Source organism: Nicotiana tabacum, chromosome 17, assembly GCF_000715075.1.
Source record: "Nicotiana tabacum cultivar K326 chromosome 17, ASM71507v2, whole genome shotgun sequence".
Classification (NCBI taxonomy): domain Eukaryota; kingdom Viridiplantae; phylum Streptophyta; class Magnoliopsida; order Solanales; family Solanaceae; genus Nicotiana; species Nicotiana tabacum.
The window spans coordinates 94832489-94898241 of NC_134096.1; the positions used below are offsets into that span (position 1 = coordinate 94832489).

General features: G+C 37.4%; 5 protein-coding genes across 5 annotated transcripts; 2 read left to right on the top strand and 3 right to left on the bottom strand.

Moving 5' to 3' along the window:
- Positions 1–5789: 5789 nt before the first annotated feature.
- LOC107777837 (CRM-domain containing factor CFM2, chloroplastic) lies at positions 5790–12714 on the bottom strand. Its single transcript, XM_016597987.2, has 12 exons — positions 11946–12714; positions 10756–11251; positions 10550–10680; positions 10114–10419; positions 9874–10030; positions 9497–9789; positions 8664–8723; positions 8441–8572; positions 7410–7679; positions 7080–7311; positions 6603–6733; positions 5790–6514 (listed from the first exon to the last, which is right to left on the bottom strand). Exons 1-12 carry the CDS (start codon positions 12657–12659, stop codon positions 6290–6292), a joined length of 3147 nt encoding a protein of 1048 aa, XP_016453473.2. The 5' UTR covers positions 12660–12714; the 3' UTR covers positions 5790–6289.
- Positions 12715–15521: 2807 nt separating this feature from the next.
- Positions 15522–18632, bottom strand: LOC107777836 (uncharacterized). The gene is made up of 6 exons (XM_016597986.2): positions 18399–18632; positions 17945–17980; positions 17084–17285; positions 16212–16290; positions 15981–16098; positions 15522–15838 (listed from the first exon to the last, which is right to left on the bottom strand). Exons 1-6 carry the CDS (start codon positions 18569–18571, stop codon positions 15814–15816), a joined length of 633 nt encoding a protein of 210 aa, XP_016453472.1. The 5' UTR covers positions 18572–18632; the 3' UTR covers positions 15522–15813.
- A 26288-nt stretch (positions 18633–44920) lies between these two features.
- On the top strand, positions 44921–46247 carry LOC107777835 (uncharacterized). The gene has a single exon (XM_016597985.2). It carries the CDS (start codon positions 45056–45058, stop codon positions 46046–46048), a length of 993 nt encoding a protein of 330 aa, XP_016453471.1. The 5' UTR covers positions 44921–45055; the 3' UTR covers positions 46049–46247.
- Positions 46248–48104: 1857 nt separating this feature from the next.
- LOC107777838 (uncharacterized) lies at positions 48105–51195 on the top strand. The gene is made up of 3 exons (XM_016597989.2): positions 48105–48143; positions 48395–48532; positions 49525–51195. Exons 1-3 carry the CDS (start codon positions 48105–48107, stop codon positions 51193–51195), a joined length of 1848 nt encoding a protein of 615 aa, XP_016453475.2.
- A 1570-nt stretch (positions 51196–52765) lies between these two features.
- On the bottom strand, positions 52766–56928 carry LOC107777833 (protein NRT1/ PTR FAMILY 5.8-like). Its single transcript, XM_016597984.2, has 4 exons — positions 56395–56928; positions 55904–56121; positions 54017–54540; positions 52766–53751 (listed from the first exon to the last, which is right to left on the bottom strand). The coding sequence occupies exons 1-4, from the start codon at positions 56447–56449 to the stop codon at positions 52932–52934; spliced, it is 1617 nt and encodes a 538-aa protein (XP_016453470.1). The 5' UTR covers positions 56450–56928; the 3' UTR covers positions 52766–52931.
- Between the last annotated feature and the right edge of the window lie 8825 nt (positions 56929–65753).

Sequence of the window (65753 nt, forward strand, 5' to 3'; positions counted from 1 at the left end):
GAATGTAAACAACCATTAAGGTTTGGAGATTATATTGCATTTGCTTTTTCAGTTGCACTAAAAACTGAAAAAATTGGAGAACCATCAAAATATTCAGAAGCAGTTTCTGGTGCTGACTCAGCCAAGTGGCTAATTGCAATGAATGAAGAAATTGAGTCTCTCCACAAGAATGGTACTTGGTCTCTTGTGAAGCCGCCATCAGGAAAAAGAATTGTTGGTTGCAAATCGGTCTTCAAGAAAAAGGATGGCATTCCAGGGGTTGAAGATGCGAGATATAAGGCACGATTAGTTGCAAAGGGCTATAGTCAGGTACAAGAAGTTGATTTTAATGATATTTTCTCACCTGTTGTTAAACATAGCTCTATTCATGTCTTGCTTGCCTTCGTTGCCATGTATGATTTGGAATTAGAACAACTTGATGTTAAGACAGCTTTCTTACATGGCGAACTTGAGGAACAAATATACATGCATCAACCCGAAGGATTTGAAGTTGAAGGAAAAAAAGATCATGCTTGCTTGTTGAAGAAATCCTTGTACGGATTAAAGCAGTCTCCAAGACAATGGTATAAAAGGTTTGATTCCTTTATGTTGGGTCATGGTTATTCAAGAAGCATGTATGATAGTTGTGTTTACTTCCGGAAGTTAAATGATAGTTCATTTGTCTACCTATTATTATATGTTGATGACATGCTCATTGTTGCTAAGGATTTAACCGAAATTCACAACTTGAAAAGTCAGCTGAAAAGTGAATTTTAGATGAAAGATTTGGGAGCAGCTAAGAAAATCCTTGGCATGGAGATCAAAAGAGATTGAAAAGCAAACAGTCTATTTCTGACCCAGAAGAAGTATTTGGAGAAAGTTTTGGAGAGGTTTGGCATGAAAGATGCTAAAGCAGTTAGTACCCCTCTTACTGCTCATTTTAAGTTATCAGCTGCTCAGTCCCCGCAGTTAGAGAAAGAGGAGAGGTACATGGAACAGGTTCCTTATTCCAGTACAGTCGGCAGTATTATGTATGCAATGGTTTGTACACGTCCAGACATTTCACAAGCAGTGAGCGTGGTAAGTCGGTATATGGCTTGCCCTGGTAAAGCACATTAGCAGGTTGTGAAATGGATTCTCAGATACTTGCGAGGTACTTCAAATACAGGTTTGGAATTTGGGATAAATACTAACACTTTGGTTGGTTTTTGTAACACCCCAAAAATTTTCGAAGTATTTAAGTGTAAAGGTTGGTAAAATTTGCAAAGAAAATAATGTTTCATGGTGCCGGACTAGGCTTACATGTTTGAGCCGCGGCTCGGACTTTTTGGGTTGAACAATGCACCGGAAAGTAAAGAAAACTTTTTGGAGGAAAAGTGCATTTCTGCGGTCTATTATGCGACCGCAGAACCACTCTGCGGATCACATAATGGCCGCAGAGTGAGGCAGTTAATTGGGTCAATTGGAAGCAACTATGCGGTCGACTATGCGACCGCATAACTATTATACGGTGCATTATGCGAGCGCATAACAGTTATGCGGACCGCATAGTGACCGCATACACAGACAGTTCTTTTGGCTATTTTGTAACCAATCATGTGACCGATATGCGGTCCGCATATCGGTTATGCGATCACATACCTTGTTCCGGAGCTCCATTTTGGATTTTTAAAACCCGACCCTATTTCGTTAAATATACTCTTTGGGCAATTTTTGAGACATAATCTAATATTCTAGAGTGAGAGAGAGTTCCCTAGAGTGAGAAGGTGTTCTTCAATAATTTTTCTTCAATTCTTAGTTTTGGAAGATTAAGAAGGGAAGCTCACTAGGTCTTCATCCTAGAGGTAAGATTCTACACCCTAAACCCTAATTTCAAAATTTTCTGAAAATGGGTAATTAGCAAGTTAATTTTTGGGTATAAGAGTTATTTATTTTACATGCATGTGTTATCAAAGGGTGTAGGAAGATTGTGAAGCTAAAAATGGTAAAGATTGGGTTGTGGGATGATGAAATTCTCCATAAAAGGACCTTGGAACCTTAATGCACACTTAGTGTTTGATAAAATGCTCAAATGACCTCGAACCATAATCATCTTCCTAATTTTGATTCAATTTGTTATATTTCTATAATAGATTGAAGTTGCTAAGAATTCCGGAACATTTAGAGTGTAAGGAAGCTCAAGTGAGGTATGTTGGCTAAACTCTTCTCTTAGAATTGAATCCCACGATATTCATATAAATTATGTAAGTCCCGAGTGATTCATTATGAGACTGGCCATTCCGAGTAAGATTGGGTTGAAATATATATATTCAACAAGCATCCTAAATGCTTTATTAATGTTATGTTACCAATTGAGGATGTGTTAAAATACGGGTTGTGCATTAATAATGTTTCGACTTTAAGTCAAGTTCAAATGAAGGTTATTATGCCAAATTTTGTGAAATATCTCTATGTGCCATAGACTCTAAATTGCTCACATGTGTACTACACACCTTGATTTGAGTTGTATTTGTTGTTGATGATGATAATGATATTTGAAATTGATAAGGTAAGCATGAAATACTGAATATGGCCAACGTGCCAAGAATGATCTTATAATTATGGCCATTAGTGCCAATGACATGAAAAGATGTGAAAGTAATATGAAATGCGATGATTGATATAAAAAGGTTGATGTCTCAAATAAGACAGCCTAACCAGTCGGGTCGTGATCGGACACCATGTCGCACACATGGTGGTGATTGTGCTGGAAATTGTAATTGAAATTGTGATTGTGGTCGATGTCCCTAATAGATGGCCTAGTCGATCGGGTCGTGATCGGACTTCGTGTTAAAGACGGTGGTATTGATATTGAGAGAAATTGTGGTTGATGTCTCTAATGAGATGGCCTAGCCGATCGGGTCGTGATCGGACTCCGTGCTAAGAGTACGGTGGTACTGGTTTTGTGGATAACGGTATTGTGAATAATGGTATTGTGGACAATGGTATATCGATACTAAAAATCTCCATCGATACTAAAAAAAATCTCCCAATGTGAGATATGGAAATTAATTTGAACATTGTCTTGATCCTAAATTGAGGTTTGATGTTGATTAAGGCTTTCATTGATATTATGATAATCTTGTTTGTATTATTTGTCATTCTATTGAGAGGATGTTTAGTTATACATACTAGTGCCATTCGACGGTACTAACGTCCCTTTTACCGGGGGCGCTGCATCTTTCAATGGATGCAAGTGATTCCACAGCAGGAGATATTGATCAGTGATAGCAGTGCACTTCCTTCCCAGCTGACTTGGTGAGCCCCACTTCATCCCGGGTTCATGTATCTTTTGTACTTTGTGTATTCGGTTTGAGGTATAGCCGGGGCCTTGTTGCCGGCATTATCATTGTACTCTTCTTTATCTATAGAGGCTCCGTAGATATAGTGTGGGTTGTGTATTGGTGCTGGAAAAAGACAAACTATGTTATGTTGTGGATGTATTACTTGTCCATTTGAAACTTTAAAAAAATGATGAAATTATTGGAGATGAATTAGTATTGTAGACATGAACACATTTTCGTCTAATTAATGATAATATGTATTATCTCTATTCATGGATGGGTTTGGGTAGAATGAAATCTAACAGGCTTGCTCGGTCGGGTTCACTCGGTTGAGCGCCGGTCGCGCCCCTCGATTTTGGGGTGTGACAGTTTTGTAGACTCAGATTATACAGATGATCTTGACAAAAGAATATCACTGACAGGCTATGTATTTTGCATTGGTGGTTGCGCTATTAGTTGGAAAGCTACATTACAACATGTAGTAGCTTTATCTACTACCGAAGCAGAATATATGGCAGTGACCGAGGTAATCAAAGAAGCTTTATGGTTGAAGGGTCTATTTGCGGAACTCAGTTCACACCAAGATGGTCTTACCATTTTCTGTGATAGTCAAAGTGCCATTCACTTGACTAAAGATCAGATGTATTATGAGAGGACGAAGCACATTGATATAAAGTATCATTTCATCCGAGAAACTATTGCTGAAGGAAAAGTCTCTGTTCAGAAGATCAACACTAGAGACAATCCTGCTGACATGTTCACAAAACCTCTTCCAGTGTCCAAGTTCAAGCTTTGCCTGAACTTGATTGGCATTTAAGAAGAATGATTTTGCCCATTGGATTTTTTGCAGAGAAGGTGGAGCAAATTTACTATATGTAAGCCGAAATTAGGCCAAGGTGGAGATTTGTAATATGGCCATTAATTTGGCTTCTTCTTAAGTGGGGGCCAAATTTTCATGACATTTGACATGACATAATATCCACTATAACAAATTTGTGGATCGTGACATTTGCCATGACATAATATTCATTATTAGGCCAAGGATTTCTTGCTATAAATAGAGGAGTTTCTCCTCATTTGTAAACACACCAACTCAAGAGCTTTTCACTCTTGTCTTTTTTTCGCCTCCTTTATTTTATTATAGAGTATTTTGTAAGAGAGTGAGTGTTGGGAAACACTTGTGTGAACCGTTTCTTTGGAGTGATCTTGTGAGGTTATTCTCTTGCGGTATTTGGGATTAATTAGAGTATTTACTCTAATTTTGTACTCTTGTTGGTATAGTAAAATTGCTCTTCTCCGTTTGTGGACGTAGGTCACCTTGACCGAACCACGTTAAATTTGTGTCTTCTTTATTTTCTTCAATTGCCGTTATTATCAACTTGTATTGTCTTTGTTATTGTCATTATAACGTTGTTTGACTAAATTCCGCACTATCCGATAACCCGATCCTAACAATTGTGGTTTGCTAAATCTTGTGGAAAGTTTGGTCCTTGAGATAACTTAGGCCTCTTCATTAATTAGAATGATTAGTATTATTTTTTTGGCACAATAGGAGTGAATCTTGTCTTGAACATCGATTGGCTCTACACACAAAGCAGATGTATGATTTAATTTTTGTTTCTGTTTTTAAAACAATTTAATAATCTTTTTACTCTTCCAAGCAAATTATTTAGCACAAGTACATATGTAGCCTTCTACTTCGAAGAAGCTGGGATAAGAGTTCAAAGGGAGTCTCTATGTGTTGGCACATGAATTCATTTTCTTCTCTCGATATACGTATAATAATGTTATATTTTGTTAAAAATTCCTTAACTATACATGTGTGCACCTAGCTGAAAGAGTCTTGTAGTACAATAATTATCCGATGTATCTTTATAAGTTAGGGGTTCAAATCTAAATTTGTAGCATGTCTAGTGTCCGAAGACAAAGCTTGGAGTAGTTCTCGTTGGATGTACTAAAATGTAAATCCACTAACCATATACCTGCATTGTCGTGACAAAAACTTCAGCTGAAGTTTTTTAGTTCATCTTTAAAAACTTTAGCAAAACGAGCTGAATCAAATGGGAATAATTTTTTCAACGGGCCGAGTGCCAGCTAATTATCGTTGAAATATCATGGATGGTGTTTAAGTTCCAAGGAGATGAGTTTATTATTACAGAGCGATAATCTAGAATTTATAGCTGACATGTTCGACTTTTAGGTTTCTTATCATGAATTCATTATTATTTAGAAATTATAGGTTAAAATTAAAAAAATTCTTAAATTAAAAATGCCGAAATCATTCTTGAATTATTATTTAGAATTTTTTGATATTTTAGTGACTTTTAACATATATACTTATATTCCATATCAAAAATGCCGAAATCATTGAACCATGCTACATCATCTGCTACTAGTAGTTTTAATTATATAAATTTTACGATGGCAAAAGGAGATCAAGAATTTCAATGTGTTAGATTTAGGAATTTATAGTGAATTAACCAAATAAAAAAAGAAAAACTACTACTTTAAAACACAATAGATGACATGGTACAGATGAGTTTTTTGAAAGTTCTATTTACATAAAATGTAGGTCAGCAACTAGAGATAGATGAGAACAGATATCCCATCCGAAACCAAAAATGGAGCTTGTTCCAAAACAATTAAGTAAGCAGGCCATATATAACTGACATACAGTTAAGTTTCATCTCAGAATCTCTCCAGTTGATGCACAATGACCACTGCCACGAGACAGTGAAAATACAGTGTGGAACTTATTCCAGTTACTGAAAGTCTGCAAGGAGAGAAGCTCAGTGGCAGCTGATTCCCTATCATTTGTATTGGAGAGTTGATGATTCCAACTCCACACCTGGAAAGCATTTTTCAGATGCATGCAAAGACAATTCAGAAACCTTGTATTGGGGTCAAAAAAGGGTGACTAGACGAGAGCTCAAGGCTTTGACCCTAATGAAACCAGTTGTCAACTTCACGTGTACCAAGGTTGTAGCCTATGAAGCAACCTCCATTTCATAGTCGGCCTGCAAACCACATTCAAGCCTGATTGCTGATATTAGCTCAGGAGATATTGCCAGCTGATCCTTGTGCTCTCTGCTGTTTCTTGAATCTCTGATACCATTTCGATTAGAAGCACCACGCTGTCCTTCTGGTCCCCAGCCCCTATATAATATGACTTTGCTTGGTTCTTGAGAAACAAGAACCGCACCAGTAGCTTGCTGCAGATGTAAGTATCAAAAGCCAGGCTTTCAGTAAAATATGCATACTGCCAAATGAAATGAACAACTAAATAGCCTATTTACAAACCTCCAGCTTAAAAACCACCTCCCTAACTGAAGTCCCTTTTGCCCTTCCTTTGACATTCACAATAGCAAGAGGATACTTCTTAAAGTGTGCTTTGATCGCTTTGGCAACTCCAGTGACAATATTGCTCCTCCCTGATATAAAGTTGCAAAAGACGAAAAGGTGTAAGGTCAGGAATCGACAAGACTACATATCCAATAGAGAGATCATAACTATGAATTGCAGAAAATGCAGAATTCCTTGTCTCCTCCTCCTCCAACGTGAAAATTAAAACTTCCTGCCTCCAAGTTCACCATCAGGTCCATCATAAGTGAAACATTCTAACACCCCAAAACCCACATCCCATAACACTGAGGATTTGAGCAAATGCCGGCATCAGTGATTCTAAAGTTTAATTCTTGTTTTCAAAATGAGCAAATATACAACCGACTACACCACAGTAATAGAATACAGAGACAATTAAAGAGGTACTCATATTACCAACAGCAAGGACTGGTTGCTGCTTCATCTTGAGGGCTTGTTTTCTGAGAAGCAGCCTCTCTCTGTTGGAAAGATGTACTTTTTTTGGAGGCATCCCTTCGGACCTACTCCTGGTGGATCTAAGTTCTTGTTGAGGTTTGACGGAATCAACTTCAGACACCTCCTTTCTATTGTCAACTTCCCGAAGTTTATTGACACTTCTGGTCTCAGAAAAGTGGATCTTAACTTCTCCCTAAAATCAGTGAGAAAAGCACAAGGAAAAAATTACCGTTAACTTCATGAAGGAAAAAAAATAAAGCATAATAATTCCGAAGAGAAAACAAAGTTTACTCTGGAAGACTTAGAAACAGATTCACTGACTGCACTTCCGAATGCTTTTTCATCCACATTCACATTGAACATACTTTTCGACTCTTTGGTTGATGAAATAGATTGATGCTGAGGTTGAATTGTATCAGACATAGCCTCAGCCTTGCTTTCATATTGGAAAGAGGAATCACTTGGAAATTCTTGCTGAGAACTGTGGTCAGTTTCTGAGGAATCACTTGGTAATTCTTTCTGAGAGCTGTGGTCAGTGTCTTTTGCAGCACCCCCAAAATCCTGAATATAAAAGCTAAAATAAATTTTTCTTTCTATCAATATTCACACTGCAAAGGAATAAAAGGCGCGAAAAATGATAATATGGAGAACGTCCGGACTACATGCAGATGAAACATATAACTCTTGACTGACATCAAGTATATTCAACATATTCCTTGACCATCATAGCTTTGCTCTATGATATAGAAATTTATCTAAAACAGCTTGATTCTAGAAGGAATGCTATGTGTTACAATGATATTCCATGTGTTGCTAGGTAGCAGGAATACCTATAACATATAGAAAAGGTTAAGAACATCAAATTCCTTAAACTACAAAGTTGGGTCATGAGGGCATCTTTGTTAACTATTATTAAGTATGACTAAAGAAGACAATGACACAGGATTCTACAACCAAGTTTTCATACATGGAGATAAGAATGTGGGTGGCTATGTGTCCACAAGTAATCTTAACCCCAGATTCATCCATCTCTTAAACTAGGTATTAACTACACATATGGGCCTAATAGATTGTGCGAAACAAAGAGAAGATGTCTACATATTGAAGGCAAGTTGTTTGTGCCTAAGGGGTATCTGAAAGATTATTGAAGGTGACACTTCTAGCTTCAGCTGACCTTTTACTGATTATTGTACCTTATTTTGGCTGATAAGGGATCTCACATGCAACAAGCATCAAAGATACGAGTAGCAAGTGGAAACACAACATGCTCCTTCAACATTAAGTAACAGAATATACTGTTATCATAATGCATTAATTTTTACCTCAGAAGTGCAAGGACTTGCTAAACTAGACTGATAATTAGTTCCTCCTGCAGCATTAGATGTTCCTGTCTCAGCTACCTGCAAACCAACTATATCTGGGGACTGAATATGAATCATCTCCTCACTTTTGGTCTGAATCAAGGCACATTTAGATATAATTAAGAATGAGCTTGTAAGTGGAAAATAAAAATAGAAGCAACTCCAATAAGGTAAGATAACACACCAACCGTGACTTCAAGGCCTCTATATTTTGTGCAAGCTTTAAGACATGCAATTTCAACGACTGCATCAGAAAACAAAGAAAAAGAAAGATTAGTGGAAGAGTTTTGGCAGAAACATCAGAAAGAAAGACAAGTAAAAAGAAGAGGAAAACCGAAATCTAGAGAAATAAGAAACCCTCACAAGGGTAGAGAGGCTGACAAACTGTCATACAAAATGGTTTACCCGCACTTCAACTGAAATATGCGTTACAGAAATATACTGATACTTTTTTGGTGTTTCCCTTTTTACATTTTTTGATTGCTAGAAGTACAGTGATAGTAATAGACCGAATCATTTCCAGAAACAAGTGCCAGCAAATTTAACTAGTTGAGAAAACAAGAATTAGAAACAGACACATAAAACACATGAAAGTTACCTTATCAAAATAACACATCAAAGTACCAAAACATAAGCTAATCCAGATATTGAGTTGTATAGTTGTCTGAGTTGGGTACGGGCTTCCAATGCTCAGATTCTTTCACACAGTACCAGAGCTAATCTTTGTAAGTCTATCATCGCATCCAAATCAGGTTACACGTACAGGAGGGTGTTTGAGTAATATGGTTGTCGCACTTGGGTTGTGCAAGAATTTATAAAAGTCTTGGCTACTCCACTCATAACCTTAAGGTTTTGGATTGGATGTTGGATTCTTTCACAGATAAACTTACCATGAACACTTCCTTTTTCACCAAAAACCCCATGTTTCTACTTCAAATTATAAACCATGCCAAAGTCAATTACTAAAATTAAGAGGTATTATATCTGGAATCTTCACCTTAACTACTAGAACATTACCTGACGTCGCTGAGCCTCTATAGAACGCTTCATTGCTTCTCTTTTACTTAGAAGAGTCTGAGGCCTCAAAGAAGCAGGCCTTTCATAGTTCTTTCCCCGGTACACAATGATTGCATAACCCTTGTTTACTCGCTCAACAGCAACTAGTATCCCCCCACTCTCTGCCTCCAACATCCTAGCTATTTGGTTTACCTCTTCAATGCCTTTCCTCCCGGTTATTACCTTTACCAACTCCCTATATTTCCAATGAAGGTGCATGTTCTCCACTGTTCCATCAAAGACTCCCCGCCTACCTGAGCATCAGCAGGGAAATGTATGAGTCAACTTCCACAAATATTTTGGCAAAAGATATAGGCTTGCTGTACAGAAGCACTCACCAAGAAGTAAGAAAGGCTTCATTCTCAAGCCAATCTTCCGCAACATGAATCTTTCTTCTTCGGTTATTCCCTCTTTATCCATATCAGGTTGCTGTGGCATCTCATCCTCCTCAAGCTCCACAAGGAGCTTCTCTGCCTTGGCTTTCTTTTCTATTGCCTGGCATGAAAATATAAAACATTCAAAAATAAATATCAGAATCTGCAAGAGAGCGGGTAGATGCAACCATAATGAACACATACAGTGGCTAATTTATCTGCAGTTCTCTTGATAGCTGCTTCCATGGAAGTCAGTTTTTTTTTTTCGTGGACACCTTTTTGGTCATTTTGGTTTGCATGTTCATCATCAGAAACACTTCTCGCTGTGGACTTTTTCCGTTCCTTAGTATTTGCCACTGATGAACTAAAACTACTCTTCTTTTCCTCTTCAACAACTTGCTTTCTCCGTTCTGCTATTGCTGAAGAGACTGCAGATGGCAAGAAGTCCTTTCCACGGTAGAAGACAATAAATTCCTTATCTCTAGAGAGCAAGGTTCCTCCAGTCAACCACTGCAAAGTTTACTTTTTTGTGAACCACAATAGGATAAGTTCTACAAAGTATAGTTTGCTTTCATAAGAGAGCCAAGTGTTGTATAATGAAAAAAAAAATATCATCAAAGGCTAAAATAAATTCACAAACCTTAAGCTCTTCCGCCATCAGTTCACTGTTAGTGTTCTGAACTCCTCTTTTAACGGCAACTTTTGCAATTTCACATTTCTCCCAAAGCTTCACAATTGCAGCAGCCAATCCTTGGAGTTTTCTGTTTCTGCCTGATAAAAATACACGAGCAAGTATAACAAGAGTTGTCTAGTAAAATAACAGTCTCGCAATCAGATACAGCGTACCTAATGCAAAATGGCAAGGCAAAGGTCGACCAAGTCTTTTCAGTGTTGTCATTTCATCATTTGTCAATTTAGGTTTTACTCCGTATGGAAGTAGACGGAAAGGTTTCTTGTACCCAGGGACTACAGCTGGCAGAAAATCTGCATCGATAGGCAATGGCTCACAACCCCACCAATCAGTAAAGCGAGGGCCAAGTCCTTCCAGTAGCTTGTCAGCTTCTTCAGTAAGTTCTGCCTCTCCAGGCAATTGAAATCGGACTCTGTCTGGAGAACCTACACCCTGGATTACGCGTGTAGGAGACTTTCTGTCCGATGCATCAGATTTTATGGCATCCATGTCAGATGAATTAGTCATATGCTCTTCCGTACCCGTGAACAAGTCAGGACTAGCATCTTGCACGCTGTTACTCTCGGAGAAATAAGGATACTTGTAATCAGCTCCTCTATACAGAATTATATTACTTCCAGATCTCCAGATAACCAAACCTCCAGTTTTCCTCTAAGAATATTAAAATAAGCCAAAAGAAGGTTAAAAATTATAACAGCGGTATAATGCATATCTAAAGAACTTTACTAGTTATGAACTCTACCTTTGAAATGTAATACCGTTAAACAGCAAACTATTTTAATTCTTGATAAGTAAACTCATACCATAGATAATATATCAGAGACATCTAAAGGAAAACTAAATATCATCTAGTTTGAATTACTGATAGCAAATAGTGCAAAGCAATGACCATAAGTATACAAGGATCAATCAACCATCAGCATAAAGTTAAGGCGTTAATATCGGCATTCGATAAAATCGTTAAAATGGTGTAATTTCCCCCAATTCCGGTTAACATCAAAAACTCAAAATGGAGAATACGTCTCGAGGAAACAGTTATGGAGAACATTCTTCTAATATTTATGTCCTTTCATGCACATTTAATTCATTTCCTTTCTTTAGCTGTTTAATTGCATTTGTAACCAGGGATGGATGTAGAGTGTAAGTTATGGATTAATCTGAGCCCAGTAGCTTTGGCTGGGACCTTGCATATGTATTAGAAAATTCACTAAATATGTACAAATAATTGCTTTCCAACCCAGTAAATCAAATGATCCCGAACTCGAACCCATAAAGTTTAGATTCTAGTTCAACGTCATTTAAAAAAAAAAACATGATAAATGAGAATTGGGGAGTAACTTTTAACCTCTAATAACTCATGAGTCCTCTTCATATTCAACCTACACAGGTCCTCACAGGTAATCTTAACGAGCTCGATACGCCTCCATCTTTCATGAATACCATTCACAATCCCCTCAGTAATCCCAGCTTTACCTATCTTCAATTTTTTCCTTAACCCAATCCCAAGTGTCCTCAGCCTCCTCAACTCTTCAGCTGGCAAAGTCAGTTCAGCTAAGCTAGGCGCTCTCTCTTTCTTATTATCCTTATTCTTCAGCCTTTCTTTCTCCTTCTCCTTTAAAAAATTACTCCTCAGTTCATGAAACTTCTGTATACTGTTCCCTAAACCGGGATGTGGTACCGGGTTTTCGGGCGTGCTCCAACTGACGTCAAGCGTGTGACCCACACGATACTTGGGTAATTGGTTAGGCAAAGGAACAAAAATTTGGCCAGGTGAGGAAGAATTGGGATTTGGGCTTAAAGAATTTTCTTCTAGGGTTGTTTCTTGGTTTTCGGTTATATAGCCGAGGCTGCGGAGTTTGTTGGCGATTCTTTGAATGGCGGATTCAGGTAAAGGTGAAGTATTATTAGGGGAAGTGGCGAAAACGGGAATGGAAGAACGGGAAAAGAAGGGCTTTAGGGAAAGAGGGTGTGTGGTGGAGAAAAAAGGAAGGGAAGGGGAGGGGTAAAGGAGGGTTTTGGGAGGGTTTAAGGGATGGAAGTTGCAGAGAGGAAGCAACATTGGTGTGGAGAAGACAGTGGCAACTGACGCTATCCTTACTCCTTACATGAGATCAAATGTGGGAATTTTAGTAGGCGTTTGGACATAAATATTGTACTTTTTAAAAAAAAATTATTTTTGAAGCTAAATTGAAAAATAGTATTTAAAATATGAAATTATGTTTGTATAATATTTTACTTTAAAAAATATTATAGTTTTATGAGTGAAAAAAAAATTAAAAAAAATTTCATTTTCAAAAAATTTCCAAAATCTTGCAAAATTTAATGTACAAACACTTTTTTTTTTTTTTAAAGTTCGAAAAAAAGGAAAACAATTTAATGGACAAACGTGCCTCTGCTATTTTTTGGGGAGTGAATTAGTTGCAACTAGTAGGATTAAAATTGTAGTTAGTGACTTTACCAGTTGTCGCGGGGATAATTTCTGTCCGCCAAAAATCTGCCTGAGGTTCACCTCCGTGGGGCAGTCAAGCCTAGCACTTGACTTTAACCTTCCAACAATTAGAATTATTTTAGTACATTTGGGACTTAGAATGAATTTAGGCAGCAAAGAAAATAAAAGGCACATACAAATTTACAGAAATTTCTTTCCAACATGCATTAATATGTGAATACAAGAACATAACAAAGCTAACCCTATGGCCAAGAACAAAGAACACCCTAGTTCGTGCCCCAAAATGGTTTTTCACTCTTAGGAATACACTAAGACCTTTTTTTGCTAATAATTTTTCCGCAAGACGAAGTTCTTTCGATAAAGGCAAGGGATTGCCCAAAACTTGAGCATCTCACTACTTTGTTTGTTGATGAAAAGGGTGAATATGAGCCAAATGAGGAAGAGTATGAGAATGCATATCTAGGGCCTATGGTGGTGCTGAAAAATGCTGAAAATACTTCATCGAGGACGATGAATTCTTCGGGTGGGTGGTTTGTTAGCCCCTTGACAAGGTCCCTCGGCAGATGTGGTGAAATTATTGATCGCTTATGTGTTATCTAGAAATTGCTCATGTATTATTATGATCGCCTAAGTGTTATCGGGTTGATCGCTTATTAGTTATTACCAAGATCATTTTTTTATAAAGTGAGAGATCTTGCTGAAACAATATATCGCCTATGTGTTATCATGAAGTCTCTATATATGATCGCCTAAGTGATCTCCAGTTGATTGCCCATTAGTTATTAGCAAGATCGTTTTATTATAAAGTTAGAGATCCTAGTGAAATTATAAATCGCCTATGTGTTACTGAAAACAGCACATGTATTATCATCGCCTAAGTGATCTCCGGTTGATCGATTATTGGTTACGAGTATAATTACTTTTTTATAAAGTTGGGAATCCTGGTGGAATCATAGATCGTCCATCTGTTATCTAGAAATTATTCATCTATTATTTATGATCGCCTAAGTGATGTTCGATTGATCGCGTATTAGTTATTACCATTCGCGTATGTGTTATCTAGAAATCGCAGATGTATTATTTATGATCACCTAAGTGATTTTCGATTGATTTCTTATTAGTTATTACCGTGATCATTTTGTTATAAAGTAGTAAATTCTGACATTATGGATCGCCTACATGTTAGCTAATAATCACTCATCTATTATTATAGTCGCCTAAGTGATCTCCGGTTAATCGCTTATTAGTTATTACCATGATCGATTTTTATAAAGTGGGAGATCCTGATAAAATCATCGCCTATGTGTTATCTAGAAATCTCCCATATATTATTTATGATCGCTTAAGTGATCTCCGGTTGATCGCTTATAAGTTATTACGAGGATCATTCTTTATAAAGTGGAAGATCCCGATAAAATCACATCATAGATAATATACTATCTTGAAACTACATATGTATTATTTATGATCTCGAACGAATAAATGGGCAATATATCATTATAAAAATTAGGCAATTTAAGATCGCCTTTCGTATAACATAGGCGACTATATCCATTCTTATGTGATTTGTGAAATAAATCTTAGGCTATTCAACTTCAGAGTATAAAAATCAAAAGAACTTCATTGTTAACAACATAAAATAATCTAAGTAGGCGTTTTCTTATATATAATTGGCGCTTTCAGATATAACATTGGCAATTATGTTCATCTTAAAAGTAATCTTATTATTTCGTTTATTTTAATAATTTGAAACATTCACTTATTTATAACTTAGTTAAAACTATAGATTACAAAAACAACAGCAAAAATTATTCACGAACATTGTATTCCAAAAAAAAAAAAAAACATAAAATGGCTTAACATTATATACTATATAGTTAGATCAACTCCAAACTACATACATGGATAACTTTATTGTTTCTACTTCACAAATTTCAAATTATTTAACAAACTTAATTTTATAAAGTTCTCTTCCTCTGCGCCAATATTTGGAGAGTTGTGGAATAGTAAAATGTTTATCTTCTAGGACCCTTAATGGGATATAAAGTAGAGACCTAAAGTTACTCATTGACTTGAGATCAAACAAGCCATTCATAGAACATACTAATAACATGTAATGACGGGGATGATCATGAAGAGAGCGTCTTTCACAAAAAAATGGATATTGCACTAATTCGTTTGGTACGAGAGATAAGAGATAATTAATTCCGGGATTAAATTTGAGATAAATTTATTTCACGTTTAGTTGAGATAAAATCGTAGTATAACTAATTCCAGGATTAGTTATCCCGGAATTGTAGTATTTTTTTATCCCATGGGAGGGTGATAACTAATTCTGAGATAATTAATCATGGGATAACTTGTTTTCCAACCAAACGACCACTAAGAGTCAAGAAAAGACCTACAAAGGCCAAGCTTGTTTCACAACTCTAACCAGAGTTTGCAGGCTGAGAAACGACAAACTACATCTCAAGCAGATGATTGATGCTTTATTATGTTGCAAGTTGCAACAATCAGTTGCAGCTATATCAGTTAAAAGGATGCTGCATCCCATTATTCGGCATTAGAACCTTCATAATTTACAAGTCAGAATAACAATGAATGTTGAAGAAGCCACACATTTTGCCCAGGGTATGTATGAATGAATGATAATGAGCTTAACAAGTATCTCCTATTTACAACTGTTTCTTTTTCTCTTATATAAACCATTGTGAAAGCTTCAGTTGCAAAGAACATGTCTGCAGATTGTATATGTAAAGGGCATTCATGCAATGGCCGCGCGACTATCCCTGTGTATGGATCATGTAAATAAGGAATGACATCAACACTGAGACAAACGGCAAATAAAGTTTTTTTTATTTTATTCATTTTAGTGAGAAAATACAGTATCTGACTTTTTCTTTAGCAACCTTTTTACTGCTCTAAACTCACATTTTAGCCTGCAAATACTGATCCACAGTAAGAGGTTTGGGACCGCCAAACCAGTTGATCATAAATATCTCCTCAATCTCCAATTTGAAGATCTGGAAATTGTGACCCTTGGGCCAACCTGCCATTAATTCAAAATAGTGACCCATGAGAAGTTCCATTAACAAAATAAAGCACAGGTGGGTGATGGTAGTACTTCAGAATGGCAGCTCAAGTCTAGAAGATGACATGTACCTTTCATCTCAGGGTGTTTTGTGAATAAAGCAGTTTGAGCAAAGGTAGTTTCCTTTGGATCTCCATTAAGCAATTTCAACTAAATCAACACAAAGATAAAGTATCATAATGCTAGCAAGAATGTGGATGATATTTTGACAGTTCAGGAAAAAGAAACTACAAAAGAAACAAGCAATTTTTAGCATTCAAGCCTTAAGTTTGAATATCGGCAGCTTGTTCATATGCTGATCAAGTGAATCCATCCACACCATAATTGCTTCAATTTAGCAGAACATAGAACGATAGCAACCATAGTGAAAATGTATTCTCCAATTATACATGTTATGACATTTTCAAGTATTGATTAGCAATCAGATCAAATACTATTCTTTTACTTTCCTCTTTTCCATATTGGTGCCAACCAACTACAGTGCCAAAATACAAAATTTGAGTGCAAATGATTACCAAGTATCACCAGTTAGTGGAAAGTTCAAATTAGCAGTCTGTTTCAGAATTAAATGTGTTCAGCAATGTGCAAGTATACTTTCAAAATTCCTGGAGCAAACATAACATTGAGATTTCGGGAGGACTCAATTTAAACAAAAATGCCAAATACCTGGCAAAAGTTGCCACCACAACTTCAGTCTAACATAAAGTTCAACAATTTGTAACTGTCTAGCTGATAATTGGTCGCGTAAGAGGATATTCATGTAGTAGCACCCACAAATGCACGGATTAATTCTTACCGCTAAAGGGTATAGCAATGGAATGTAGAGCTAAGGGAAAACTAAGCGGATGCGCTGAACTTTGGAGTGAAGAAAATGGACTGAAAGAGTGGGATACAGAATATTCATGACTCTTGTTTAAAAGAGAGGAATTGTTAGTGCAACTACCTTTCCTATGAGGGTAATTTTGGCGCAAGATGGATTCTCAGGATCTGTCTTGCCACAAGTTCCAATGGCATACTCACTGATTGTAAGTGATGATCTCTGGTCTTTTAATGCATTTCTAGCAGTGGGATCAAGTGTCGTTAAGTAGAAGTACGGTATGCCACGACCTTTGTCTGGTAATCCATCACTAAATGAGACAACGTTCCTGCACAACACAATGTACTTCAAGAGATTCAAGACTAGCAGCAGAACAAGATTGAATAGCATCAAATCCATAAAAGATTTGAAGTAAGCCACATTCAACAAATCCACCATCTCTAGTCCTAAAGTTTTGCAGGGTTCACGAAACATAAAGTTCTATGATGAGAGCTTCTACAGATCTCAAAGACCAAATCCCTTCAAAATTGAACGAAGAACTATATGCTTAATCAAGATAATCACCATTCAAATTTTTTTTATGTAGATCTTTCCTTTTCCTAAAATGATACTATTTGATTTATGCTTTGCAATATTTTAGAACACGATAAAAGAAATATTGTAAGTTATATGCTAAGAGTAATCATGAAACAAATACATTTCTAATACAAAATAAAATGACGAAGATCCTCTTGACCCCTCCCATATGAAGTATGAACACAAAATAAAAGACATCCAGGACCATTTTTTCCCCTTTTTTGTAGTGGTATGAGGATTCTGAAAATGAAGAAATACATGACTGCAGAAAAACTTTTAAAATATTCTAATTTTAGAATTTAAGGCTGTAAGATAATTAAAATCTATACATAAGCAGAACTTAAATGTGCAAGAAACAAAACAAAGAGCTTCCCAAACAATGTCCTATCCAGAGATGTGGTCTTAACATACCCGAACGGTGCTCCTCCCATATCACTTGCTATAGTACTGCAAAAGAAAGGTCATCAAATCAGCTTTCAGTTGAAACTACTAGAGCTCTTTGTTTAGCAATCTATTAGTATCATTCATTTTCCATTCTTAACACTAAACTTATAGCCAATCAGTTGACTTTAGCTGCCACAAATGACAGCATAGCCAACAACCCAGAAATAATTCAGATTTTAACATGTTAAAATCGACAGGGGGGGGGGGGGAAAATGAAACTGCATGCCTGCATCTGATCAAAGCAGATAATCAACAATCAATCAACAACTCCAGATCCCAAACTAGTTGGGTTTGGCTAAGAATAACAGACCAAAGTACAAGATTAGATTTTTCAGACAAAAAGATACCAATTCGATAATTTCACGCAATTAAGTAAAAATACCAAAGCTATGATCAACGGGACATAGGAATAAAAAGTTACTTGAGGACACCCCAAGAACTCTGAGAAACGAGCCAACGAGCAAAGAGGGCAGCATCATCTGGTTTGGGTCTGGTCAGTGACAGTATAAGAGGGCGCCCACTAACAGATTCTTGGGATAAAGCCAAGAAAAACACCAAAGGAAGTAAAAATGAAGCTGCCTTGTTGATATTCATGCTGTTTACTGTATTAAAGACGAGAGTGAAGGAAATGTAAGAGTATTGCAATTTATGGATGAGAGAGTTTGTGGTATTTATATAGTTGCCTAATACAAATTACAAAATAAGAATTACTCTAGATTTTATGGATTTTGCAATTTTGACTGATAATAGAAGAAGTCAAAAAGCCAAATGGAAAGTGTTTGGTCAAAAACTATAACTTTTGATTAAACTATTAAATTTATGTAACAAGGGGTTAAATCTAATTAAATATAATAACTCTAGACACTAATATTGAAAACGTACATTAGATGAGACAGATCCCGTGAATGGTTGATGGCAATAAGTGCAAAAAATTCTTAAAGCCTGAACATTAATGGAGATATAACTAACAATAAATGACATTTAGATAAATAAGGAGAAAGATTAACCCAATAATGAGTGGGTTGAATGAATATTTCTCCTGACAATGATGAATGATAGATAGGTCTAAGATTCGTATGAACAATCCTCGGATCTGGTGGAAAGGTGGGAATAATATGAACAAGAATCTTTATCAAAAGGTAGTCTTTGTATTTTTGCCATAGAGAAAGTCTTCTTCTCAAAAGTGTTCTTATCAAAATTAATATTACATGCCTATATCATTGTCTCTTCCTTCTATATATATATGGGGTCTTTTTCCTAGGAAACCCTAATAGTATAAATGCAGGGAATATCCACTAGAATATTTTCTTTTAGTATCATATCCTAACAAATTAGCCGTTATAAGTCTTATCATCAATAGTCAATCTCTACCTCGACCCTTATTGATATCTCGACTGCGATCCCTGTCAACATCTCGATTACGGCTCATGTCGGTACCTCGGCCAATGACTTCGTTGCATCTTGGGCGAGCTCGACCCACTCTCTCTTTAATGTCATATTACGCTAAATATCCTACGGACGGATTTTGGCTTATACAGTTAGTCCTTCCGCTTATTAAGGCCGAGCCCGGGCAACCTTGATGAGCGAACTCTTTTATCGTAATTGACAAAATTAGGCAAGCAATTCGGATAGTGGCACTTTAGACAAGGTGGAAACATGACTTTTCGTGAGCTGGAACCTTTAGAGATGCATTGTTTCAGAATGACGTCATGACATCATGTGTCATTATGACACATTTTTCCGATGCTTTGCGTCGTTTCCCGCGTCTCTACTGTTTCGATACTTGCGCTAGGTAATGATGGCCTAATTTCTCGGTTTTGGTACTTGAACTCTTATATATAGGGATCTGAGGCCATTTGTGTTTGTTTTGCACACTCCTAATATCGAATCCCCTGCTATTCTTTATTCATTCTCCATATTGAACCCTAGTCTCTTTTTTACTTCGTCATTGTGTATCCACTCCCCCGATTCCAGCGATTTCAGTTTCTTCCAACTCTTTTGTGCTTAAAACATCATTTCTCAAGAAAATGGTTAACGCACCCTCTAGTTCCGGCATGGCGGCTAACCCTACCTCTTGGCGGTACGTATGCCTCCTCACGGCGACGGTATTTCTGTTGCCCTTGAGGATGATAGGTTTCCTATGGTAGAGAAAATAATTCCTTGCAGTGAAAAGACTAGGTCTGATTTTTCGAAGTTACCTGAAGACGATCCTGAGGCCTCGAAGTCGACGATAACCGAGGTCAACCTCGCTGAGTTTAGGGCAAAGTTCAAAATTTTGTCTCACATCGATCTGATTCCGGCGGGGCGCGATGTGGTACAGGTACACCTCCCAAGATATTATGCATTATACGCGTATCCGTTCTATATGGGCTATTCCTTTCCTCTTCTCCCATTGGCAGAGCAATTTTGCCGTTACTACGGTGTCTGCCCGGCCCAACTTTCCCCTTTCATCTACAAGCTTATCCGTATGTTGACGAAATATGCAGAGTTGGCTGGCCGTGGGGTCTCACTTCGCCACCTGATGCACCTTTTCGCCCCTAGTTTCTATAGGGAGACGATGTTGCACCTTCGCCACCGAGGAAGTAAAAGTTGGGTAGTAAAGATGGACGATAAGGCAAATCGTCAGTTCTGGCTCAACTACTTCTTCGTCAAGATCGAGGACGTGATGGTCAACACGAGCGGATTCCCTGAATCTTGGAATTACGTCTGTAAGTATCTTTTTGCCAAGCATTTGTTTTGCATGTTTCAGTCGTAGTCTAACATTCTGTCCCTTCTTCGCGCAGCCGAGACTTCGCCCCCTCCTTTGGCTGGGGACATTCATGACTGGGTCAGCCAGGTTTTGCCTCACACGGTGGGGATTCATGAATGGTCGGCTTTTATCAAGAAATTCGGGCTTGCGCTTTCAGTGACCGGTGAGTCCGTCTATATGTAATTATCTATACATTTATTGTCTTCTATCCATACTGTTTTGACCTCATGGTCGCTCGCTCGCTATGGTTTTGTACAGTAAGTGACAGCCTTATAATTTTTCTTTTTCAGCCCGAGGATCTTCGAGAAGGCGAGGGCCCTGATCTCGTCCAAGTCACACCTATATTCGGGGTTATGAAACGGTCGATTACAATAGTAATACCCAACAAGGAGTCGGGATCGAATCCACAATGAGTTGAGATGAGATTAGTGGTATATATTTGGATAAAGCACGTGAAGTATCTTGGTTGCACTTCCATAAATATGTTTTTATTTTTACTTCTAAAATTACGTTAAGGATTACAATTCTAAAGATATAAAATTAGAGAATATTGTTTTTGGATGGTTTTCAAATATATAAAAAGTCCTAAAGGTATGACCTCCACCTAGGTGTTTGAATAACGGGTTGTAAACTTTAAAGCTTGTTTTGTTGGTCGGGGTTTATTATAACAATCAACACTTAAATACCCACTCAATATCTCTCGGTAAGAGAGTGATTTTGCCCAATTTAGCTTTCTCAAGTTCAAATGGGTATTGAATAAAATAATTGATAAAATGCTCAAGTCGGGTTTTACTATCTCTAGGTTCAACCCTTTGATTGGGACTATTAATCTCTTGATTTTATCCCAAATTCTTGTTAGCCAAGTTTTCCTAAACTAAGTTTCTCTTTCTCAAGTAGAGACCAAGTTAAATAGGCATAAACTAATGTTTGAAACCATTAATTCTATAATTAAAGGCAATAACAAGGCTAAATAATAAACAACCAACCATAAACAAGCCATAAATCAAATACCTATTAGGTTCACACACTAGGGTTGGGTCACAACTCTAGCTAAAAATCTAGCTACTCATAATGGGTATAGAGGAAAATAGAGAAGAAAAGATGATAAAACTCATATTGCAAGATTAAAAGATAAAAATCCAATGTTAAATCACCAAAGTAAGCTAAAGCTGCTTAAAGGGGTAAAGAAAAACGGCTACAGGACTTTCAATATTCAAAACTTGACCTAATTTCGTGAAAGTAGTCTATTTATACAAAGCTAAAATTTTTGGATAAAATTGCCCTTTCGGAGGTTTTGCGGCCGCACAATTATATGTGTGGTCCGCAATTCTCTTCATATCTTGACAGGAGTTGACTCTGCGGCCGCACAATTCTGGATTGCGGCCGCATCTCTCATGTTCTGCGGTCCGCACAATTCTGGGTGCGGCCGCACTAGGCTCTTCTGCGGACCACACATTTCATGAGTGCGGTCGCATAGCTGTTTCTGCGGCCGCACAATTATTGTGCGGTCCGCATTTCTTCTTAATCTTGAAATGAAACTTTCTAAATTTTGGCTCTTACGTAGCTTTTGCGGCCGCACAATAATTGTGCGGTCCGTACTTTGCACTAGGGCTCTGCTAATTTTCCTTCATATTCTGCGGCCGCAGATAGAAATTTGCGGTCCACACTTGAGCTTATATGCCTGATTTTTTCCTTGTTCAGATCACTCCTCCTTGAGTTGGATTTCATCGTAGTGGCTCATTTTCCAATATTCCTGCAGGTAAGCATATTTCATCAGTTTTCGGGAATACAATTAGACACTTTTGGACTAAAACAAAAGCTAAAAGGCACTAATAAGTAGTCAAAATTCCCACTCATCAAGCCCTTGCTCCAGCGTTCCGCAAAAGGAAAGCAACTTCTGTTCCTTCCGCCGTGGTAAGGTCTGCTCGGTCGTCGACTACGCTTGCAGCAGGACTCTCGACTTCTCCTCTACATCATCTAATAGACGAGGACGATGAGGAGGAATCGTCTCCAAATGGTGACAACTTGCTTCCCCGTAAGAGGCGATCTGTAGATGTCGGCGAAAGAGTTGTCCGTGCGGGGAGTTTGGTGATAGAGGATTTCATCGTCGGAGAAATGGCGACCATAGAACTTGGATATGACACCGAGTTACTGCCCACGATTCTGCCGTCGTCGGGGGGCGAGGGGGTACGTCTCCTCCTGAGACCGTGATGGATTTTGAAGGGCTGTCGGCGAGAGTCCCTGACATCTTACAGCAAGATGAGCCATCGGCCTCACTACCAGCCGATGATCCTTCACTACCAGCCGATGATCCTTCTTCCCGGGTTGACACAAAAGGGAAAAGTGTAGCCGAAGAAGGTTATGAGACGGGCTCCGATATGGATTCCGCGGAAGTGAGGATGATGGGGGAAGGACTTACCCGACTTGAGGTGAGATTGGAGGGGACCACGCGGACTATTGCGATCCCCTTGGTCCGAGATTTGTTGGTTGATACGGAGGACGTGGTCCCTTCCCTTGGCCCCCTTTGTTCCGATGTGGAGGGTAAAACCCTTGAGAAGCTAAAGGATGCCACTTTGTCGAGGAGTATAATCGGCCTCGGCGCCTCGCTCTTAGGGTAAGTCTTTTAATCTTTCTCCATTTTTTTACGTTGAGCTCAAAGTTTCGTTCTTACTCCTCGTTTTCTATCTTTCTTTTCGACCGTGATTTAGGAGATCAAGAGTGCCCGACGAGAGGAGAGTGGTAAGGCCATTTTCTAGAAGATGGAGCGGAAATATCATGAATACTGTGATAAGCATCGCAAGATCTGCATGCAGTTCGGTGGGAGCGACACTTTTCAGGCTCTCCGAGGTGAACTGAAGGAGAAGAATTATGAATTAATGAGAGTCATTGGAAAATGCATCGTTCTCGAGGGGGCGTAGAGGAAAAAAGAAGAGGAGTTCGAGGTGAGCAGGGGGGTCGAGGCCCAATGTGCCGACCTTCAAGCCCAAATGGTCTCATTGCGCGCCGAGCTTGAGGAGTGTCAACTCAAAGTGGTCGCTTTGAGTGGCGAGGTCGCTAAGAAGACTGTGGGTTTAGAGAAAGCGGAGTTGGCCTAGCTATCGGGTGCGAGGAGAATAGAGGCTTTAGAGATCATGATCTGCATTCTCCGTTCTAAGCGGGAGGTTGCTTTGGAGACGGCCAGGATCAGAGAAGGGCGACTTGATGAGCGGATATGGGAGCTGGAAAAAGAGGCTTCAGGCCTTAGTGATCGAGTTGCTGCTCGCGAGGCCGAAAAGTCGCAGTTATTGGCTTAGCCATCCTCCTCCCGCGCTTCTACTTTTCCTGATGTTTCGCGGGATTTGTACGAGGAATGGATTCACGTCGAGGCTCAGCTGGATATATTCAGGGACCTGATAGGGGCGGGGACTGTTTCAGAAGCCGACTTCGAGGATGCTTGTGCCAAGGTACGTAAAGCTCGGTTTGCTTGTGTTTATGACCCTGCTACACCGAAAGCCGGTGATGATGAGGGAGCAGGCATAGATCGAATTGAACAGGATGCCTGGTACGAGGATGAGTATCCCATTGGCGATGGCAAAAAGGTAAGTGGAGATGGCATGGGTGATCAAGCTGGTGGTGTTTTTAGGCCGGACGGTGTTTTGTTGTTTTTCCTTCTTTTTTGTTTAGCCGCAGGCTTGTGTGTATTTTTCGTAGGTGTGTATTCGAGCCTTTGTAAAAAAAATATTTCAAGTATGAAATGTGAGTTATGTTATTCGTACCTGATTCTTTTTCTTTGTTCGGGCTTGTACATTTTTTTGATTTTGTTGCTTGGCTGCCTTCGTCGTAATAGATTTATTTGAGTAGGTCGAACGAGGTTGAAACGATGTCTAGGTTTGATTATGGCTGATGGCCAGTAGTTGGTTCGAATAAGGTCAAACACGTCGTATGTTTAATTCGAACGAGGTAGAATGTAACCTTTATTTAGTTCAGGCCATGAGCCGAGTAGGTGTTAATTTGAACGAGGTCGAATGTAACCTTTAATTAGTTAAGGTCGTGGGCCGAGTAGGTATTACTTTGAACGAGGTTGAATGTAACCTTTATTTGGGGAAAGCAAAAATAAACTTCATGTACTTGTGCTTTGTTCATATTCCTAGAGATATTTATATTTTTCGGGTGCTAGCTGGTAGTTCAGTCCCAGTCCCGGTCTATCTAGTGAGAGATCGAGCAATGAACTAGTCGTCCAGTATCTTCGTCTGTGCGTACTTCAATCCTGAAGTATCCCCCTCATCGCCTCGTTAAAACCTCCTTGAGAAAACCCAATTGGGACAAAACTCGAGTGAGGGAAAAAGAGTGCGACTTTGGGGACCTCGTCCTACAAAAGTTGAAGTACTTGAGGTGTGTAATATTCCAATTGTTTGGTAGTCGATTTCCTTCCATTGTTTCTAGTGTGAATGATCCTTTTCTTGCTACTGCCATGATTTTATAGGGGTCGTCCGAGTTTGTTCCTAGTTTACCTTCCCGGCGGTCTTTGCTTGCTTGTGTTTTAGCTTTAAGCATGTAGTCCTCGACTTTAAGTGGCTTGATCTTTGCTCTTTTGTTATAGTAGTATTCTGCTTGTTTCTTTTGGGCGACCATTCTCACGTAGGCCATATCTCTTCATTCCCTGACTTCGTCGAGTTCCTGTTTTCTACTGTCATTGTTCTGGGTTCGCTTTCATGGAAGTATTTTAGGCTGGGCTCCCCGACCTCGACTGTTATTACTTCATCAGTCCCATAGACTAACGAGTATGGCGTTTCCCCTGTGCTCGTTTTTGGGCATTGTTCGGTAGGCCCAAAGTACTTCTGGTAATATTTTTGGCCATAGTCCATTGGCGTCTTCGAGTTTCTTCTTCATGATGTTCAGTATTGACTTGTTGGAGGACTAGGCTTGCCCGTTGCCCGCGGGGTGGTAAGGCGTTGACAGTATTCTTTTGATGTGCCATTTTTCAAAAAAATCGGCGACCTTCTTTCTTGCAAATTGAGGTCCGTTGTCGCAGTTGATTTCTTTGGGGAGACCAAAATGGCATATGATGTTTTTCCATATGAAGGCAATCACTTCCTGTTTGCATATTTGGGAGAATGCTCCTGCTTCCACCCATTTAGAGAAATAGTCAGTTAAAACCAAGAGAAATCGTACGTTACCTCATCCTGCCGTGAGGGGGCCCACAATTTCCATTCCCCATTTGATGAACGGTCAAGGGGAAGTTACTGAGTGTAGGTGTTCGCCTACTTGGTAGATCATTGGGGCGTACTTCTGGCATTGCTCACATTTTTTCACAAAATCTGCGGCCTCCTTTTTCATGGTGGGGCGTACCCCGCTCGTATGAGGCACCGGACCAAAGCTCGATTGCTGGAGTGAGCTCCACGGTGGACTCCGTGCACTTCTTCAAGGACGCGCAATGTTCGATTTGGGGCTAAGCATTTAGCTAGGGGGCTGCCATATGTCCTTTTAGACAGGTCATTGTGAACGATGTTATATCTGGTCGCTTGCATTCGCAATTTTTTGGCCTCTTTTTTATCGTTTGGGAGTACGTCATCCTACAAATATGAAATAATACGGTTGCGCCAGTCCCAAGTCAGGTTTATGGTTCTTACCTCGATTTGGTCTATCAATGGGTTGAGGAGGTGGACCATATTTTGGTCTCCGGTTGTAATGTTTTTGGTGGTTTTTGCTAATTTAGTGAGGTCGTCCGCCTCGATATTCTATTCTCGGGGAATCTGGTCGAGCTGACATTCGTCAAGCTCGGGTAGTAGTTTGCTGATTTTGGTCTGGTATTTTTGTAACCTTTGATCCTTGATTTGGAAAGTCCTTGTGACTTGGTTCACCACGAGCTGAGAATCGTAACGTAACCTTAGCCGCTTCGCCCCGTATTTGAGTGTTAGTCTTAGTCCTACAATCAAGGCCTCATACTCGGCCTCGTTGTTAGTCATGTCCGGGCACCTTATGGACTAGCGAATCACTTCGCCCGTTGGGACTTCGAGTACGATTTCCAGCCCGGACCACAACGCGTTAGATGCACCATCGGTGTATAGGACCGAGAGGTCTTGTGTTTGGGAAAAAGCGTGGGCGGCTTCCTATTCGACTTCGGGCCGTATATGCGCACTGAAGTCGGCGAGGACCTAAGACTTTATCACCATTCGCGGTCGATATGTAATATCGTGCTCGCTTAGTTCAATGTCTCATTTGGACAATCTGTCTGATAGTTCGGGTTTGTGTAAAATTCTTCTTAAGGGGAAAAATGTGATAACCGAGATGGGATGGCATTGGAAATACGGTCTAAGCTTTCGTGAAGCTACGACTAAGGCTAGAGCCAGTTTTTCAAGATAGGGGTATCTGGTCTTGGCGTCGACTAGTGTCTTGCTAATGTATTATATGAGAGATTGCGTACTTTTATTTTCTTGGACTAAGACTGCGCTCACAGCCACTTCGAACACGACGAGATAGATGAGGAGAGGCTGTCCTGGTTCCGGTTTTGAGAGCAACGGTGGAGAGGACAAGTACACCTTTAACTCCTTCAGGGCTTGGACGCACTCAGGGGTCCATTGGAGGTCGTTCTACTTTTTTAGTACGTCAAAGAACTTGTGGCACCTATTGGAGGATCGTGAGATGAACCTCGAAAGAGCGGCGATACGGCCAACTAACTTCTAGACCTGCCTTTTGGGGGTCAAGTGCACTGGTATCCCGTTGATGGCCTTGATTTGGTCGGGATTGACCTCGATACCCCGCTGCGACACTAGGAAACCCAAGAATTTCACTGAGGCCACGCCGAACGCATATTTTTTGTTGTTCAGTTTCATGTCGTATTGCCTGAGTATGCCGAATTCTTCTCTTAAGTGGTCAATGTGATCTTCTTTCCTTTTGGACTTGACCAGCATGTCGTCGATGTATACCTCCATCATTTTTCCGAGTTGTTCTTTGAACATCTTTGTCACCAACCTTTGGTAAGTTACCCCCGTATTTTTCAATCTGAAAGGCATAACTTTGTAGCAGTATGTCCCCCGATGGGTGATGAAGGTGGTCTTTTCATGGTCCTCTTCCTCCATAAGGATCTGGTTGTAGACTGAGTAGGCATCCAAGAAACTTAGCAACTCGTGCACGGCAGTCGCGTCGATGAGCTGGTCGATATGAGGTAATGGAAACGAATCCTTGGGGCAAGCTTTGTTTAGGTCGGGGAAATCTTCACACATCCACCACTTGCCATTCTTCTTTTTCACCATGACCACTTTGGCGACCAATTAGGGATACTTCGACTCTCTGGCGGAGCCATTTTCTAATAATTTTTCCACTTCTTCGCGCACTGCGTCATTCATTGCGGAGTTGAACTTACGTCGAACCTTCCTCATTGACGGGTAGAGTGGATCGTCATTTAATTTGTGTGTGGCGATCTCCTTTGGGATACCTGGCATATCTGCATGGCTAAAAGCAAAAAGGTTCGCGTTAGTAGTTAAAAATTCACGAAACTTACCCGGTTCTTGAAGTTTGCAGCCGATGTAAGCTTTCTTGTTGTGGTCGTTAATGTCTAGTTGAACGGGGTCGAGGTCCTCTATGGTCGATCCTGCGGCCTCGGCCATATCGGGGTCTCTGATGTCGTCCCCACTGTCATCACTTACCGACCTCGACCCTATTGATTGCTATGTCTCTCTCTCTTTCTCTCTCATTTGTTGGGTGGCCGTGCAGTCTAGGGTGATGTGGTAGCACTCTTGAGATGTGCGTTGCTCCCCGTGTATGCTGAATATGCCTCATGGAGTTAGGAATTTGATGACTTGGTACAAGCTGGAGGGTATAGCTATCATGGTGTGTATCCATGGTCGCCCTATTATGACGTTGTATGCCGTGTCCTGGTCCATGATATGGAAAGTGGTCTCCAGGGTGACGCCACCCGTCAGGACAGGGAGTGTGATCTCGCCAGATGTTCATTCAACTGCATTGTTAAAGCATGTCAGTGTGATGCAGCGTAGTAATATGTCCTCGAGTTTAATTTGTGTGAGTACTCGGCGATGGATAATACACGTGCCGCTCCCATCATTTACCATAATGTTACACCCGGTGCGTCCAAAGGTGACATAATGAATATGAGACTTGTTAATCATGATTTAAATAATTTTAAAGTCATAATATGGCTATATATGATGTTTGGATAGAAAATATAAAGTTTAGAAAAAATCGGATTAAAGTTGCGGAAAAACCGACTAAGGATTTGCCCTGTAATAGAGCTTTTTGAGAAATATATTTCGTATTCTATATGAGGTCTTTTTGGGACATATTATATACAAAATTGAAGGTATTGGAATGAAATTTCCAATGCACTTAACTGTTCGTTCATACGATATTCGGATAAAAAGATATAAGTATCGAAAGATGGGCGAATGAGAGGGTGCCAAGCTAGCACCTTTTGACTTTTCAAATGTTGATATATATGTGCAAATGAACACTAGATACATAAGGAGCTAGTGTGTGGAGTAAGTTAAGACAAAGGATATAACCTAAGAGAGATTACGCAGAATATAGATATGAGAATGGACTAACGTGGAGTTAGTAGTTGATTCAGGAAGAGCCTAGCCATGGCTAAATAAGTGGATACAGATAAATCAGCAGGTTATGCAAGATAAACATAGTGAAACCCAACATAGGGAATTCAGTCTCACAAATATTATGACATCGTAATCCTTGAGAAATATTCAGATAGGAGTTAGGGTTGTTAAAGGTACTGTATAAGTGTTACGGAAATAGGAGAGAATACCACTAAGGAGACAATCAAAATTTGAGTTTAGAAGTAACCCTACGAGCACAAGGGCACGGAGGTATATAACTAAGGATATTTGTAGGCGAGTAAGAACATCGAAAATTCCTTCGGGTATACAATATAACAAGCTCGTAACTTTACAGGAGTCAAATAGTCTCTCTTAAGTATTACAAAGAAAGACTAGCTGAGGGAATAAGGAAGAAGGCTTCAACTTAAGCATAGTGACATAAGAAAGAAATGGTCTTGTAACAACAGTCTCACAACAACATTGTATGCACTCCATAAGAAAGTGGAACCTATCGTGGCTAATGAACGGGAAGAAAAAAAATCAAAAGATGATATTTTAGATCATATGAGTTACAGGAAATTCCAGTATTTGTGGACAATGAGATAAGCCATGTATTCATGCAACAAGTGGCAAAAAAACCATGAAAAGTAATTGCTTATGCTTAAACAGAACTAAGAAAGCATGAGAAGAATTATCCGATCCCACGATTTAGAGTTAGCCGCGATGATTCATGCACTAAAGATGTGGAAGCACTATTTGCATGGCATTCATGTTGATATCTATACGGATCATAAGAGCCTTCAATATATCTTCAATCAAAAGGAATTGAATTTACGCCAAGGGAGAGGGTTGGAGCTACTGAAAGACTATGACGTTGATATTTTATACCATCGGGGGAAGGCGAATGTAGTAGCCGATGCCCTCAGCCGTAGATCTATCGGTAGCCTGTCATATTTACAGCCGGAGAAGTGTGGGATAGCCCATGAGATTCATCAGCTAGCTAGTCTTGGAGTTCGATTACTGGACTCAAGTGATACCGGAGTTACTATTCAAGACACGACAACATCCTCTTTAGTAACTGAAGTGAAGGAACACAGTATGAGGATCATGTACGAGCTCATTATAAAGATACATCCCCTCAAAATGAGAATACACCATTTGAGATTACAAGAGATGGAGTCCTCAGATATCGAGGTCGATTATGTGTTCTAATGTGGCAGGGTTACGTCAACAGGTTATGGGAGAAGCTCACTATTCTCGTTATTCTATTCATGTAGGAGCGGCGAAGATGTATCATGATATCAGGGGAATATATTGGTGGGACAGAATGAAGAAGGATATAGCAGAGTTTGTTGCTCAGTGCCCTAATTATTACCAGGTTAGGATTGAGCATCAGAAACCCGGTGGATTATTACAGCCTATAGAGATTCTGACTTGGAAATGGGAAGTGATTAATAAGGATTTCATCATAGGCTTACCTCGTACCCAATGTAAGTTCGATGCTATATGGGTTATTGTCGATAGACTTACAAAAGCAGCCTATTTTCTATCTGTCAAGACTACTTACTCAGTAGAGGATTATGCAAGGCTTTACATTAGGGAGATAGTACGACTTCATGGTGTCCCTATATCTATTATCTCATATAGAGATGCTCATTTTATAGCTAATTTCTGGAGGTCCTTCCAAAATGATTGGGGACTCCGATAAGTCTTAGTACAACATTTCATCCCCAGACAGACGGACAGGCTGAACGTACTATTTAGACACTAGAGGATATGCTACATGCTTGTGTGATGGACTTCAGGGGTAGATGGGATGATCATCTTCCACTTATTGAGTTTGCATATAATAATAACTATCATTCAAGCATTCAGATGGCTCCATACGAAGCTCTTTACAGACAGAAGTGTAGGTTAACTATCGGATGGTTCGAGGTTGGGGAAACTAAGTTAGTAGGACCAGAGGTTGTACAACAGGCAGTTGAGAAGATTAAGCGTATACGGGAAAGGCTATTAGCAGCTCAAAGCCGTCAGAAGTCCTATTCAGATAATCGACGACGAGACTTGGAGTTTCAGGTAGACGATTGGGTATTCCTAAAGGTATCACCGATGAAAGGCGTTATGAGATTCAGTAAGAAAGGAAAGCTTATCCCTCGGTACATTGGACCTTATAAGATCATACACAGGGTAGACCAGGTAGCATATGAGTTAGACTTGCCTTCCAACTTGGAGTCAGTACATCCAGTTTTTCATGTGTCTATGCTCCGCAAGTGTATTAGAGATCTTCTAGAGTTGTTCCAGTTAACGATGTTCAGGTCACAGAGCAACTATCATATGAGGAAGCTCTCATTGCTATACTAGATAGACAAGTTCGGAGATTAAGAACTAAGGATGTGTCTTCGGTTAAAGTACTTTGGATAAACAATAATGTGGAGGAGGATCAGACTAAGACATCACAGCCTTTAGGTACGTATATGGTACTTGATTCTTATGTTAGTTATTGTTATTGGTCGTGTGAGGTCATTAGTGTTATTGATGATTGTGGCCCTTTGTGGCTTTGTATTGTTGGGTTTTCTGTGTGATAGGTTGGTAGTAGTACTATTACAAAAGAGACTCTGCCAAAATTTCTATAGATTTCTGGGAGTTTAACATTCGAGGACGAATGTTTCTAAGGGGGGAAGATTGTTATACCCGGTGCGTCCCAAAGTGACGTAATGAATATGAGACTTATTAATCATGATTTAAATGATTTTAAAGTCATAATATGGCTATATATGATGTTTGGATAAAAAATATAAAGTTTGGGAAAAATTGGATTAAAGTTGCGGAAAAACCGACTAAGGATTTGCCGTGTAATAGAATTTTTTGAGAAATACATTTAGTGTGCTATATAAGGTCTTTTTGGGACATATTATATACAAAATTGAAGGTATTGGAATGTAGTTTCCAATGCACTTAACCGTTCATTCATACGACATTCTGATAAAACGATATAAGCATCGGAAGATGGGCGAATGAGAGGGTGCCAAGCTAGCACTTTTTGACTTTTCAAATGTTGATATATATGTCTTAACTCGTCTCTCTCTTCATTTATACATAGAACCTGACCAGATAACACCATAAAACTTGTCCTTGAGCTCTCTAATAGTGCTTCAAATAATACTAACATTCCGGATACGAAATCGAGAAACGATAACATCAGAACGATCCCTACGACGAAAGTATCACTATATCACCTCTCTTTTTCTTTGTAGTTTGAATTTTGGAACGTATTTAATAGTTAATAAAATTCTTAATTTCTGTATTTAAGCTTTAAAATATTAAGGAAGTTTGATAAATTCATTTCCTAATAGTTAGAACTCACAGGACGGTGATCGGAAGCCGTGAGTTCGAGTTGTGTGACTTGTAGTGGACTATTTTGTGGGCTGTTTTGTGTTGCCTTTGGGCTGTATATTTTTCTACTATTTAATGGAGTCTTGGAGGAAAAATTGTGTGTAGAAACACCACATAATGATGAAATAGTGGGCTGATCGTTCGTCGTTACATTATTTTTAGTTGTTTGACACTACTTTGGTTGTCATTTTATGTGTGAAGTGATTAGGGTATGTGGGCTATTTTGTGGTATATTGTGATGGAGATAAGGTTGTTAAATGATGCTTATATGTTGTTATTGTTGTGTTCTTGTTGTTGTTGGTATATGGTATTGGAGGAGGGCCTAGTTACAGGGAAGATGCTATCCAAATTTACGTAAACGAGCTTAGCCTTTACTCAACACTGATTTTGAATGTCCTTATGATGTGGTAGATTGGGTTGAGTTGTTTGAAGAATTTCTTGGAAGGTATTAAGGACTCAACGGAGTTAAGGTATGTTAAGGCTATCCCTCATTTCCTTTTGACATGATCCGTACGATACAAACGAAACGAGTAAATACGCAACTTTCATAAATGACTCTATTCATAGAAATACTATGAATGTATATATTCTTGATTCCCCATGTGTCTTATTATTCTATCATCTGTTCACGGGTCTCAGAAAAATACGCAAGTTGATAATGTTTAATTCATGATATTAATCAAAGGCCTATTGATCTTATGACATTTTGAGAAATCTTATTAATGTACTTCTTATGCATTTCATTCATGTATACATGTACATTGACCCATGACTAGATGGAGTTATATACACATTTATTATATGTATATGGGATATGGGAAGAGGTTATGGTGTTATATACGCACCACCACATAATCAGCTGGCATACGTTGATGATTTTGCCCACAGTGACTGAGATGATATGATGGGATGGGATGCCCTCATAGGCTTGATGATGTTATGTACGTATATACCTATACATGGTATGGCATTTATACGCACATGCATGACATTATAATTTTTTATGATTCACAGAGCTATTCAGAATTACAGGTTGAGTTCTTTACTTCATGTTTCTTTCATGTCTTTTATATACTACTGTCATGCCTTACATACTCGATACTTTATTTGTACTGATGTCCCTTTTGCCTGGGGACGCTGCGTTTCATGCCCGCAGGTCCCGATAGACAGGTTGAGAGTTCTCCAAGCAGGCTATTAGCTCAGCGGAAGATGTTGGTGCGCTCCATTTGCTCCGAAGTTGCTTATTTGGTCAGTATGATTCGGACATGTATTTTTTAGTATGTCGGGGCCCTGTCCCTACCTTTATGATATTTATCTACTCTTAGAGGCTTGTAGACATATTCCATGTACGTAAAAGATTGTATGGTCTTGTCGGTCTATGCTTAGTGTACGAGTGATCATTTTGGTCTTATAGGCCCAAGTTGGTATTACATGTTTTATTTTAGTTATCCTACGACAATATTTTCGTCTCATTTACCCATGATAGCATGATACAGAATGATATGTTATGTTGGTACTCGGTTTGTGTAAGGCACCGGGTGCCCGTCACGGCCCATCGGTTTGGGTTGTGACAGAAGTGGTATCAGAGTCCTTGGGAGTCGACAAGCCGTGTCTAGTAGAGTCTTGTTTATGGGTGTGTTGTGCACCACACTTATAAGAAGGAGGCTATAGTGAATTTAGGATTGTCACTCTTTCTTCTTACTCTAGATCGTTTGGTATAGCTCAGCTATAAGAAATTCAAATTCCTAATTTTATTTTATTCGTTATACAACAACATCTACATCCAGAAAGATAATTGGTAAGAGATTGAATGTGGCTGTGGAAGAGTTGAGTAAGAGGAACTCGATTTTGCGTCATGCTTATGATGAGTAAATGTAAGGCCTTCAGTAGATACGTGTGTACTACGACATGTGAGCCTCTTGATAAGGAGCCCTAAGGCATGAATATCTATCTACCCTTATGGTAAAAAGCAACGAGAGAATTAGATGGTAGATACAAGTTTTAACAAGTAAAAGAAGCTAGGTGAAGAAGGATACGAGATGCCCAGTTAGTGAAGATTATCTGTATTTACAATTCAGGCAGAGAAATATAAGCATTATGAGTTACTTTCAACAATAACAAAGATATATTCATTTGACAACACCCATTTCAGTTATGCCATGTGGGACCTAACAGATATAATTTAAGAGAAGGATGGGATATCAGCATCCAGCTGGAGTTAGAGTAACCCAAAATTGTGGATGGGTTGTTATCATTAGCTCACATTTTCGAGGGATATTTCAAACGTGGTAATGGTTCTCCTTGTGAGACACCCAGATGGTGCACTCTAGAATAGTACAATCAGATATGAATACTAGAAGGGATAAATATTTATCTTTGTATGGCCCTCGTCCCTAGTAAAGAGAGAGTATTAGGCAACCCGAAGAGCCAGTGAGTTGAATCAAGGGGGGCTAAAAGTGAAAGAATATTTTGAGGAAGTTTTCATAATAAGGTGATATACAGAAATATTAGCAGGAGAATAAGAAGAAAGTAAATGAAGCATTATGAGTAATATGTGATAAATGGATGATAACGTTAAATCAAAATATGACAGGACTTCAGATTCTATAGTCAAGTGAAAGAAAAGACAAGAAGTTAGATGCCTTGAGACAATAAAAGAGTATAAGCCATAAAGTCATGTCCCCATTTCGAAAAATGAGTTGGTGACTCATACGTGATTACCAGAAGGAAAAGTTAGACCCTCGGAGTAATAAAATTTAGTATGGGTTAGTGAATAAGATAAACTGAATATTGAATTCAGGACCGAAGAATTTGATAATAGTTGACATCGTGCGAATTTCAGGGATCGCGTTCCGGGCAATAATTGAATGGACAATAGAAGAATAATTTTTAAAGGTCATTCAAGAGATGTTTCCCAAAAACAAGCGTTGTGAGCAGAGTTAGGATTAAGGGACTAAGTGTGCCAGTTACACTAGGTGTCACCTTTGTGTGTAAGAAATTAAATCATCCCTGGTACAGAAGGGTTACCGCAAGTCAAGTAAGAGTTCGTGAAGATGTGAAAAGATGCCAAATATGAAGAGGTGAAACATTTATAGGTAAATCTTCATAGCAATAAATGTTAGTACTCTCCTAAAGGAGGGAAGATGGTGTGATATGGTATTAAGTCGGAGTTATGTGGTTAAGGTAACTATGGAATAGTAAAGGAATAATGTGGTAGAAAGGCAAAAGTAATGAGATTGAATTTATTCAGATCATACAGATATGATACGACTCTAGAACATTATGTAAGCATGACGACGGGGAGAGGCAGTAAGGGTTCTATCACTAGATACTATTGATAAATAAGTGCAAATGAACACTAGATACATAAGGAGCCAGTGTGTGGAGTAAGTTAAGACAAAGGATATAACCTAAGAGAGATTACGCAGAATATAGATATGAGAATGGACTAACGTGGAGTTAGTAGTTGATTCAGGAAGAGCCTAGCCATGGCTAAATAAGTGGATACAGATAAATCAGCAGGTTGTGCAAGATAAACATAGTGAAACCCAACATAGGGAATTCAGTCTCACAAATATTATGACATCATAATCCTTGAGAAATATTCATATAGGAGTTGGGGTTGTTAAAGGTACTGTATACGTGTTACGGAAATAAGAGAGAATGCCACTAAGGAGACAATCAAAATTTGAGTTCAGAAGTAACCCTATGAGCACAAGGACACGGAGGTATATAACTAAGGATATTTATAGGTGAGTAAGAACATCAAAAATTCCTTCGGGTATACATTATAATAAGCTTGTAACTTTACAGGAGTCAAAGGGTCTCTCTAAAGTATTACAAAGAAAGACTAGCTGAGGAAATAAGGAAGAAGGCTTCAACTTAAGCATAGTGACATAAGAAAGAAATGGTCTTGTAACAACAGTCTCACAGCAACATTGTATGCACTCCATAAGAAAGTGGCATCTATCGTGGCTAATGAACGGGAAGAAAAAAAATCAAAAGATGATATTTTAGATCATATGAGTTACAGGAAATTCCAGTATTTGTGGACAATGAGATAAGCCATGTATTCATACAAGAAGTGGCAGAACAACCATGAAAAGTAATTGCTTATGTTTAAAGAGAGCTAAGAAAGCATGAGAAGAATTATCCGACCCACGATTTAGAGTTAGCCATGATGATTCATGCACTGAAGATGTGGAAGCACTATTTGTATGGTATTCATGTGGATATCTATACGGATCATAAGAGCCTTCAATATATCTTCAATCAAAAGGAATTGAATTTACGCCAAAGGAGATGGTTGGAGCTACTGAAAGACTATGACATTAATATTTTATACCATCGGGGGAAGGCTAATGTAGTAGCCGATGCCCTCAGCCGTAGATCTATCGGTAGCCTGTCATATTTATAGCCAGAGAAGTGTGGGATAGCCCATGAGATTCATCAGCTAGCTAGTCTTGGAGTTCGATTACTGGACTCAGGTGATACCGGAGTTACTATTCAGGACACGACAACATCCTCTTTAGTAACTGAAGTGAAGGAACACAGTATGAGGATCATGTGCTAGCTCATTATAGAGATACATCCCCTCAAAAGAAGAATACACCATTTGAGATTACAAGAGATGGAGTCCTCAGATATCGAGGTCGATTATGTGTTCTAATGTGGCAGGGTTGCGTCAGCAGGTTATGGGAGAAGCTCACTATTCTCGTTATTCTATTCATGTAGGAGCGACGAAGATGTATCATGATATCAGGGGAATATATTGGTGGGACGGAATGAAGAAGGATATAACAGAATTTGTTGCTCAGTTCCCTAATTGTTAGCAGGTTAGGATTGGGCATCAGAAACCCGGTGGATTATTACAGGCTATAGAGATTCCGACTTGGAAATGGGAAGTGATTAATAAGGATTTCATCATAGTCTTACCTCGTACCCAACGTAAGTTCGATGCTATATGGGTTATTGTCGATAGACTTAAAAAAGCAGCCCATTTTCTATATGTCAAGACTACTTACTCAGCATAGGATTATGCAAGGCTTTACATTAGGGAGATGGTACGACTTCATGGTGTCCCTATATCTATTATCTCAGATAGAGGTGCTCATTTTATAGCTAATTTCTGGAGGTCCTTCCAAAATGATTGGGGACTCCGATAAGTCTTAGTACAACATTTCATCCCCAGACAGACGGACAGGCTGAACGTACTATTTAGACACTAGAGGATATGCTACATGCTTGTGTGATGGACTTCAGGGGTAGCTGGGATGATCATCTTCCACTTATTGAGTTCGTATATAATAATAACTATCATTCAAGCATTCAGATGGCTCCATACAAAGCTCTTTACAGACGGAAGTGTAGGTCACCTATTGGATGGTTCGAGGTTGGGGAAACTAAGTTAGTAGGACCAGAGTTGGTACAATAGGCAGTTGAGAAGATTAAGCTTATGCGGGAAAGGCTATTAGCAGCTCAAAGCCGTCAGAATTCCTATTCAGATAATCGACGATGAGACTTGGAGTTTCAGGTAGACGACTACGTATTCCTAAAGGTATCACCGATGAAAGGCGTTATGAGATTCAGTAAGAAAGGAAAGCTTAGCCCTCGGTACATTGGACCTTATAAGATTATACGTAGAGTAGACCAGGTAGCATATGAGTTAGACTTGCCTTCCAACTTGGAGTCAGTACATCCAGTTTTTCACGTGTCTATGCTCCACAAGTGTATTGGAGATCCTTCTAGAGTCGTTCCAGTTAACGATGTTCAGGTCATAGAGCAACTATCATATGAGGAAGCTCCCATTGCTATACTAGATAGACAAGTTCGTAGATTAAGAACTAAGGATGTGGCTTCGGTTAAAGTACTTTGGATTAACAATAATGTGGAGGAGGACCAGACTGAGACACCACAGCCTTTAGGTACGTATATGGTACTTGATTCTTATGTTAGTTATTGTTATTTGTCGTGTGAGGCCATTTGTAATATTGATGATTGTGGCCCTTAGTGGCTTTGTATTGTTGGGTTTGCTGTGTGACAGATTGGTAATAGTACCGTTACAAAAGAGACTCTGCCAAAATTTCTATAGATTTCTAGGAGTTTAATATTCGCGGATGAATGTTTCTAAGGGGGAAAGATTGTTACACCCGGTGCGTCCCAAGGTGACGTAATGAATATGAGACTTGTTAATCATGATTTAAATGATTTTAAAGTTATAATATGGCTATATATGATGTTTGTATAGAAAATATAAGGTTTTGGAAAAATCGGATTAAAGTTGCGGAAAAACCGACTAAGGATTTGCCCTGTAATAGAGCTTTTTGAGAAATAAATTTGCGTGTGCTATATAAGGTCTTTTGGGGACATATTATATACAAAATATAAGGTATTGGAATGTAGTTTCCAACACAGTTAACCGTTCGTTCATACGACATCTGGATAAAAAGATATAAGCATCGGAAGATGGGCGAATGAGAGGGTACCAAGCTAGCACCTTTTGACTTTTCAAATGTTGATATATATGTCTTAACTCGTCTCTCTCTTGATTTATACATAGAACCTGACCAGATAACACCATAAAAACCTGTCCTTGAGCTCTCTAATAGTGCTTCAAATAATACTAACATTCCAGATACGAAATCGAGAAACGATAACATCAGAACTATCCCTACGACGAAAGTATCGCTATATCGCCTCTTTTTTTCTTTGTAGTTTTAGTTTTGGAATGTATTTAATAGTTAATAAAATTCTTAATTTCTGTATTTAAGCTTTAAAATATTAAGGAAGGTTGATAAATTCATTTTCTAATAGTTAGAACTCACGGGACGGTGATCGGAAGCCGTGAGTTCGAGTTGTGTGACTTGTAGTGAACTGTTTTGTAGGTTGTTTCGTGTTGGCTTTGGGATGTATATTTTTATACTATTTAATGGAGTTTTGGAGGACAAATTGTGTGTAGAAACACCACATAATGATGAAATGGTGGGCTGGTTGTTCGTCGTTATATTATATTTAGTTGTTTGACACTACTTTGGTTGTCGTTTTATGTGTGAAGTGATTAGGGTATGTGGGCTATTTTGTGGTATATTGTGATAGAGATAAGGTTGAAAAATGATTCTTATATGTTATTATTGTTGTGTTCTTGTTGTTGTTGGTATATGGTATTGGAGGAGGGCCTAGTTACATGGGAGATGCTGTCCAAATTTACGTAAACGAGCTACTAGTTTAAGTTGCGGACTTAGCCTTTACTCATCACTGATTTTGAATCTCATTATGATGTGGTATATTGGGTTGAGTTGTTTGAAGAATTTCTTGGAAGGTATTAAGGACTCAACGGAGTTAAGGTATGTTAAGGTTATCCCTCATTTCCTTTTGGCATGATCCGTACAATACAAACGAAACGAGCAAATATGCAACTTTCATAAATGACTCTATTCATAGAAATACTATGAATGTCTATATTCTTGATTCCCCATGTGTCTTATTATTCTATCATCTGTTCACGGGTCTCAGAAAAAATACGCAAGTTGATAAAGTTTAATTCATGATATTAATCAAAGGCCTATTGATCTTATGACATTTTGAGAAATCTTATTAACGTACTTCTTATGCATTTCATTCATGTATACATGTACATTGACCCATGACCAGATGGAGTTATATACACGTTTATTATATGTATATGGGATATGGGAAGAGGTTATGGTGTTATATACGCACCACCACATAATCAGCTGGTATACGTTGATGATTTTGCCCACAATGGCTTAGATGATATGATGGGATGGGATGCTCTCATAGGCTTGATGATGTTATGTACGTATATACCTATACATGGTATGGCATTTATACGCACATGCATGACATTATAATTTTTTATGATTCACAGAGCTATTCAGAATTACCGGTTGAGTTCTTTACTTCATGTTTCTTTCATGTCTTTTATATACTACTGTCATGCCTTACATACTCGATACTTTATTTGTACTGATGTCCCTTTTGCCTGGGGACGCTGCATTTCATGCCCGCAGGTCCCGATAGACAGGTTGAGAGTTCTCCAAGCAGGCTATTAGCTCAGCGGAAGATGTTGGTGCGCTCCATTTGCTCCGAAGTTGCTTATTTGGTCAGTATGATTCGGACATGTATTTTTTAGTATGTCGGGGCCCTGTCCCTACCTTTATGATATTTATCTACTCTTAGAGGCTTGTAGACATATTCCATGTACGTAAAAGATTGTATGGTCTTGTCGGTCTATGCTTAGTGTACGAGTGATCATTTTGGTCTTATAGGCCCAAGTTGGTATTAATGTTTTATTTTAGTTATCCTACAACAACCTTTCCTTATCATTTACCCATGATACATAAAGATATGTTATGTTGGTACTCGGTTGTGTAAGGCACCGGGTGCCCGTCACTCCTCATTGGTTTGGGTCGTGACACATAATTCGTCTTACGTCGGTATCTAAAATTCGTAAAGTAATAACGAGAGCGTCATAGTGAGGGAATTCCAAACCATTGGTATCTGACTTATCGAAGGTGATACTTCCTTCGAGTTTATCATACCATTCGTGGGTGATCGATCGTTTGAGCTTGTGGGTTGTGGTGAACTTCACGCTGTTGATGAAAGTGTCGTCCCTGCCACCGATGATCATGTGGATGGTGGGGGCTGGTGAGGGCGGTTTCGGTGGCCCTTGATGTTGTTCGTGTCCCCTGGCAAAATTGGTCCTTCCCCGATCGCTCAGCAATTCTTTGAGGTGTCCCTGTCGCAACATGTTTATGACCTCCTGTCTTAGGGCGATGCAATCTTCGGTTTTGTGTACTCGCTCTTGATGAAACTCGCAGAGGGCGTCTGATTTTGTGGTATTCGGGTCCGACCTCATCTTTTGTGGCCATTTTACCTTTGGTCCGAGCTTCTCCAAGGCGCAGACGATATCTGTAGGTGACACGCAAAAATTGTGATCGGATAGTAAATGGGGCATACCTCTCTCATTCCGGTGAGTCCCTGTTCTTGATCAGGGTGGGCCTTCTTCATGACGAGATGAGGATACAATGGTAGTTCTGACATATGGGAGATGTCGTTCCTGGTTTGGCCGTGAGGCCACTGGATCTCTTCTTATATCATTTCTCCGATCTATTCTGGATTCTGCTTGTACCAAGGCCAGGCGATGAGTCGGGCCATTGAGGTCGTCTTCGTTTGCTCGGACTTCGGCACAGTACGCGTTATGTATTTCGTCCCAAATCGTTGGGGGATATTTCATAAGCCGACTTAATAATTTTTTTGTCTCCCTTGAACCATTTCTGTTAGGCTCATTTTGAAAAGCAGTTACCGTTATTCCTTCTAATACATTGGGCAAAGTCATTCTTACTTGATTGAAACGGACAAGGAAGTCCCTCAGTCCTTCTCCCGGGGACTATTTGATAGCAAAGATGTCATTCACTCTTGCTTCGGCCTTCTTGGCCACAACATGGGCTATCACAAACTTATCGGCAATTTCCTCAAAGGTTTCGATGGAGCGTGCTGGCAGTTGCGAGTACCAGGTTAATGCACCTCCCGTGAGGGTTTCGCCGAATTTCTTTAGCAGAATAGAGGATACTTGTTCTTTGGCGAGATCATTGCCTTTCACGGTGGTGACTTAATAGGTCACATGATCCTCGGGGTTGGTTGTGCCATCGTATATTTTCAGATAAGGTGGCATTTTAAAGGTTTTTGGTATGACATGTGGGGCAGCGCTATCACTGTACGACTGCTCGACGAACCGGCCGATGTCTCTCTTCGGCAATAACTTAGGAGCTCCCGGTATTTTATTGACCATTTCTTGGTGCTCTCTCATTTGATCCCGAAGTGTCTTGTTCTCATTTTTCATTTCCTCCATCCTTTTCAGAATGGCTGTGAGAGCGTCGTCGCCTGCATTGTTAACAACACTGTGAGTAATACCTGTCGTCGTGGGTGGAGGAGGAGGTTGATCATGATGCTCGTCCACTGATGGTGAGGCACATGATCTCGCCTTTACTACGGCCGCGTCATGAACTGGCTTATGAAGGATGCTGGTCAGTGTATCAGTTAGCCAAGCCTCAAGGAGCTTCTTTATCACTGGTGGTGTCTCCTCTCCCACGGATGTGGAGGCTGTCTTGCCATGAGATTTTGTGATACTGCAGTAGGGAGGGGGTGATCCACTTCGCATATGAGAGGCATTGGTCATTGTGTCCTCATCCACTACTTCAAAACTTTCGTGGATGATGTACATGAGGTTGGTTGGGAGGTCACTCATTATTCTCGTTCCTTCATCTCTATTACTTGCCATATTAGATCTATGCATAAAAAGAGAAGAAGGTTCTTTTTTTTATGTCAGTAACCAGTGTCGGTTGTAGATCTAGAAGAAACTAAAAGACTTAGCTAGAAAATCCCCACGGACGGCGCCAAATTGTTTGACCAAAAAGTATAATTTCCGGTTAAACTATTAAATTTATGTAACAAGGGGTTAAATCTAGTCAAAGATAATAACTCTAGACACTAATCTTGAAAATGTACGGTAGATGGGACAGATCCCGTGAATGGTTGATGACAATAAGTGCAAAAAATTCTTAAAGCCTGAACATTAATGGAGATATAATTAACAATAAATGACATTTAGGTAAATAAGGAGAAAGATTAACCCAATAATTAGTGGGTTGAACGAATATTTCTCCTGACAATGATGAATGACAGATAGGTCTAAGATTCATATGAACAATCCTCGGATCTGGTGGAAAGGTGGGAATAATATGAACAAGAATCTTTATCAAAAGGTAGTCTTTGTATTTTTGCCATAGAGAGTCTTATTTCTCAAAAGTGTTCTTATCAAAATCAATATTACATGCCCATATCATTGTCTCTTCCTTCTGTATATATGAAGCATTTTTCCTAGAAAACCTTAATAGTACAAATGCAGGGAATATCCACTAAAATATTTCCTTTTAGTATCATATCTTGATAAATTAGCCGTTACAAGTCTTATCATCAATAGTCAATCTCGACCTCGACCCTTGTTGACATCTCGACGGCGATTCCTGTCAACATCTCGATTACGGCTCATGTTGGCACCTCGGCCAATGACTTCGCTGCATCTTGGGCGAGCTCGACCGACTCTTTCTTTAATGTCATATTACGCTAAATATCCTAAAGTACAGATTTTGGCGTATACAAAAAGTGCAGTTTTTTACTTTGTAAGAGAAAAGAACAAGAAGTTTCCAAGGGGATCAACATGAGGCGTACACGAGAAAAACTATAGTATATTAAAACAAGCATAGGCACAAAAATGTGAAGGATAACGTGGGCGTGGCGTATAAAAAATGTGCTAATTCTGGTGTACTTTATTTGGGAGGAAAGGCTGAACGTATACATTTGTCACATTTTTCTTTCCTAGGCATCTGTAATGCGAAAACTCATTGTCCTAATCAATACGAATTTGCGCTAAGTAAACTCATTAGGAGGTGAAATATTATTTACCTTGTGACTTTTTCCTTCATTAAAGAATATTAAGGATAATATATACACTAGAATCACAAGTATAAGCGGAGAGAAGGCAAAAAGGGAAGACAAGGATAACACATCAGCACAGGATCAATATATACATCATTGTGAATTTTTAATTTCCTAATTTATATTACATGTATTTTTATGATTCTTTAATTTCCTACTTTGATCATATGTCGCGTGTATAACTTACTTAAGCATGTTTGTCACTAATGATATATTTATGTTTTGAGGGACTAAAGCCTACATAACATATTAAAGCATATCAATTGCAGACAAATTTTTACCTAAAACATCTCTTAAAGGCCACCTTAAAATATAACCAAATTAGACTTAATTCAAAAAGATTAACGCCTCAACCTTAAACCAATTGTTAATCAACATTTTAGTTGATCTCAATAGATACGGAGCATCAACACTTCCTATGTGGTTTGGTAGTTTTGGTGCATATGGATCTATAACAATTATGGATCATGATCTTATTAAGAAAAAGAAAAGAAAAATAAGGCACTAATATAGCCCCCCAAAAAAGAGATAAAAAGTACTCTAGATACCTGTGCAAGTTGAGCTTGTGTAACACAACACACAACTTTGGAGAACACAAATGTTTCCAAATCTTTTCTCGTATTGAGAAAACATATAAGAATCTCTCCGTCATCTTCCCGACGACCCCCCCCCCCCCCCCCCAAAAATAAAAATAAAAAGGGCAAGAAAAAAATAAGACGAAATTGCGATTCTTACGAAGGTCAGGTGGAAAGCAAATTCAGACAAGTCCAACTATAGGGGCGCAGACTTAATAGGTTGGCACAACCCGTCCCCCTTCAACATATATACAGAAAATTCCTTAAGAGAGAGATCTAAAGAAAATCAAAGTCAACAATGGGGCTATTCTCCTATACTGTAGCCGGTGGCGGATTCATACTAGTCGGCGCTTGGGAATCTTTAATCTCCTCCTCCGCTGCCCTGAAAAATTCATCACCGTCCTCCACTTCCCAATCGTTGACAGAGAAGCAAGCCCAAGATTCTGTTTTTTCTTCATTAATCACCTTTGTATCAATCTTAATCCTCTCATTTCTCTTCATTCTCAATTCCCTTTTATCCTTTTTTGATGCACTTAACTCTAAAGATCAAATTGGTTCAGTTCTTCAATTGCAGGTAATTGCAATTTCTCTTCTTTTCTTGCTCTATTCGGTTTTAGGCCTAATGACCCACTTAAAAAAATCTTATCTTTTACCTTCCAAGATCCTCAGTTTGCTTTGCCTTTTCGCTTTTGCTGAGGAATTTTTGCTTTTTTACCTTCAAAGAAAAGACCCAAGTGGAGTTGAGAATCGTTACTATGATCTCTTGCTTGTGCCTATTACTATTTGTGCATTTTGCTCAATTCTTGAATTAAAAAATCCCAAATTGAAATATGCTAAATTGGGACGTGGGATTGGGTTAATCTTGCAAGGAATGTGGATTCTGCAAATGGGGTTCTCTTTTTTCTCTGATTTGATAGCACAAGGTTGCTCTTTGCATGAAAAGAGTAGAGGTAATTATACGGTTAAGTGTAAAGGTCATCCAGAGTATCATCGCGGTCGAGCTATTGCTACCCTTCAGTTTAATTGTCACCTTGCTCTTCTTGTGACTGTTATTGCTTTTGTGTACTCAATTGTGTGTAAAAAGAATGGTATTGGCCCTGAACATATGCGGTATAGACCTATTGGAGCTGAGATGCAACACTTGGAAATGGATAGTCAAGGTCATTTTACGTTGGAGTCTGATGAAGATGACGATGAGAATGGGATAAAAGAAGAGAGGAATGTAGAAATGCAAAAGGCTATTGTGACAGCTCCTGAATCAGGAACTAATGGCTATCATACACATCCTTGAGGTAATCCAGGGTTAGAATTTTTTGTTACTAGGTATAAGGATTTATTCTTTGCAAAGGTAGTTATGCTTTAGACATTGGAGTTCTCTTTGTAAAAAGGAGTTGAGAAAAAAAAGGTCTTATGCTTTTTCTTTGTGATGATTCTAGTTCAAATTATGGTATTGTGTTAGAAATTCTTTAAACTGATTTAAATTTCTCGTTTGTTGAAAATAAATTAGACACTTACCGTGAACCGGAGGGAGTATGTAAATGTCAATGATTGAAACTTGTCGACGCTACAACGCGACATTCAGACTATTTTTAACCAACAAAATCCGAAATGTAGGGGTAAGGTCTACGTACACAATACCCTCCCCAAACAGGTACAACTATGTATCATGTTTGAAGTTGTTTGAGTTTAATATTTAGTTTCTATATTTGGACTTTTAAATTGTAAATGAACTTTCTTGTAGAACTTTAGAGTTGAGGCTGCTGAGCTTCAACTTTTTCTAGATACTAGACATTGAACAGATAAGTGAAGTTCTTAGAAGTAATACACTTCCTGTGAGCGTCTCTAATTTATCATGCTGTAGATAAGCAAGGAAAATTTGGTTTAATAGACATAATATATGCATTCTATCTGGCATTTCTAACAAACATGTAAAAAGATGAGGACACAATGCTTAAAATGTATGGACAAGCACATATGTCTATTATTTAAAACATGGCCACAATACTAGTTATCGCTTGCGTTAATGTTTTCTTTGAACATCCTCTCTACGCGTTTTCCTGAAACTGCTTTTAAGAGATTTGAGCATACCAGTTCTGGAAGAGTCTGGAAAAAGGAGAATGAGATCAAGTAATAATGATGTTTTGGCTTTTATATTTATAAGAAGAAAAAAGATAGTGATGCTTTGGGTTCCACTGTGTCTGCTGGATGAATATAGTGTGGTTGTATTTTGATAAAGATCTCTGACTGCTAGTTTGCATGCCATACTTCTGATCTGGAAATATCTATATTATGTTGATAAAACTATTCGAGTTATGCATTCTTTGGCCTAAGATTTGTAACAGAGGTTTTGACTAGGCTTCTCGCTTAATCCTGCTACAGCTGCTCTAGTGCCTCTTAGTTAACCAGCACAAATGGTCTACACTATACCAAGTAGATTTAGGTAGAAGGCAGCATGAAGCGTGAGTGATATCACCATGCTCTGAATTACAAGAATTGGTTGTAATTTGGAATTTTGATGAACTATTGCCTTGATCCTGTTAGACAATCTTATCATATTCATAGGTAGGACATACTTCTGTAACGTTTTTCCTCAAAAAGTATATCTAATGATCATTGAGTAAAAGAAAGGTTGAAATTTTTTAGAGGCTTTAGATGATTTTAGTACTTTGCAGCTGAGCATTATAAAGAGAGTAGAATTGCAGAGTTTCACTTTTCAGTCAGTGGTTTTACTTGTCCTCTCTCATCCAATTACATGACGATCTGACCATCTAAGAGAACTTGATTTTCTAAAACATTGCGTAAATCTGTTGATTTCCAAGAGTACTCGATGAGGTTATCTCACTCTGTGGAAGTGAATTCATGCACAAGGTTTAAGCTGCATTAATCTACCAAAGTGAATCCAGGTCTGGTTTATATTGAAAGGTTTTTACATGGTTACTACTCTCTGATTAAGTAAGGGGGATGACTTACTAACTTTGGTGCATAGAAGCTATGTTAGAGATTACTATTGGGCATTTGCACATCGCAGATCCTCTGTCTCTCTCTCTCTCTCTCTCTCTGGACCCAGCTTTTGCAGCTCGACTATTTCATCGAAAACCTGTTACGCCTACCAGCATAGATATCGGATAATTTTGCTGACCGAAGCTTAGGCAGGTTAGAAGAAATCAATTAGCATTTTGTTTTTGCCAGGATTTGAACCTTCACTTCCCATTATTTTCACTTACTTCATTGACCGCTAGGTCACACCCTTAGGGTGCCATATTTTTGCGAGCTTCTATTTGAATGATGGTTTTCTTAATAGCAACTGGTATCCTTTTTGTTTTCAGCACCTCTATTACACTTCAGCGATGGCACTACAGCATTCTACTTCTACTGCCTTTGTCTTTGTACTTCACCACTAATATATACATACTCTAGTACTTATAGATAAATAAAAAAAGCTTCTGTAATCAGTTCAAATTTCACATCCTTAATCATTTGCTGGCGATTTGTTGGGTTATATTTGACATCAATAGTTTCCGAGTGCATATACTCGAGTCAAGGTCAGTAAAGAACTAGAGATTTGTCCTTTCATAAATGATCTCTGGAAAATGAATACATTAGCTTTGAATATACTAGCAAAAGATATTGGTTGCAGCATCTCCTGAACTTTGAAATGCTGGTCATTACGAACAAGGATTTTGTGGGTGTTAAGTACTCGTTCATCCTTAACCAGAGGCTTCGGGTTGGAGCCCTTGGTATCACCTTTGTTAGGGAGCGCTTTACCCCTGATATGGTACTTTCCCATGCGAATACTGATTTGGTCGGGCGAGTACCAAACATCATATAGGAAACCAAAAAAAATGCTGGTCATTCATTCGAATTACCTGCAGCGAATGCAGAAGTTGTTGATAAACCTGTATTTGGTATAGATTATGACATTCATTAATTTTAGTTGCCATCTTATTCAGTGTTTGAAAAAGCCATCGCTTCGTCGCTTTAAGCGCGAAGCGACCAGCCATCGCTTTTAACAGCCTTAGGCGACTCGACCGTGTGAAGCGTGCGCTTCAGTTGACGAAGCGACAGAAGCGACTAAGCGCTCGCTTCTGTTAAGAGGGCCCTTTTTAAAAAAAAAACAAAGTTTGGGTCTACCCTAAGACCAAAATTGGCCATTTCTTCTTCTCTCTTCTTCGATCGACCAAAGCAGGGTTTCAATTTAATCGACATTGCTGACCAGTCCAGGTAATTTTTTTCTTTCTTCTTCTTGTTCCCGTCCAGATTCTGCTTTTTTTTTTCTTTCTTTTTCCTTCTTTCTTCCTTCTTCTTCTTCGTTTATCTCTGAGACTCTGACCAGTCCAGCGTTTGCACACTGGTCAGCGTCTTCTTCTTCTTCCTTTATCTCTGACCCGTCCAGATTCTGTTTTTTCCCCCCTTTTATTCTTCTTATTTATTAATTTTAATATGTATTTTAGTTTATAAAATTAATTATTATTTATATATGTTACATTTTTCAGTTTATTTGATTTTTTAATGTATATTTCAGTATATAAAGTTAATTATTATTTATATATGTTATATTTTTCAGTTTATTTGATTAATTTTATATGTATTTCACTTTAGAAAATTAATTATTATATATATATATATATGTTATATTTTAGTTTATTTGATTTTTTTAATGTGTATTTCAGTTTATAAAATTAATTATTATATATATTATATGTATTTTCAGTTTATTTGATTATGTATTTTCTTATATCTTAATATGGATTTCAAAATGTCTCAAAGATCGAAAGAGAAAGACCCGGCTTGGCGATATGGGATAGAGTTAATAAGAAGAATACAAATGTTGTATGCAAGTTTTGTAACAAGATTACAACGGGTGAAATTTATCGCTTTAAATTCCATCTTATTGGTGGAGATAGAAACGTCACAAGTTGTCCGAAATGCCCACCGGAGGTGAGGAATGAAATAAAGAATTTTGTTGAGAAGAAGGAGCAAAATAATCAAATGAGTCATCAACCATTGGTAACCAATCTTCATGATGATGATGATGATATTGAAGAATTGTCACTTCCAACAAAACGGAGAAGAGATGCAATCTCTTCAAGCCATGGATCGACGGGTACGAGTAGGACTAAAGGTCCTATAGATTGCTATTTCCCAAAGAAGCCGGAAGGAAAGAGCGGTGGAAAAGATGTACAAAAAATTGCTAAGGACATTTTGAGGGATCGTGCAGTTAGAGCTTTTGCACGATGGGTCTATGATGCTGGGCTCCCCTTCAATTGTGTCAACTATACTGACACTTTTGGAGACTTTATTGAGGTCGTTGGTCAATACGGACCTGGAATGAAGCCTCCCACTTATCATGAAATCAGAGGTCCTTATCTAATTAAGGAGGTGGAGGAGACTAATAAAATTGTGGAGGAATATAAAGTTGCGTGGAACAAGTATGGCTGCTCCATTATGATGGATAAGTGGACGGCAAGAACTGAAAAAATAATTATTAATGTGTTGGTGAATTCTCCCAAGGGAAGTTTGTTTCTTGAGTCCATTGATGCTAGGGACTCATCCACTGACCACATCAAAATGTTCACCTTGTTTCAGAACACCATTACAAAGATTGGCCCAAGCAAAGTTGTTCAAGTGGTCACTGATAATGCGAGTGAAAATGTGAAAGCGAGTGGCATGGTGGAAGGAGCGTACAAGAATGTCTATTGGACTCCATGTGCGGCTCATTGTATCAACTTAATATTCGGGGACATTTTCAAGGAAAAACCCTTCTCTACAGTTTTTGGCCAGGGCGTTAGGGTACATTCTTATATTTCTCAGCGGCCCTTGTTATTGAATATGATGAGAAGATTCACCAGACAAAAAAAATTGGTGAAATCGGGCAAGACAAGGTTCGCCACTACTTTCTTGACTTTGCATAGTATCCACTTGCAAAAAGCCAATTTGAGAAAGTTGTTCACTTCAGAAGAATGGAGCAAAAGTAAATTTGCAATGGAAAGTGCGGGGAAAGATGTTGCACGCATTATTCTTTCTTATTATTTTGGGAATAATGTCCTTCATGCTCTTAAAATTGGTGGCCCTTTGGTTAAAATACTCTGTTTGGTGGACGGGGAGCAAAAACCACCAATGGGCTACCTCTATGAAGCTATGGATAGGGCCAAGGAGGCTATTCAAGCATCATTCACTGATGAGCAGAAATATGCAAAGGTCTTTCAGATCATTGATGCAAGATGGAGTGAGCAACTTCATAGACCTTTGCATGCTGCTGGACTTATTCTAAACCCGTCACTCTTTTATGATCAGCATGAAAATAATTCATTGGCTAGAGAACTGTGGACAGGATTCCATGAGGTTGTTATCAAGTTGACCCCAAATGAATACTTGCAAGAAAAGATAGTAGATCAGCTTGCTATTTACAAGGCAGCTGAAGGACTTTTTAAGCTCTGACTTGCTATTAAACAAAGAAAGACGAAGTCGCCAGGTGACCAAGTGTTTATATATTTTATAGCTCTAACTTTAATGTATTTTTTATACTTATTAACTCTTGAATATATTTTTTCACTTCTATAGTTGAGTGGTGGGACCAATATGGTGTAGAGACTCCGGATTTACAAACTTTCGCCATCAGAGTTCTAAGTTTAACATGTAGCTCAACCTGATGTAAAAGGAACTAGAGCGTTTTTGAACACGTGAGAAATAAAAAGAATTATTTCGTATTTTGAAATAAAGTAAATTATATCTCAATTGTCCCAACTCCTACTAATTAGTTGACACATCTTGTTTGGAGATTCATACAAAGAAGAGGAATCGACTAACCTTGAAGCGCCTCCATAATCTAGTGTTCATAAAATACAATAGAGCATTGAGGCGTCGCTACAACCACCGCAATCTAATTGATCTAATTCTTTTAGATGATATTGATGAGGCTAATGAGTGGCTAACCGGAGTCCCCGAAAATTGTGAAGATGATGAAGTATTTGAAGACGACTCTAATTTCACTTGGGGTGATGTTGCGGTTGCTAGTAGAGTTGGAAAAAATTATTATGGTTTAAGGGGGAATACTTCAAGTTCAAGCTCGATTAGGAAGGGAAAAAGTGTGGCTACTAGAAGTCGATCCATATCCCTAATTGATGAAGATGAAAGTGATCATGAAGAGGAAGAGGAAGGGGAAGAAGAAGATGACGAGCAATATTGAAGATAATAGAGGAATTCAAGATTTTGACAATCTTGAAGAAGAACAAGAAGAGTAGAAGAATAATATGTTGATTCTAGTAATTTAGTAGCTTTGATTTTGCTTGTCCTATGGTTTGTGGAGGATTTGGTGGTACCTAGTACCTACTTTTAAGTTTTTAAATTGAACTTTTTGATTATTTATAATTTTATATTGTGTCTTTGCAAGATTTACATTATGTTTTTTAAGAATTGTGATTCACTTTAATAAAGCGTGCGCTTCGCTTTTGAAGCGAGGCGAGCCCTTGTTGCTTTTTTGCGCTTCTCGCTCTTAAAAACACTGATCTTATTATATATGCCTTGAGTACCTCGTTATTATGATCTCCACTTGATGCAAATTATTATTTATACCAAATTATTATTCATCAACTCTTCTAATTCTAAAATAGTGCTAATATTTGCCACAATCACGAACACAATTGTCACGTTTATATTCTTTAATATACTAAGCTTCAAACCAAAGAAATTGTTTTGATGAACCTGTCTTAAACGTCAAAAGTAGTAGTAGAACCGTAGAAGTGTCATTTTGGCTAGTTGGGTCAATTTGGGCCTAATGTGTTATAACCTAACCCATTCTATTCAAAACCATATTCTTATTTGCTTGTTTGTTTCTTATTATTCTTTCCAAATCAAACCAAAAATAGCTCTCTTTTTATTGTAGAGGAAGCAGTAAACAAACGTTTTTTTTTTTTAAGTGACCAAGTATTTTGGTTATAGATTAGTTTGGATTGTGTCCCCATATTAGTCATGACAGATAGAGCCCTTCCAGAAAAAAAGAAAAAAGAAAAACTCCAAAATTTATCTTATTTATATACAATCTTTGATGATTTACAATAAGTACAGAACCTTCTATTTCTCCTAGAAACTAGAAATGAATGTCATTATGTCACATCACAAAATACAGCATTCGACAATAACGAGCTATCTGTCAACTTAGAGTCACTACCAACACTCTAATCAACTATAGTCCTGCTTCTGTAAAATCGACAGAAAACCATGAATAATAGAAAACTTGCTGCACTTGACAAAGCCAGAAACCAATAATAGTTGTCGAAACGGGCTTTTCTCATGTCATCAGCGAACCAATTCTGCTTTGCTCCTCTTGTACTTGTCAATTTTTCGATCACGGATATAAGGAATGAGCTGAAGAAACTACCACACCCAAAAACACTAGTATAAAGGGCAATGCCTAATGTTCTCATATTTATAGGAACTTCAGAATAAAAGAACTCTTGCATTCCAACAACTGTGAATATATCTGAAATTCCCAGGAGAATGTATTGAGGGAGCAACCAAAATATGCTCATTGGCACAGTTTCTGAAGAAGTTACCAAATTTCTGCTGATCTCGAGTCTTTTTCTTTCAGTAACAGCTGCAATTATCATTGCTATTACTGAAAGGAACATACCTATTCCCATTCTCTGCATCACAGTGATACCCTTCTCGTTACTTGTGAAAACGCGAACGAAGGGGATGAAGAACGTGTCGTACAGTGGCATGAGCAGAATTATAGATATGGTAATTGAACTCTGAAGCGCAGCTGGTGGAATTCGGAAATTGTTTCCTATGTTTCTCTTCATTGTCACACCTTGCTTAGTAAAGAACGTTGCAGGCTGTTGAAAAATTACTGCAAACATCAGAAGCAGAGTCCACACTGGTAGTAGAGGCAGTACTACTTTTAGAATTTTAACAAAATTGATCCCATTCTCCGATTTTTTGTCTGCGCCATCTTTGCTCCCTGAATCTTGTTGGCAGAGTGGTCTATCTTCAAGTCTATGAACAAAAATCAGCTATAATGAGCATTACTTGACCAAGAAATTTATATATTTTGCAAATGATTTAAGTTATATATACTGATTTTGACATAGTATAGCACGTTAGTTACCTTTTTACTTGCTCCAAAGTTACCAATTAGTGCTTATTATAGATATTTACATGTGATTATTTTACAAGTGATCTGATTGTGTAAAAAAAACTTTTACATGGTCAGTGCATAGAATTTAAACTCGCAAAAAAAAATCCTTAAAGAAATACTTACTCGATCTCACTGACATTTGACTTGTTAGTATATGTTGGAACAGCAATCTCACCACAGGTCAATCTTGAGGTAGCTGCTTTAATAGCTTTAACTATATGATCTCCCAATGACTTAATATGAATAATTTCTCCATCCTTGTGTGTATAAAATCGGTTCCCAAATCTGAAGACTATAACTGATATAGCCATAGCAATTGAAGGAATGGCGAAACCTAAGCCCCATCCTAATGTGTCCTGTATATATGACATAATAGACACTCCTAGCAAGCTTCCACAACATATACCAAAATACCACCATTGGAAGAAGGAACTTTTCTTCTTGGAGCTTTGATCATTTTTACTACTCGGCAATTCTTCATCATCGTCAAATTGGTCTGCTCCAAAAGCTTGCAAAGAGGGGTTGTAGCCGGCTTGGCCGAGTGAAATTAAATTCAGAGACCAAGAAAAGGATGAAGTGAAGCCAGATTTGTCAGCGGAATTAGTCCATGGCCATTGTAATGCCAATGATGTCAAAGCTAAAAGACCCTGATTGTTTAATTGTCAAAGAGAGTTATTGTTAATATCTCCATTTAGATGTCACTATAATATAGTATAGTACTAATCTGCTGGTCATATGCAGTCAGGAAACTGCAACTTTTGTACTATTTGTTAGTGTTAAATGTCTTTCCTTAACCGACAGCGATACTAAATTGTAAGTATTCAAGAATAATCAAGCACTGAGGTTCAACGTACAATAGTTTTAAAATTTTACTCCTTGTTTAGAGGACAACACAAATGGTTTCAAATCAACTGTTTTTATAACAGTAATTATTCTCAGAAAAATGAAAAATGAGAAGTGGTAAATCTTTATGCATTATGCACTGAGCAAACATTATAAATGCGCGATACACTAAGTCACACCTGAAGCAGCAATAATGTACGTAAATGAGTTGACAAAAAACAAACTTAAAACTGTATACATAGTACATACTTTAAAAAAAGCTTTGATAAAGATGCATTTATTACGTGCAAGATTAATTAGGTTATAATGCAACGTTATTGCGCTCTACACAGATGAAAAAAGGTGAGTGATGACTCAGGCTCAACGTCCATGGTCCACCGTGGCATTTGCTAATGATCTACGTGTAGATAATCCACTAATTCAACACTAGTACACCCAAATACGCAACAGAATCAGCATAATTTTTTTTCTTCCTCAATAGTGCAAAAAATAATCTTTTCAAAGATCAAAAAAAAAAATCCAGACTCAGATAAAAAATACTACACCTACTTTGATTGACATAGACACTAGCTATCTAATAACACGAATATACTACAGAATAGCCAGGATATATAGCTCCTAACATATAATTTGAAGAAGTGCAATTAGTTTGAGTAATATCTACTTTATATATCTCTGAGATGTTTTGGATTTTTTATAAATTCCTGGACATACAGAAGAGACTGAAAATTATAGTAAGAAGATAAACTTAAAAAAATACAAGAATATCACGTTTTATGAGATTCGAACTTGCAACCTAACACAATTTTTGACCCATGTTAGACTAGAAGTTTCCTCCGTATCAAGAACTCAACACTTTATATTACACAATAATTTTGAAGTTCTGTTTCTATACTCTCTATTGCTCAAGGGTATTCAATTGAACCCTCCGAACCATGTAACTCTGTCCAAGTTGGACCTAGAAAAACATATCTTCTTTACTTTAATCAGAGGTATAAATTAAATAACCGCACCGGCTAAGTCGGGAATTTTTCTAACCTATATACAAAACGTAATTTTTTGACCAAGGGGTCATTAGGATAATGTGGCTTCGCTCCTGAATACCGGGGCCGGTAAGTTTTTACCGAGTGAAGGATGAGGAAGAGCTAACTAACGGAAAGTACTTACGGCAACATAGAGAGAGGAAGAAGCCAGTACAGTGGTGTAACGGTCCAAATAAGAATCAGCTAATGGAGCAACAAGGAGTGGGAGCATAGACGTAATACCACACCAATTGTTAACCTTCTTTGCCGCCGCTGAATTGCTCATTTTGGCCACATCTGTTAGATATGTCACTAAGTTTGACGCCACCCCTTTGAATGCAAACCTCTCCATTCCCGCTATCACTGTCCAATTTCAAAACACGTCCATGTAAATATGCAAGAATGAAAGACAAGTTTATTGCGAGAATTACGAAGCAAAAAGGCAGCCCGCTATGTGCGGGTTCCGAAAAAGGACGAACCAAAAGGGTTTATTGTACGAAACCCTGCCCTGCATTTCTGCAGAAAACTATATTCACTGCTCGAACTCGTGACCTCCTAGTCACGTGGCGGTAACTTTACTAAAATTACAAAGGAAGAGGAGATTAAAATCTAGGAACAAACTGAAGATTAAATTACCTATGAGGAGAATACATGGTTTGTTGAGACTTGTTCGACTTTGTCCGCCAGCCATGAGGTGATTTAGAAAGAATGATCGTATAAGTTGAAAAAAAAGGAGGGATTGGAGAGGAGAGCGAGGTTAATAATATGTTATTGTTGCTTTCATCGATCTGCTCTTAGTATTTCAGTCAGTGCTACACAAACAAACACACAGTATTAATATAGTGCCGTACTCCAATGATGTCTTTATATTTAGATTGGCTCAATTCCAACAAGGCAATTAACAACATATATAGTGATTTATAAGTAGAAAAAAGAAGGTAAGTCAACTTTTTCAGAGACGTATAATGGAACACTAGACCAAAAGCACTTAAAGTGTATGATACTAGCATAGGAAAAAAAATGTTATGATTTTTTGTCGCACGTTGATAAGAGATACTATTACTAAATATTTGTTAAATAGTACTCAGAACTGAATGCAAACTGACTCCGATATTGTCAATATAAAGAATAAAATAAATTCTTGATCTTCTTTGATTTACTTCAAATCTTGGTAGATAAAAATTTGTCGTACCTATATTGGTAAGAAAGATTGAAGGAACCTTATAGCAATGGTAAACTTATTTTTGTATGACTTGGAGGTTACAAGCTTGAGTCGTACAATCAATCATTGATGCTTGCATTAGAATAGACTCTCTATATCACATATTTTAAGATGCAACCCTTCTTCGAATTCTGTATAAATGTCGAATACTTCGTATATCGGACTGTCCTATATAAATAAGAAAAATCTATGAAATAATATAATATTAGAAATGCATATTAAGCTGACTCGGAGATTATAAGATGATAGAAGTTATTTGAATGGTAATATAATTAACTTTCCTAAAAGAGTACTTAAAAATGGAACACTGGACAGTCGCTAAAATTTCCTGTTGGCAAAGTTGTTGTTGAAAGATTTTATGTCTAAAAGGCATGCATTATACAGCATTCCACGTTTTAAGTTGGTAGTGTCGTCACGTTTAATTTTAGATACTTTTATTTGTGTAGGATCGGAGTCAGGATTTTAAGTTTATGGGTTTGAGATTCTAATCGTTTGAAGTTACTGGGTTCTAAATTAATAATTTATACATATTCAATAAAATTTTTAAGACAAATATAATATTCGAACCAAAGCTATTGGGTTCGGCCGTACCCGCTTCCGGCACTCTAGCTCAGCCCCTGTTTGTGTCTTCATGCAAAAAAGCTCATAACATTTCTGACTCCCAAACGTATGTTAGTTTCATGATGTTGCATATTAATGCTTACTGCTGCTTGACATATGGCAGTTGCAACCAATTGGATTACCTTAACACTTGCCAGGTAATAGCTTCAGAAACATATATTTACTACTTCTGTAAATTGGATAAATACAGAAACAATACTTTTATTTCAGTTACGGACAAAACCCTCCGCCATAATCAAATCTATTCAATTAAAAACAGGAAACGTCACTGCTATAACTTCGAGTTTAACGGAATTTGGCGTTTTCTTTACAAATAGTTATGGTTTAATCCTAAGAACAATCCTTTTTCGTATGTGTGTTTTTCTTTCTTTTTTTCTCCCTAAACTGAAAAATTAAAGTTTTTTTCTGAAAATTGTGTTTTGGGAACATAACAAAACGTTCAAAAGAAAACGTAGAAGATTGGCTTTCTGCAGAATTTATTTTTAAATAAAAAATACGAGAGATGAACATACAAACCTAAAAGAAATTAGTGTTACGAAGGTCAACTAAGGAAGTGGTTGAATTTATTTTTACTATGTAAAAGTTTTAGAAGAAAATAAGTTCTTAAGTAGAAAAGTACTATGCTTTACAGCACCGTTACGCCCAAACTTTGATTTGTGTGCCTTAGGTGCTGAATGAGACCAAAACCACGCAAGGCATCAAATAGGTAAAATGTGCCGCTTGTGAATGTTCATTGGAACAAACTGTTAGACATTACCACGTAGTATGCATTAAAACTTACAACTATGACAGAGGAGAGAACTCGTATTCAATTCTCAAAAAATGCACATTGTATTAAAGCACATTTTAATGAAATTAAGCAGCACCGGATTGTAATAGTCCTAACTTATTAATGATATAGAAATAACTATAGTTAAGTGGATATTAACTTTCTATAGCTACAATATACGTATTTATTTTCTATAGCTAATATTTTGTTGCTACCCGGATGTATTTGATGTATTCGCGCTTCTATATTTATAAATACAATCGTGTAATTCGCCTAATAAATAAGGAGTACAACTGTATAATAACAGACAGAGTAATCAATTAACGTGTATCACTCCTAAACGATCTCAACCCAATCAATTCAAACACGTCTCGTTATCATGCCATAATTAGAAGATTTTTTCAAACATTTAGCAAAAAAATATAGCATTGTATTCAGCGTCAATGCTCTAATTTTGATTCCTCCCTTCCATGTTTGTTTAATTTGTTAAAGATTTTGTATTTCGATACTTGAACTGATGAATTATACGTGAGTTAAAAATTTTGCGCTTTTAAGTTTCTTAATGTATTTGATTGTTCGTGAATGATTGTATTAAAGGTATATGGATATATACAGTATGATTAAGTTTCCTGATACATTAAATAATTATTGTATTCATTAAACCAGGTTGTATACATTGATGGCATGTATATGTATTTCTATTGGCAACATACTGCTTGCAATTAACTACTGTATCATAAAGTGGATACAGGACATGCATATATACAGTAAATATATGTATACATCCATACACACTATATATATATATATGAATGTTGTTAAATACAACTAGGTGGTTACAGTACATTCAGTGTATTCAAAATAGGTTGTTACTGGACTTCAAAATATAGATAAATACAACTACATATGAATACATTATTTTCTGAGTATTTAAAATACAGTAAAGATAAAATACATGTTTGAATCATGAGAAATTGATACAATACTATCAGTGTATGTTATATACATCCTAAACATATCGGATGTATACAAAACATTTCAAAAGTTTAATATAACCAATATATAGAATAAAATAAGACAAGTTAAAATAAATACAGGTGTATATTTTGGAATCAACTATCCTGGAAATCCAACAAAATACATTCATGTATTCAGAACAAAAGTTGCGGAAAATCATGAAGAATTTAATCATAAGCTAAAATACAATCTGGAAAATATAAAACTATTCAATCATTATTTTTACAGATATATCTGATTCTGTTATTTGCCTAACAATCTTTGACGGTGCTTTATTATCGCTTATCGCCTCGGCATCTAACTGTCGCATAGCGTAGTCCCAAAAGAGTGCACTATATCCTGACGGAGTAAATTAGGATCAAAGACTATTTATGGAATCAATCCACATGTGCTCAAATACTCTGCATATGCTTGAGTAATACTCTGATAAAGTAGAAGGGTGTTTAACAAATAATTTTAATTCCTCCATAAAAATACCACAAAAGTAAATACATGCTTGAAATATATATAAATACAATTAGGTGGTTATAGTACTTTCAGTGTATTTAAAATATATGATTTCTGACTTCAAATACAGATATATACAAGTATATTTGAATACATTATTTACATAGTATTCAAAATATAGTAGAGACAAGATACAAAGCTTGAATCATGAGAATAGTGATATAGTACTGTTACTGTATTCAGAATAATTATTTTCTGAATTCAAATACAGATAAATATAACTATATACACAACCAAAAAAAATTGTACGAACTAAATTCATTGTATGAGGACAAACACTCCAATATCTCCAAATGTATAATGTATAAAAAATTAAAAAATTGAGTCTATGTATATATAAAAAGAAAAGATTGTGATATACACAATATACATGTATGTAAAAATAAAAAAAATATACATCACCTTCTTCTTTTGTGTTTTCGAGCTACTTCCTTTAGCAACCTGTTTTCCCTTGCTGCCGGAAGCAACATTGCTAATTTTTCTTCTATTTTTCACATTTATGTTGTGTACCGAAACTTTAGAAACATCAGCAACTATAGCTCTTTTCAAAGATTTCGCATCTTCAACTTATTTCATAGGGTCATTGCGTAGTTTGGTTCGCCTATCGGCTTCCATGGTTGCTACAGAACCTACAAATACAACCTCCTCTTTGAGTGATGCGCAAATCAAAATATGACCCATCAAAATTGAGGGATTTAGTGGATATACCTAGTGTAACCTTCTCCGGCGTGCTTAAATAATCCATTAATGTTGAAAATTGAAGCTTCTTATGAAAATCCTAATAATGACGGAAATTAAAAGGAGAGTAAAGAGTAAAAGAAGAATGGCAAAGAAGTAAGAAACAACTACCCAAAAGCTTTACCAATTTGAGAGGAACTACGATTTTTAGAAGCAAAATCGTAATGGATTCATAGAGAGAAATTTGCGCTTGAATTTGATTTGAGAATCTTGCTAAGAGAGAGAAAAACTGTGTGCTAACTGAAGAAGGAAATAGAATGTAATTGGCATATTTCACACCTATACTGTAGTATACATAATAAATATGTATTTTGCTATATAATATAAAAGGTAGTTATAAGTAATAATATTTTGAAAGTATTTTGGTTTATAATAAATAGGGTGCAATAGTTAGCTATAGGATATAAAATGTTCTAGTATCATTAGTGGAGCGGGTTGTTACATATGGTATCAGAACCACTTCGCGTGCAACCTTCAACGATGGTGGGACAAACCTCAGCGAGGACGCTGAGTCCCTAGGGGGTGTATGTAACACACTAGGTAAATCCCACATCGACAAAACGCGAAAGAAATGTCAGATATATAAGTAAACAAGCCTTAGGCCCTAGTGACGCATTTTAAAGTCGTGCGGGCCTGGGCCTAGAACAAACAATATCACTAAGAAAATTTTACATCTTATACCTAACTATTGCACCCAATTTATTATCCAAAACACTTTTAAAATATTATTACTTATAGTTACCTTTTATATTATATAGCAAAATACACATTTATTATGTATACTACAGTATAGGCATGAATACGCCGGTTACTTTCTCTTTTCTCCTTCAGTTAGCACACGATTTTTCTTTTTCTCTCAATAAGATTCTCAAATCAAATTCAAGCACGAATTTCTCTCCATGAATCCACCACGATTTTGCTCCAAAAAATTATGGTTCCTCACAAATTGGTAAAGCTTTCTTACTTCTCTGTCATTCTTCTTTTTCTCTTTACTCTTCTTTTAATTTCCACCATTGTTAAGGTTTTCAGAAGAAACTTCAAGTTTTGACATTAATGGCGATTTAAGCACGCCGAAGAGGGTTACATGAGGTATACCCACTAAAACTCTTAATTTTGATGGGCCATATTTTGATTTGCGCATCACTCAAGAGGAGGTTGTATTTGCAGGTTCTGTAGCAACCATGGAAGCCGAAAGGCAAACCAAACTACGCAATGACACTATGAAATAAGTTGAAGATGCAAATTTTTTGAAAAGAGCCATAGTTGTTGATGTTTATAAAGTTTTGGTACACAACATAAATGTGAAAAAGAGAAAAAAATTAGCGATGTTATTTTCGGCATCAAGGGAAAACAGGTCGCTAAAGGAAATAGCTCGAAAATACGGAAAGAGGAGGTGATGTATTTTTTATTTTTTATTTTTGCATACATGTATATTGTGTATTTCATAATCTGTCTTTTTTATATATACATAGACTCAATTTTTTAATTTTTTTTATACATTATACATCTGGAGATATCAGGGAGTTTGTTCTCATATAATGAATTTAGTTTGTACAAGGTTTTTTTTGTTGTGTATGTAGTTGTATTTATGTATATTTGAATTTAGAAAATAACTATTTTGAATACACTACATTAATATATCACTATTCTCATTATTCAAGCTTTATATCTTGTCTCTACTGTATTTTGAATACTATGCAAATAATGTATTCAAATATACTTGTATTTATCTGTATTTGAAGTCAGAAAACATATATTTTGAATACACTGAAAGTATTGTAATCACCTAGTTGTATTTATCTGTAGTTCAAGTATATATTTACTTATTTAGTATTTGTATGCAGGAATTAAAATTCTTTGTTAAATACCCTCCTACTTCATCAAGGTATTTACTCAAGCATATGCAGAGTTTTTGAGCACATGTGGATTGGTTCCATAAACAGCCTTTGATCCTAATTTACTCCGACAAAGATATGGTGCACTCCTTTGGGACTATGCTATGCAAAAGTTAGATGTCGAGGCGATAAGAGATAATGAAGCACCGACAAAGATTGTTAGGCAAATAACATAATCAGAATCATTTGTAAAAATAGTGATTGAATCGAATACTTTATGTTTTCCAGATTGTATTTCAGGCTTTCAGCTTATGACTTAATTTTGCATGGTTTTCCGCAACTTTTGTTCTGAATACGTGAATGTATTTTGTTGGATTTTCAGAATAGTTGATTCCAAAATCTACATTTGTATTCATTTCACTTGCCTTATTTTATTTTATATATTGGTTATATTAAACTTTTGAAATGTTTTGTATACAACCAGTGTATTTAGGCTATATGTAACATACACATACACTTATAGTACTGTATCAATTTTCGCATGATTCAAACCTCTATTTTATCTGTATTTTAAATACTCAGAAAATATTGTATTCATATGTAGTTGTATTTATCTGTATTTTGAAGTCCAATAATAACCTATTTTGAATATATTGAATGTATTGTAACCACCTAGTTGTATTTAACAACATCCATATACATATAGTATGTATGGATATATACATATACTTACTGTATATATGCATGTCCTGTATCCACTTTATGATACAGTAGCTAAGTGCATGCAGTATGTTTCCAATAGAAATACATATACATACATATACTTACAATCAATGTATACAACCTGGTTTAATGAATACAACAATTATTTAATGTGTCGGGAAACTTAATCATACCGTATGTATCCATATACCTTTAATACAATCATTCAGGAACAATCAAATACATCAAGAAACCTAAAAACTCAAAAATTTCAAATCACGTATGATTCATCAATTCAAGTATCGAAATACAAAATCTTTAACAAAATAAACAAACATGGAAGGGAGGAATCAAAATCAGAGCATTGAGGCTAAATACAATGCTATGTTTTTTGCTAAATGTCCGAAAAAATATTCCAATTATGGCATGATAATGAGACGTGTTTGAATTGATTGGGTTGAAATCGTTAGGGAGTGATACACGCTAATTGATTGCTCTGTCCGTTATAATACAGTTGTACTCCCTATTTATTAGGCAAACTACATGACTGTATTTATGAATACAGAAGTGCGAATATTGTCGGGTAGCAATGAAATATTAACTATAGGAAGTAAATATGTATATTGTAGTTATAGGAAGTTAATAGCCACTTAACTATAGTGGTTTCTAAAAATTTCTCATGATACTATTCGCTCTAGCTCATGCCCGCACGACTTTAAAATGTGTTATTAGGGTCTAAGGCTTGTAAACTACTTAATATTTAATTAAAATGGCAAGCAAAAACCATGTCATAATTACACAACAATTATGGGTCATTCAAATGTGGTGTTGATCCATATCCTAAAATCCAACAGTTAACGTGACTATGAATCTGATCTTTAGATCCACACCCGTATCCGAACAACATAATAGGTACTCCTTAATTTATGATCCGATAATAAATATAAATCCAAATTTTAAAATTAGCTTAGCTAAGGTCAACTAAATGATGAATTCTTTTTAAATCATCCCTTATGCTCCATTCTAACATATTTCCAACTTATAATTAAAAAGCAACGAGTGCAATAATACTACTCCACGTCACTTCAATTTTTGGATCCAGATCATCAGCTAATCTATGTGATGCAATATCCTTTTTAGGAACAAAAGAAGAGAATGTTGACATAAAGATGCTACAATGACAACATCGAAAAGAAAAGATTTTCATCTCCAAGATACAAAGAACAAAGAGTTAAAAATCTTTTATTTAGTGGTGAATGAGTAATGGAATTGTTCCAATTGGCAGTGAAGTGGTGGTGGTTTGGTGATATGGAATTCACTTCCTTTTTTTCCTTTTGACTCCACTTTTCCTTTACTTAGTGCTTAGAAACCCCCATAAGCAAACCAAGTTCAAAACCAAAACGTTTAACCTTCCGAATATTCTGAACGAGCTAATCAGTTGTAGCCCAATGTCTAGTCATTTGAATTTTGACGACAATGCCATATATGCTCACAAAACATTATTGCGATATATGGATAGAATTACAACCTTTTATTATGTGTAAGTGCATCTCCTTTCTTGCATGCATTAAACAATAATATAAAGTTGCAAGCTCCATTTTATCGCATAATGGTGCATATATGGTCCAAACTAGAGTAATGACACACAAAATCGAACATCGTACGTTTCCTAAAAAGATGTATGGATATAAAGTAGAGAGCACCAAAATAAGAAATTGCGTAAATGGTTAGTAGACTACCGATGGTTTTATTATTGACAATAAACAGAAGCCTATTAATTTATCTTTATTTAGTATAGTATTTACTCATTTCAAATTAATATCAGTGATTCAGTGGCAATCGGTTTTGTACGTCGCAAATGAATGGTGTACTGCACAGTTGTACTAAAAAAAAAAAAAAATCTGCCGCTGTTTAATTAATAGCAATGATTTAACATGTTGAAAGTATAGTTATGTACGTAAAGGCATGTACACACCTGATTTAAACTTTAATCACGCAAAGGAGGCGAGAATGCAAAGCGCCAATTAGATGTTCGTCACCGGAAATTCTCCAATTAGATGCTAACTCGTCGGTAATCTCGATGATTATAAATCTATGACCAAAATGAAAAAGAATAGAGATGTTATTAAATTATTTTCCTTTACGAATTAAGCCCTCTGCAGAAAAATACGAATGAAAAAGTGGAGTTTCAGCCGTTACCATTTGGTTTCTCCGTTTTGCATGCAATCTCGTTGGAATCGCTAAGCTCCTTAATTATTATTTTTTTAAAAGACTTGAGAGTTGGGGGTTGTGGGGGGGGGGGGGGGGAGGAGGAGGAGAAGAAGGAGGTTGCATTGTGATTGGGATTGACTTGTGTAAAGCATTCTGTTACCGCTTTTTAAGAGGTCTTAGAATTCTTCAAACTCTTAAATTCTTAATAGTTCCCAAAAATTCATTTCAGTGATATACTATTGGACTATGAGTTTAATATATAGTAGAAAATATATTAAGATAATACTAAAAAAAGATAAATTCAAAAGAAAAGATGCAGTAGATGTTAATGCTTGAAAATCTTCAAAATGAAAAGCGTCATTTAAATTGAACT

Bases quoted from the DNA above. Each gene is read 5' to 3' on its own strand.
- LOC107777837 (XM_016597987.2), bottom strand. From the start codon at position 12,659: ATGTTGCTTCCTCTCTGCAACTTCCATCCCTTAAACCCTCCCAAAACC. The intron at 8,724-9,496 runs GTAATGTTCTAG...TTTCTGATGCAG, and splicing joins TAGAGGCTCAGCGACGTCAG to TCGTTGAAATTGCATGTCTT. The intron at 6,734-7,079 runs GTAATATGAGTA...ACTTTATATCAG, and splicing joins GCAACCAGTCCTTGCTGTTG to GGAGGAGCAATATTGTCACT.
- LOC107777836 (XM_016597986.2), bottom strand. From the start codon at position 18,571: ATGAATATCAACAAGGCAGCTTCATTTTTACTTCCTTTGGTGTTTTTC. The intron at 17,981-18,398 runs GTAACTTTTTAT...TTTCTTTTGCAG, and splicing joins AGTTCTTGGGGTGTCCTCAA to TACTATAGCAAGTGATATGG. The intron at 16,291-17,083 runs GTAGTTGCACTA...GTGTTGATTTAG, and splicing joins AAATTACCCTCATAGGAAAG to TTGAAATTGCTTAATGGAGA.
- LOC107777835 (XM_016597985.2), top strand. From the start codon at position 45,056: ATGGGGCTATTCTCCTATACTGTAGCCGGTGGCGGATTCATACTAGTC.
- LOC107777838 (XM_016597989.2), top strand. From the start codon at position 48,105: ATGGCACTACAGCATTCTACTTCTACTGCCTTTGTCTTT. The intron at 48,144-48,394 runs GTACTTCACCAC...TATTGGTTGCAG, and splicing joins CTTCTACTGCCTTTGTCTTT to CATCTCCTGAACTTTGAAAT. The intron at 48,533-49,524 runs GTACTTTCCCAT...AATGTCTCAAAG, and splicing joins AGCGCTTTACCCCTGATATG to ATCGAAAGAGAAAGACCCGG.
- LOC107777833 (XM_016597984.2), bottom strand. From the start codon at position 56,449: ATGGCTGGCGGACAAAGTCGAACAAGTCTCAACAAACCATGTATTCTC. The intron at 54,541-55,903 runs GTAAGTACTTTC...TTAAACAATCAG, and splicing joins CTTCCTCTCTCTATGTTGCC to GGTCTTTTAGCTTTGACATC. The intron at 53,752-54,016 runs GTAAGTATTTCT...TTTTGTTCATAG, and splicing joins TCAAATGTCAGTGAGATCGA to ACTTGAAGATAGACCACTCT.